We start from the raw sequence: 71,400 nt of genomic DNA, 5'->3' as shown, positions 1-71,400 counted from the left end.
TTTGTATGTCTAAGTGAAACAGTTGAAGATCAACTTACCTTTTAGGACAATCTGGATGCCGACATCTCCACAGCCTGATTTGTAAGAGGTAAACAATCTGTTCCATGCTTAGATGCTGGTTGATGTTTTTCCAAGGAATAATGTCTTTTATAAGCATCTCCTCATTTCTAAACAAGATTGTGTTGTTGCAGAACATCACTATAAGAAACGATCCCACTAAGAGCAGGACTTCAGCCACACACTGAGCACGGTAGCAGCTACTAGCTTCCTGTGATGTATGGTGGCAGGGAAAAAAATCCAGAGTTAATACATGTGTGACTGTGATAAACTGTAAAAACATCCAAACTAATAATATTTTAGACCATAGACTGTACGTAAAAATGGATGGTTGGACAGCTCCCTAAAAGTGGAGCCAAAATATATTGATCGCCCCCTGGTGGCAGGCTACAGTATAGGTCATATTTCCAGGCCCATGTTTGCAGATGGGATATGGGCCAAACAAAAAAAATCCATCCACACTTCATATATATTTTTTAAAGATGGTTTCTGTCATTTTAGATAGTTCTTATCACACAGGTGTATGTGCAAGTGTTTATTTATCTGATAAATGTGGCTTTAATCTGTTATTTGATACTATATCAGAGTCACAATTGGTTGGAAGGGTGTATTTGGGGGACTTTGATACTGCAGCTTCAATCCCCATCACTACTGCGCAGACTCTGGCTCCAAAAGTACAATATGGCAGAGCCAGTATCTGGGGTATTTTGGCTTCACTTTTGTACAGTGAGACAGTTTACTTTGAAGGGCATGGTCCCACATAAATGACTGCAGTGTCAGACCATTGCCTACCAAGGCGATATTTAGCACTGGTCAGAGCTCACCAAAATTGAATGCCACACAAATTTGGCAACCAGAAGCAAATGTTTTATTTGCCCCTTCGCTCATACAGAATGTAAGTGAACACAAGGTGAAGGTTTTATTTTGTGTATTGAGCATTGCCAAACATTTGCACCAATGACATGATTAATGTAAAATTGTATCACTCTTTTATTGGTGTCTTGCACACTTTGACACACACACTGAAGAGCAGGGGATCAAACTGGCAATCTTCCTAATGGAGGACAACCTGCTCTAGCTCAGAGCCACAGCTGCAAGTTTTATTTTGTACTTCAACTATATAGAACTTACAGGTACACTAATAGTTTACTAGATACACTATATGTTTCTCGCCAGCCTTTTAGTTAATGAAAGTACACTATTCTTTATATGTACACGTATTAAACTTTGAGTACACAATAGTTTAAATCAAAAATATTATGTATTTTGTACTGCAATTACACCAACAGAGCCACTATGAGTCCTATGTGGGTATCAATGTCAGTCTGGCAGAACTGGTCCCAAAATAAAGATTAAGTCCAGGTGGAATCACATGTATTGAAAGCAGACCATCAGTCTTGACAACAGTGTTGTTATTCAACTCACGTATGATTCAAAGATCCATGCCCCACGTGAGATTCATGTCCCACAGGCTTTGTGTTGGATACTTTGTGTTTCATTCTGAACATTTATGTAAGTCACACACGCATGCACACTTGGATAAAACAGGGGATTATAGATCTCATGTGCAATCACAAACAACAGTACTAATCCACTGGATTGTTCATTAATAATGCAAATTTGAATGTTCAGCATTGGACCAAATCTTTTGTTGCATATGAAATACTGCATTCATGAATATCAACTAAACTCAGACACGATAAAAGCACTAATTTGTTTATCTCTCAGTGGTGCACTGCAATATCCTGGGCTTTCATAATAATTCATGCGGGGTTCTGTCTAATCCATTTTGAGCAAATAACCATATGCCAATGAGTGCACACATACAGTACGCAGGGCACGGGTGTCTGCAAGTCTACGTCCAGGCTCGGTGGATTTGCGTTGATTTTTTTCTCTGCTCATGGCTCAAGGTCACGGTGCTCTGTGACTCTGCATGGCCTCGCGATTCCTGCTGCACACTGTGTTCTCACTGAAGGCCGTGCTGTCTCAGCTTTCTGTCCCACAATCTGCAAATGCTGCCCTTGCCCCCTCGACCTCCCAGAGCTCAACCTGTCAACCCGAACACCCCCAGAACCCTGCTGCAGCGCAGCGTGGAGGGGGTGGAGGTGGAGAAGATATAAAAATGGAAAGAAAAAAATGGAAAGAAAGATTAAGAAAAAAATGAGGAAGGCAGGCATGGGCTGTGGAGCAAAAGACAGAAAACAATTGAAAGCGGTAAGAACGGGAAAAGCCAAAGCGCTCAAGATTGAAAGGCCTCTTCCTCTAATTTACACCGTATTCATCACCTCAGAGGGCAGACACTCTCATATCGCTTTCCATTCACTTCCTCACCCTTGGCTGCAGGTCAAAGGAAAAGGCAATTTCCCCTCAGCCCATGTTCACGCTGCTCCATTCCTCATGGATAAACTGTACTTTTGAAACGCGTAGAAGTGAGGGCATTCATCACCGACCCAGCCCCCATCACCACCCCCTCCTCCTCCTCGTCTACAGGAAAAGCTGGAAGAAGAAAACACATCTGATTAATAACTTTCTCCTTGTGCAGTTAAAGACTGCTCGGCAGGGCCACTGTCAGTCAGGAGGGGCAGTGTTGGGCATACTGCCCACCTAATTCGCTTACTGAGCACTGGGCATCGTGCCCACCTACAGAAGACGCAGAGCAGACTGTCTCAGGCTGTCAGACTTTCATCTTGGAGATCCACCATGCTGAGCCTGCCAATGAACACTCCAGGATTCTGTTACAAATCCACTCTCAACACTCTCCCACACATCTTAAGCTGGGAAAAGAGAAGAATTTCAAGCAAATGAAGGTGCCTAGGCCTTAAACAGATGTCACTACAGAAAGACATATACATATATGTATATATATATATATATATATATACATATATATATATGAAGGCAAATATGGAGGCTGTAAAAATAACTAAATAACACCCTGAAGGTGTCGGCCTGCAAGCCCCAACAGCAAAAATAAACACACATGCAAGCACGGATAGAGCCATTCCTCTCTTCTATCTCATCAAATTTCCATCTCCCGCTCACACACTGAATCCCTCTTTAAAACATCACTTGTACTTCAGAGAGATGGAGAAAAAGAGAGGGCTGGAAGTAGATGGATGATGATTATTCAGACACACTTTCTTCTCTTTCTCCTCTCTCCATTGATCCCATCCCATCAGAGAGGCTATAAATATTAATAGGAGGGCTTTGTTTTAGCAACCTGTGTGAAGATCAGAGCACAGAACAATAGAAGTATCTGGACATGTATTTTTTTTTTTTTGCAGGCAGACAGGCAGGCAACCTGCAGAGTGTCCTTGGGGGAGGGGAGCCTGGGGGGTGGGGGGGGGGGCAGCGCCTCAGGCTCAGTGCGTTCAAGTCAAGGGCAACTCAAGGGGAACTGCTACTGTGGGAGACCCGTGTCTGGTTCAAAATTAGCCTTTCACAGGCTGACTCTCGGTGCATGAAATTGTAGACAAACAAAAAAAGATATAAAACGTTTTTTTTTTATTTGTGTCTGATATTTAGGTATTTCTACTCAATAATAAAAGTGTTTAAATGTGTTGAATTCTAGTTCTATCTTCTCACATTCTCACTGCTAATGATATTTAGTCATGCAGATAGTTATAGTTATAAAGGAAATTGGAGTTAGATATAGTACAAGGTTATAGTATACGGCTACAGTCAGCAACAAAATGTCATACTATTCCTTTTAGTTTGCTTTGGTGTAATGGCTGCTAGATAGTATTTCGTTTGTTTTTATGCTTTAATCATTCATTAGACACAAAAATACTATTCATAGCCGTGTCACACAACCATTATCTTTTATAATGTTATGTAGCTGATCATTTTCTCTGGTCTGCTTCCTGAAAATAATGTTCTCTAATTTTTCTTGCTTTTTTCACAAAATATTTGTTATTTAAAAAGAACATGCTAGGAAACCAGTGGTATAACCACAGCTGATATTCTATCAAATTATGAATAATAATAAAATACCACTATTTTAGAATAAATCAAGTACTTATATTTTGTATTTTGATCTTCAGTGTATATTTTAATGTCAGGTACTGAATTCTTATTTCTGTCTTGAGAAGGTTGGTGGACTGTGTAAACTCCAGCTTTATATTCTTTAAAAAAGTCTGATAGGTTGTGATTTCTATTTTAATATATTTGAAACCCCAAAACCAAAAAAATCTAAGAGTCAGATATCTCACAACCTGAGCAAATAAAACCAGAACTATCTTCATGGTTAAATACCACTAGGGGATAAAAGAGAAAACAGGTTTCATATTGGTTTGGGTAAACTGACAGTTTAACTCAATTAAAGGAAAACCATACGGCTATGAAATAGGTCAAACATGTATTTGACTTTCTCTCCCTCCCAGGGTCATTTAGTGTCTTAGAATAATATGTGTTTGTATGTTATGTGACCTCTATTTTCTCATCCTGACCTGACTGATTGTGTTTGCGTGTGGGATCACTGCACCTTCACTGCACCTTCACTTGGTTAAACGTTTTAATGTTTTACCCAACATCATTGTGTTCACAAATGATCCTCTGTGTGATGGTGGAGACAGTGATGGAGGGTCCGGCCTTCTAAGGCTGCAAAAATAAAAGCAAGACAATGGTTTGACCCAGGACAAAGGGAGAGAGAGCTGATGTCTGGTGGCAGAATGGATCCCTCTTGTTAATGGGAGTTTATGATTTACAGCAGATGTTGGCCAACTCCTTTTCCATCTAGAAACAATACGTGTGACATGGGGCCCATTTCTAAAAGGGAACGAATCGATGATACAGAATGGTTTGGATTTTATGAGAAGTTGGGCTGGATTGGTTGTGGGGATATGACTGATGCAAGCCATCCAAGCTGATCCACAGAGCACAGGGGAGGCAAAGTGAAGCAGGAGTCTGGGTTAGATGGAGCCACAGTGTGTGCCTTTAATGTATTAGCATTACATCAAGTTACAAAGCTATTGGTACAAAAACAGGAACTATTTATTTGGAACTTTGTCAGTTAAGCCTTGAAATATTGTTTTTCTTTTTGATGGAGACAAAAAAATAAAATTAAAAAATACTTGACAATCTTTGAAAAACCCAGAAGGTTGTTTAATAACACTGCTTTTAAGAAAGTATTTCAAGAATTCTTAAACACTTAAAGATCAAAAACAACAACTGAAATGATTATGGCCTTGTAAAATATTTAATATTGGAAAATAACATCAATACATACCAACATTATTCTCACTTTGGGTGAGACACTAGAACGTGTTTACATTTTTTCTCTATTTTTCTGTCTTTTTATTCCTGTATTCACCCCCTGTCTGAAACTCTGCATTTTAGCACCTGTCTCTTTAAGGCCCTCTCCCAAACAAGCCAGTCTGACCCGATTGGTCAGCGTTTCATTGTCTTCGGCATCTGTTTTCTTGGTGTCTCTCAACCATCATTACAGCCGAAAAAATCATTTAGAATCACTTTTACTATATGGGACCTTTAAAGTTGTGGGAGTTGGTGTGTGGGCACAGAGGGGTATGCAAAGATTATAATCCAGTGGTCACCACTGAGGATTGACTGCATTTAGTGTACTTTTCTTTTGGATTCGACTTCAGTTTGGAGTCGCTCTCTACGAAAAGACAGCTGCAATAACTCTTCCATCACATAGAACACCATTACTTCTTGTTTGTGATGTTTAACTGCAGCTTAAATCCAATAACATGTTGTCTCATCCTCTACTGTTCATCATTTTTCTTTGTCTATTCACAAAGGTTATGGGCAGCCCTTTAACCAACATTAAGTGCAGTGGTTAAAAAAGTAATAAGTTAAATTTGTGATTTGAGACACCAAACTTCTGTAAATGTGCAATCAGAAAGGGGGATGTTGACTTAAAGTTCAGAAGGAAAAAAAGTGAAGCAACAGAAGTGGTGCATTTGATGGATTCTGCGTCTTATATTCTAAATAAAGTTATTTTTTTAGTTAAAAGTAATAAAATTATTTTTTGATGTTGATGAAATGAAATGCACCACCTTGATTTTATACACTTTTAATAAAAAAAAATAAATAAATGTGTATGACAATAGCAGCCTACATGTTACAGTAAGAGAGAGAAGAAACCGAGAATTAAATCAACAGCTAAAATTATAAACAGTGGGGTGTGCTGTTGATCGTAAACCTGTCCAACAGTTTAAGAAATGTTGTGACAGAAGTCCTGTAGGGGCAACGACAAAGGAAATTGCATCTAGGTAGTAAAAAAATTAAATTTTAAGAGGAGGACAGAGGAAGAGGCAGAGGAGTGCAGCTCTTATTCAAAAGGCAAAGGATCACTACAGAGCAGAAGGTAAAGAATAAATCAGGAGCACCATGTCCTCCTCCATTGTTCAGACTGTCGGGTCACAATAGAAGCCACAGCCAACAGGAGAATGACAATGAAGCAATGTATATACACTTGACCGGTTTGCCTATATGAGATTTTTTTTCTCTGCTCCCTCTTAAAGCCCTATTGAGAGAACCAGCCAGGTGTGTGCTTGCATTTCATTTATTGTGAGCCACTTGAGAGTCTCTAGTATGACCTGTAAACAGGTTTCTCTGCATCCTAGTCAGTGGTGCGCCGGTGTCGCCTGTCTGCAACAGTGCCAAGCCAAGCGTCGCCCATGTCGCGCTTCGATAGCTCAATTTAAATGGAAATTGGATGAACTGCTTGGATGTGATCCAGCCATCCAGAACAATTAACCCATATTACTGGCAGGCCTTGAAGGAGTAATTTGACTTTGAATGAGAATGGGGAGGAAAGCCTGTGGTATTTAATACTGCTGGAAATAAAATTGCCTCAAGTTCAGAAAAGAGCTTGTTTGCTGCTATTGGTACCAGAGATTTAATGTCAAACACTGTCACAAAATCCCTTTTATATATTTAATATGAGGTAACAGTAACACAAGTACTTTCCTAAATAGGATTTAAATTAATGATATTTTTTATTTTCACTCCAGTATTTAATTTGAGCGGAAATAAAAATTCAAGTGGTATCTGTTACTGATATGATGGATGGACGGGAGCCAACAGACTACAATAGGTGCTATTAGCCTGTGCCCAAGGGGTAAAGCTAGGGTTACCAAATCTATATGTCTTATTGTCAACAAAGCCCATAACAACGTCCATCTTCTATCCTGTCTGTGGTAAAAACTGGTCACAAATATAAAGTATATACTTATATATACTCTATACTTTCAAGTAATATCTTAAAATAGCTGGACACTGTATTTTTAGCAAAATGATACTCAAACTCAAAGGAGTAAACCGAGCAAACAGGGAACATACTGGAACATTTGGTGCTCTAGTGAATTACAGCAGCAGGAAGGTGTATGTGGGGTTGGAGCCTGGTCTCCTAAAAGTTAGATCTCCATACAAGTGCATTATCAATGTCCGTTTGCAAGATCCACGTTTTCTTTTCTCTCTCCTGGATTACTGTAAGGTTTTCCAATCAAGGTCTATGGAAGTCCACAGAGGGAAGAGATCAGGGTGGATGGATGGGTCACAAACACACAGACCCATATTTATTATATAAAAAATAAAAAACAACTAAAAACTCAGCTTTATTTATATAGCACCTTTAATACATATAAAAATGCAGCCCAAAGTGCTTTACATTAAAATAAAATCAAACAAACCCCCTTGACATCCCCACTCCCTCAGTCCCTTAATTCACACATACATATTGATAAAATGAAGTATGGCTGTATGGCTGAGCACTGATAGACCGAGTGAGGAAACCCCATCCTAAGGGGGTCATCCCCACCGTATCCAAGCCCACGACTACAGGGGACGCCGCCACAGAGACCACCCCGACCCAGACAGATAGGGACCCATACCAAGACCATAAAGCCCTGGGTCAGGACTCCCCAACTATCCATTCCCGGACAACCCCCAGGACGGCACCCCCCGCAGGCAGGCCAGACAGAGCTCTCGGAGTGGAGGGCCCCCATGAGGAGACAATAAATAAATAAAATAGGTACTAAAAGAAAAACCTCCTAAAAAAACATAAATGATTGTTAATATGAATAACTGAGAGCAAAACAAAAATAAAAAGGTAAGTAATAAGTATAAATAAATAAGACAAGGAAAAATGACAGAACAGGATGAATGAGTAACACTAAAAGAGTCAAAGAGGACTCAGTTAAAAGCTAAATTAAAAAGGTGAGTCTTGAGCCTGCGTTTAAAAGCATCAACAGGCTCAGTAGCCCTCCGGCAGGCTGTTCCACAGGCGAGGGCCGTGATGATAAAATGAGGCCTCAGGGTCCGCGAGGGCCGATACAGTAAAAGCAGGTCAGACAGATAAGAAGGCCTAAGGCCGTTAAGACACTTAAAAACTAATAAAAAAGAACCTTAAAATCAATCCTGAAGCACACAGGGAGTCAATGCAGCAATTCTAAAACTGGTGTAATGTGAGTCCGCCTTCTGGTCTTCGTCAGAACACGTGCAGCTGAGTTCTGGAGCAGTTGAGGGTGTGAAATGCTCTTTTTTGGGAGACCAGAGAGCAGGGAATTGCAGTAATCCAACCGGCTGGAGATAAAAGCTGCATTAGCACCTCTGTGCTGGCCAGAGAGAGAAACGGGCGAACTTTGGCTATATTCTTAAGATGGTAGAAACCAATCTTTGTAGTATTTCGGATGTGTGAAATCAAGCTCAGAGTCGATAAGAACACCCAGGTTTTTTACGCATTGTGAATGTTTAAAAGCATTTAGTTTTGGTACAAGTTTCTCTCTTGCCTTCAGGACCAATCATTAAAACCTCTGTTTTGTCCTGGTTGAGCTGTAAGAAGTTCTCTGCCATCCATGACTTTATATATAAAATACAGTTTAAAAGGAAATTAGATCCAAAAAAAGCGCTTAGATCCAGTAGCACCAGGACGGACAGCTTCTGAGAGTCCATGTTACACCTTAACAATCTTCATGAGGGCTGTCTCGGTACTGTGGTTCATCCTAAAACTAGAGTGACATTGTTCTAAAATCGTGTTGCTGTTTAAAAATGATTTAATTGGATAAAAAACAGCTTTTCTAAAACTTTTGTTAAAAAGGGTAAGTTGGATACAGGTCAGTAGTTGGCGAAATTGTCAGGATCCAAATTGCTCTTCTTCAGAAACGGCAGTGGTGAAGACACCTGTCTGGAGAGAGCAATTCACAAGGTTCAAACTCAAAGAATGCATTAAATTGTGTAGCAAAACATAGATTTCATCCAAACCACATTATTTTCCTAAACCTAAGCCTAACCTAGTTTTGTTGCCTAAACCTATAAAAGTAATTCTGTACTTATTCACAAGGTTAACGAGGTGTTTAAAACAGCCACTCTAATCTGGGGGGAAGATGTTTCCCTCCTAAAGTAATTGAGCATGCAGTTTAGATATATGGGAACGTAATTCTGTAGGAGACAGGATTGGGATTGATTCAAGATAAACTACAGTGCCCATGTTCATCGTAGAAAAGAAACATGTCACCCAGTGCAACATTGTGGCTCAGTGATTTGTTTTTAATAGTTTATGGATGATGGCAAAGATAAATGTATCAGACTTTGGCTCCTTTCACAGTCACATTTGTCTTTCTCTTTAGTGATTTTAACAATAAACGCACAAGTATTTGCCTTTAAAGATTCAGTCATTACCCTCCAAGACCAATCTATTCAGAATCAATACACAGTTAAATTGCACATCAGAAGCATTTAGAGAAGGCATGTCATTATGTCCTAATCTTATCAAGTTTATGATGAGATGATTTATAAAAGGCAGAAGTGGATTGTAGCATAATCTATATTAATCTATAATCTATATTAAAGGGCCAGTTCACCCAAAATTATATGAAAAAAATATGAGATATCTCAGAGACAGATATATCCAATCCTGACCAGATTAAAACGAAAGGTGAGTTTTCAGTGGAGATATGAAATTGTACTTTTTGTAAATTGGGTGAACCAACACTTTAACTCGACTCAACTCAGAGGAAATAGGGCTGTTGAAGTCCTGCTTCTTTGGTTAATAAATGTTTTTGTTTTGTTTTTAGATCTGGTTCACTATCTGTCTCTACTTGGAAATCATAAAATTACCTTTTCCTTCTCATTACTATCTCTATATATTGCCTATTTGTAAAAATGTGGTTCAGATTGCTTCCAGCTTACTTATAATTAATTATTAGAATAACTATTTTGCTAATGTTACAGCACATAAAGCCTGTAGGCCAACTTTCAGACCCTTTGGCATTGATTGGATAATCAAAGTCACACAAATAATTACAGTATAGCCTTAAGGTTGAACACACAGGCACAGCTAATAGAAGACTTTGCCAGACTGACCTCAAATGGTAAACATTTTTACACAAAACACATCACTGTTACAGAATAAAATAAAGTATTCAGGGTTTTAGAGTCCCCTTGTACCCGCGTGGTGTTGACAAGATAGTGAGGAAAGGCAAAGGGAGGGCAGAAGAATAGCAAAAGAAGCTGAAATCACAGCACTCTGTATGCAGGGGACTCAATCGTTGTTGGACTTTGCAGTCAGTCAGGTAATGGGTGAAATTGTGTCTGCTGCACAGCTTATAAATCGCAGTGCTGGCAGTATTTATCTATGTCTCAGACAATCCTGCTGGGAGATGGGAATGGTGAAATGAGAATCAACAGCCTGCTTCTCCTCCCCTCAGCGCCCATCAGGTCATTTCACCCCCCACCCAACCCTCCTTTCGAAGGCAACATGAGGAGAAACTGATAAATATAAAGCAATGTGAGAGCCCCGTGCCTCTGCCCTTCGCATTTCGCCACAATTCCTGAGGTCATTTCAATGTATTTTGTCCAAACCTAAAGGGAACTCAACTAAGCCAACTCTCTAGCCAAAATTCCTTGCAAAGATATGCTATGATGAAGTATTCATCCCTCTTTAAAAGCACCTCCTTCGTCTCCAGCACTACTACATTAAAGGCCATAAACTCTAATCCTTCATCAAATTTCCACACAAACATTGCATATTTCATCTTCCAGTGATGGCAGGTCTGCACTGTCATAAAAGATTGGACAGGAGCTATTTCTACTCTCCCATCCTAGACAATTGCCCTTTGGCTTTGTCTCTAACAGTCACACCTTGTTACCACATCTCCGAAGGATAGAATAGAGGAGACAGACGTGGAAAAGGGTGGATGGAGAAAGAGGACAGGAACACAGGGAGGTAACAATAGCACGCAATTTCAGGCTTCATTGTAATTCTGCTCTCACCTCGGTCCCAAGTGACAAGCGGCGAGCCGCCCAGGATTCTAATCATTCCTGTTGTCAGATTGGTACCCCAAGTGAGATTGAGTTGATTGCTTGAACAAATTTGCAAAGTAACGATGCAATTTGCTGCAGTATGCCTTGGGAGGGTTTGGGCCGTCAGATTGGTGTGGTCTGTGGAGAGAAGTTGTTGTCTTGTTAGAGGGACTTGTCTGCAAGTAAATTATTCTCACTGTTAATCTTTACACCTGTAGGAGGAACTGATTTAGATCTGCGTGGGTTTGGTTCGACTGCAGCAACACTGTAGGTACAGAGAGTTCATGGATTTTTTTTCACATTTTGGGAAATACATTGCTTCATTGCCAGGAGTTAGATGAGAAGTAAATAAATAAAATATAAAGCTGCAGCCAGCAGGCGACTAGTTTTTCTTAGCTAAAAACTAGAAAAAGTGGGTAAGTAGTCTACTTATCAAGAGTCAGTGTATTACCTACAGCAGATGACGGTTAGCATACCGCTGGTTTGGAGAAGCAAGCAGGAGTCTCCACAGTGGCGCATAGGAATATGTTGAGAAAATGTAGTGCCAAAAGAAATTATTGTCTGGTGGCAAGGTGAAGCAGTGAAAATATCCTAAACACAGTGTACACTTAAACTGATATATATTTTTTAGGTGGGTCTTTTTGTAACGAGACTAAAGTAAATTTTGCTAAAGCTGCTCCCGTCCACAGCAGCTTCTGTGTCTGTACTCCTGTCTGCTTCTCCAAACTGGTGGCATGCTAATCTTCATCAGTACGGGTCACACTGATCAGCTATATGCGTACGCTGCGCAAAAGTTTAGTGTCAGGTGGTTTATCATTTGACTATCTAGAAATCAAGAAATATTTAAACCTTTGTGTCTGTAACACTGTTGTGTGCTTCATCCTTGATAATGAGACATGTCATTTTCCACTAACTCCAATCATTGAACATTACAGCCCGACAACACCCAGCCATCCCACAGTATGAATATGAATTGGCTGTGTGTCATCAAGCTTAATGATTAAATATTTCAGTGACATGGTAAAGCAACAAATATAAAGACCATTCATTGCCAGCGTGACAGTTGCTATTCTTCATAGCAATTACTACATTATGGAATTTGACAAATTTTATTAGAAATGACTGATTAGAGGAGGGAGATAAGGGGCCAAGGTGTGAGAGAGGAGTGGATTCATCTCCTAAGTCAGTGAGTCATATTGACATCTTGGCGGCAGACTCAGAGGCATTCCCATTCATGCATTTCTTGCAAACAGCTCTAGTGCAAGCTTAGTTCAGTGAGGACAAAGCAGTAATTCAGAGGAATATAACGGTATTTTCTGATTGTTTCACAGTGGTTACGTTCAATGCACAAATAAACACAGACACACCTCCACTGAGCCCTGCTAGAAGGTGCTGCACTGTCATTAAGAGTAAATTCAGAGCTTTATTGTGTCTCTTCTTGTTGGTAAAACAGACACACTGCCCTGTGCCCTGTGTGTCAGGATCTGACGCTGAGGGGGAGGGGCGTGACAAAGTGGCTGGTGGGAATCAGAGAGCTACTCACTCTGCGTGCTGGTAATGGCTAGGGGTTAAACCCCTACACGGGCTGGCTGACTCTTTGCCGACACCCAGAAACATCACAGATCCAAATAATAAGAAACGAGAAAATCCAATCATAGGGCACCCACACACAGACTTCTGTGGGTCATAAGTGAAGATTAAGAGGGATTACTTTTCTGCAATAGCGAGTACTTTTAGTTTTGATCATTTAAAGGGGCTGACTAGAAACACTGATTACTAAGATTAAAATTCATACAGAATGAGAGTGACTTCATTCTTTGCTCAGGACGCTGTTACTACACTATCTTTATATAACGAATAATTTGCTGCTACATAAGTGCTCTGAAAATTGAGTACAGCTCCTTAAGTAGGCCACATGTTGTTGACAACAGCTCTTTACCTTTCAAGAATCATTTTTTAATGACTATCTTTTTCCACCATTTATTTTTTAAGTGTGTATATAATCTGAATGTGGCAACAAAAACAATAAACAAATAACAACAAAAATCTTACCTTCTGTTTCCCTCTTATGACTTTTCTCTCTTTCTCCATGCAACAAAATCCTTGTATTGATATTTCTTAAAAGGGATTGCCAACAACCCAGACATACACAAAATAAAACTAACTTACAAATAACAGTGTCAATTCACCCTGGTATAAACTTATGTTGTATGTTAACATTAAAAGATGACCCACCACTAATAGTTTTCTTTATAAACACGTCCCTATCAAAGCATTTTCTTTCAATTCGATACACTGCCATTTTAACCCACAATGTTTGGCTTATCACATTATCCCCAGAAAGTACCAATATACACATATAGATAAAAGCATTCTCTAGCTCTCACAGTAAGTCTACATGAAAGGCAGAAAAATACCTTAGGTTCTGAAGGAATATTTGCAATTAAGATTGTTGAGATGATTTAATAACCTCCTTCCAGCACATCCCAGTTCTGTACCTTTACCTATGAGTATTTTAACACAGTTGAGTATTTTTACACTCTGGTATTGATACTCTCACTCAAGCAACGGAGCAAAATACTTCTATCTCTTCTGGTAATTCCTAATATAATGTCCTTGCACTGTTTTATATGTGCATTTAAAAGTCTTAAAATACAAGATTATGATGTGTTTTGGGGCGTATGCATGGTTTAGGTCACTGTGTCTTGCATCATCACATGTTGCATGCTACAGGAGAGCAGAGTCAGTAAAGACAGTGCTTCCTCCCAGATTGCTGTGTGCACTGAACTGCTACCTAACTGTCCCTGAGCTGCAGGAATTGCTGTAGGGTCAGTGGAGAAACGATTAGCCAGACACTAGTGGGCTGCTGGTTGCTCCCACTGGCAAAGCAATCACTGTTATTTGGGAGAGAATGAAATTACTGAACATTTTGAGATTAGACTGCTTAATCCCCAAATGAATGGCTCAGGGCGTTAATAGAGATTGCACCAACATTTGTGTCTTGCATCTGTGTTGTGTGTCGTTTATTCTCTATCACCTATCATTCCATGTTTTTAAATGTAACTGGGACTTTATGATTGTGGAAGTAGGAATTGTTTCCTTATAATACTCCCCATGAAAAGCATTATCCTCTTTTGGATTTTCTTTGATCCCACTTTGTGCCTTCACAGGTCATGTGGCTGAGCTTGATTTGCTTTGGTCCTGACCAAAGCTCAAAACTCTGTGGCGTGGTTACCAAGAAGCACAGGATCCCTGCAGAAGTGGGCAAGACGAGAAAAAACAGCAGCAGAAATCGTCACGGGTAAGCAGTGATGAAAAAATAGGCTGCAGAGGATATGAGAATCCTTGTTCAAAAAGGCGTATTCTTGTAGTCTGAATCAGTCGGAAAAGACTGTGCCCTACAGGGATTCCCATCATCTCTCTCAGACCTTGATACCAGGTTGAAGACGGAGCTTGCACCAGCTCTTTTATCTAGCCTGAGATTGGTGATTAGATTGAAGAGCCCGGCAGAGGAGACGCATGTCCTCTCCTCAACACCGAGAGGAAAAGCAATGTTCCACAAGACTACACATTCATTACTCAAAATAAATCTCTATTAAACAAATGCCATATGCATAATTAGCCTATAGGAATAATTATAATTGTGATTAGTTTCTCTATGGGCCGACCTATGTAAATTGTGATTGACACCTGGCAAGGAACGGTGTGCATAAATCTGGCTTCAGAGATACACATGCAGGCACACAATGCAGTACAATAACAAGCATCCAAATACAGAAGAGACAAAGGGATCCGGGGCATGGGTGGCTGTAAACATGCCACCACCTCACATTGATAATCCAAGCTATACAAGGCTGTAAACAACTACTGTTTGTTCCTTTTCTGTAAGGAATAAACAGTCATAGACTGCTTACTCTCAGTTGCAGGTTATTCGGTAAACCTGCTAATACAGTCCAATACAACAGTCGTACAAAAAATCCTACATTCATTAAGACATATATTTGTCCAGTTAATTTATTTTTAGTTTTCTCTGGTGTTCCTGGAACTGTTTTATCACCATCAACAATTAGTTTGAATGTATTACATGAATGTTTAGCTTCTCCTTTTCCTTCTTGCACTGCACTGTGGGATAATGGTGTCCATCAACCGCAGGCTCAAGCATTTTTTAGTATAAATACTCATAGGTGAGTGTACTTTATGTGCAGTTCTCTGGTGTAAATACACTACATACTCAAAACTTGCTTAGATTTAGTGTGTGGATTTGAGACACAGCTTAATGCCACATGCAAACCGGAAGCGATAGATGCGATAGAAGCAGCTTGATTACATAAAAGTCAATCTGCATATGCGATTTGAAGATGAGCAGCGCGTTCCTCACGTTGCTCGCGTTAAGGGGCCTTCAAATAATACGCTTTTTGCACTGGGCTCACTGCGAGGTTAGGCACAGAGTAAAAGTAAACAGCTAAATCAACGTTAGTATTATAACATCACAGTTAGCTCGTGCTAACTGCCTTTTCACAAACCTGGTGTGACTGCTTATGAACCTCCAAGCATTACGTTTTCTTCTGAGATCGTGATACGACTTTAATGTAACGTTAAATAGTTCGAGAAACTCAGACACACAAACAAAACGTCTTTCTAGCCGACTGGTTGCCTTGGAAACGTAAATATCACACTCAGCTTTTATCTAATTTGTTGCGCTTTTGAAAGGTCAGCGGCAACTAGGTCAAAGTTCAACTGATTTGAACTTTGAATACAACAGCGAGAGGCAAATCTGAGCGGTGCGCGCCGCTACCTTGGGCGATGCCACCTCCTCCAAAGGAAATTAATGGAACAGCCTGCGCAAAGCGTTTTTACCGCGTATCATGTGTAGGTGTCTTTACTCACAAAACGATAGACGTGAAAATTGATTGATATTCGTGTCCATCGCGTCCAATGTGTGAGTTAAAAATATAAAAACTTTTCAGCCGAATCATGTGATGCTCTGGCGCGTTAGCCAATCAGAAGGGAGGAGGGGGTGCGAGTGTTGTGAGTCCCCCACTAGCAGAACCACTACTTGTCAACAATGGAGGAGACGTATCTCAGACTTCCACAACAGGTACAATGAAGCAATGGTGGTTATCTCAGCCATGGTTGATGAGAGAAAGGAAACAGAGGGCGGGTTTGCATCATGGTCGCGTGGGTGACCCAATTGGCCCTTTTAGCACATTTGGTGCAATGGTCCAAATATGATCCAAATAGGATCAAGCAGCTCGTTATTCTATTTTCTTGCAATTTCATTGCACATATCGCGCCCGGTCTGAACGTGGCATAAGAGTCTACAGCCACAACAACAGCACTCTCAGGCTGTAGGCTACTTAAACACAGCTGTGGTGAGTGTTAATGTTAACGCTAGCATGCTAACATTCATATAATGACAAACATGCTGTTGTATTGTTACACAGGTAAAATGTGTACCATCTTAGTTTAGGGTGTTAGCATACTAACATCTGTACTGAAGTTATTACAATTTCCTGAGGGGACATGAAAGCCCAGACCAAATGTCATATCAATCCATCCAATAGTTTTTGAAACATTTCCCTAAAAAACACAAATATCAACCTGTGGTTGGCGCTACAGGAAAATTCAGGGGATCCCTTAGCGCAATCTCCGGTGCTGAGAAATGAAGCCAAGGGACAAGTGGCAAAACTGCAGTTCCCCGAATGGCCACTTGAGGCTGGCTCCAAAAGCGAGTCAATCCCTATAGTCATGATAAAATTCTCAACTTCACAGCAGAAATAAACATGTTTACAGTCTGATACAAAAACTGTTTTTGACTATAGCTAATATCCCCATTAATCATGCTGCGTCAATTTTTATATAACTCACCCATTTAAATTATGTTAAGGCTTAAAGTTATTGTAAAGTTATACATACTTAACGCAGTGCTGCTTTGAGTGACAGGTGGGAGTAGTCACAGGTGGTGAACATAAACTTTCTATTATATATTCTTTGGGCCCGCCTCAGCTTCATCCACGCTTGCCTCTTTGCCCATTTTTGGATTAGCTAATTTTGGGATTGTCTTCATTTTGGCTCTTCAGAAACCTATGGGTGACATCACAGAGACTACATCCATATTTTATAGTCTATATGTCTTTACAAAATCTGAGGCCAATCTATTCAGTAAAAGTTTATACTTTACTGAATAGGAGACAGCTTCAACCTGTTTGTGGCACAAGAATAAAATACAGGATAACATGATTCATCCATGAATATCTGTGCCAAATTCCATGACAGTCTGTTAAATAGTTGTCTGAACCAAAATGGTGGAAATAATGGTCTTATTAAAAAAATATAAATTATATATATATATATATAAAAGCATTATGCTTTTTTCAGTCATTACTCTTACTCTGGTTATACTGTCTCTAGACTGGTTTATGTACTAGATGTATTTTTTATATATTTTTTGTACATATTATGTAATATGACTCAATAAAAATACTACTAATTTGCCTGGTGGAAGAAGTGTTGCTCATTGAAATTGACTGCATACATTTAATTAAATGTTAAAAAAAAACAACTCGGCATCAACAAAAATGAAAAAATAACCCATCGGGTTAATAAACGAACAAGTGAGTGTTAATATGAGCTATAATATGCTGAGAGGTAGCACACACATTGCCCCATCCCTGATTTGCAGTGTATTAAAGAAGCAGTCATTTTAGTTTTAAATTCACCATTGTGTGATATGTTAAAAACACATGATACAATAGGAAAGACTTGATATGTTTTATCTATACAAACTGAAGTCAATAAGTCACGAAGCACCTAGGTCCCAGTCTGCCTCTTCAAAAGGAAGCGATTATAGCCAGAGCCTTGATCTGTCCCACTGCTCCAGGATCCTGCTGGCAGGGCAGTCCTGATATTTGTGCGGAGATGGTGGAGCCAATTATTGCCAGTCTGCGGCCGCTGCAGATTCCACTTGATGTGCACCTTTCATCTCCAAAAGCCATCTCTTAGGGAAACAATGACCAGCCCTACCCATCCTTTTGAACTCACCAGGTGGGGGACAGAAGTACTGATTTGGACTGAACAGGTGACGACGGGGGGGTTCGTTTTTTTTCATTTTTCGTTCATGCTCTGTGTAGCTGGTCTGTCAATACATATGGTAAAACCAGTGTCAGCATCTCTAATGCATATGCAAAAGAGCCAGACAGGTTGTGTGTGGCTTCTTTTACATTTTAATGGGAAAAAGCTGAGACTGACAGGTAAAGCCATTAATAGAAAATGAAAAAAATGTGTTTTCACAACCAGAAACCAAAGGAGACATCTTCAGGCTATAGGATCCGAAAGACCATAAAAGACCACAAAATCAAGTTATGATATGTTCACATTTATTGTGCAGTGACTTTTATATACATACATTTTTTACACCTAATTTACATGAACAGAAATAAATTAATCAATCTGCTAATGTTCTTTAATTCATCTGTCTTTAATGTTGCCACTGACTGGACAAATCAAACTTTGAAGAAGCAAAATAATTCTGAGTGACATGGCAGTAATATGAGTCAAAGCAGCCTAATTTTAGTGTTATATCTTACACATATAAAGAAGCAGTTGGTAAGAGTTTTAGTGTTAGTATGTATAACTTCTAAAATGTTAAAAACATCTATAGGAATCTGAATAGAAAGGCCAGTCATCACAGCAGTCAAGCACTGCTTTGCTTTCCAATTTCGGTGACAAGGTTTTACAAAAAGGTCTGACATGGTCGGACCAGGACTCCCGTGACAGCTGGAAATCTGGTTTTCAAACAGTGTCACACTTCTCTATACTTAAATGGGATTTATTTCCAACCCATGTTTCAAACACATATCTTTCCTGGCTATATTGTATTCAAGAACCAAACTTATTTTGGCACTTGTGGACACTTCTGATTTCAGCTTTTTTTTAAATATAAAAATAATATCAAATATGAGTAATTTGAAAAAAAAAAAAAAAACACCTACAAAGTTTAAAAGTTAGTAACAATTCAATGCTGACGGCAGGTAAATGATTAAATCAAAATTATTTAAAAATGGCTTTATTTAAGACCATTATGCACCGGTTAAGACTCAAACATCTTTCTAAAATCAGCATTATACTGTATAGTGGGCACAATGTTATCCATTAAGAATTCACTTTCATAGAGGAATTATTTTTTTCTTTGAAATACAATGTTGTATTAGCTATTCATGTCTATACATTCATTTTCACAACATTTGTTGTTTGTAATGTAACTGAGTGAGGAGGGTTTGTCTTATTTATAGACAATTTTTTTTTTTAAATCGCTATGTCGTGGAGTCAAATGTAGAGGAGGATATCTAGCAAGAAGCTATCAATGTCCAAAAATGGCCAAACCAAAGCCCTGCAGAGGTCAAAATTACCAAAGAATCTTACAAACTGCGTCTTTAACATCTATTACTAATGTGCTACATACAGTATTGATCACTGACACATAAAATACAACTTGCCTAATTAGTGTTTTCTTTACAAAAAAGTAAATCCAACGGACTAATGTGAATATCATCTTAATTGTGTAAATTGCAATGTGTGGAAACAAATACATTAACTGGAGTGGCTGGGGTCCACACATATCAAAATGTGGCCAAGGAAAAATAAAAATGTAATCCACTGGAGAAATCATCTCTTGATTTCCCATATTCACAAACTGTAAATACAAACATTAACCTGCTCTCATCTTTTCAGTCTGAAGGAACTGACAGGAGGTCTAACTTTCTACTGCTAGCTTATGATAAACACTGACACTAACTAGAGTGACATGCCTATGAAACACAAAACAACACATCAACTCCAGTCTCCTCTTACCATACAGAAACACAAAGAATTTACAGGATACATCGATGTGTCTTAAGCACTAAACTGCTGCAAGCAGCAGGAACTCTAAGCTATCAGAACATGCAGCTTGTGGTGAGTTTCTACAGTACCGTTCAGTGATTTTGATGGTAAATGGCTGTGTGAAAACCCAGAGTTTTAATTTTTTATTACTATTATTTCTATTACTAGATAATAATTTTCAACATGGCTCTGTTGTTCCATTAGCCTCACACCCAATCTAGTCAGACTCTCTCATTAAAGTGAACAAATAAATCACAAGCAGCCATCGTATCACCACACCATACAGGAAGATCTGATTATTGCACACTAGCACTGAACTTGCAAATGTCCATGCAGAATGTATGAGAAACACACTACACTCAAATCAGTGGTTGCTCACTATGTGACAGATGACCGTATGGTTCTTTGGAAGACTAAAATGCATTGTTTGGGAGGGTCGTGGATATACACCTACGTGGCACACTACTACGCCTACAGCGCTACTATTACAACCTAAGGTGGAGGAGAGAGAGGTGCGATGACGTTTTAGAAAGACAGTATTAGTATACTTGACACTAACTGATGACTGTGTTACAGTATCTTGGTTAAAAGTACAAAAGGAGGAGAGTTATAGATGACATTGCAACTAGAAGGAAAAGGGAAATAGACCATATCTGTCAGAGAATCTAGCAACCTCTTTTTCAAGCATATTCTAGCATCTGCATGTAAATATATATTACATCCATATCCAACATTCATAGCATTGTTTGTTAAAACACAAAAATAGTTAAAGACACACAGAAAGAATCCCAGCAAAGAAGAAAATAGATGCCAGGGTTTTATCTGTTCATCTGAGATGGGAGTTTGAAATGGTTGTATAAAGTAACAGCCAAAAAATATCAAATAAATGCAATCTTTTTACACACATATTTCCCCCACAAACTACTCCACACACCAGACTAGTGACTAGACAAGTGGAACGTTGTAAGGCGACACTGTGGCAGAAGGTTATGGGAGAGAGAAGTGACATTGAGAAGGAGCTGCGGTGATGGACCTTGTGTTTAATGGACTGTGGATCATCTTCAACTCAAGGGGATTGAGAGCCTGACCTGTAGCTCTTAAAGCTGCCCAGCAGACTCTGCACCCCCTTCTTGACCCGTCGAGCCACAGAGTCAGCAGGAGGAGTGGGCAAGCAGGAGGCAAGGCTGGGTGGACGTGCATCCAAACATTTCTGGTAACGAAGCTATTAAAAAAAAAGAAAGAAAGAAAACAAACATGGCATAAATGGTGAAATACAGACACTAGACTCAACTCAAACACTGGGATGCGCATATACGGTTTTTATCTCATGTATTTGTTTATGACTTACCATGCAGGCAGCCTGTACAGCCTCGCTCAGGCTAGCTGCGTTTGGTTCGCACCAAAACATGTGGCAGGTGTAATCTTGAGGACCCTCCGCCATGATGAAAGCGAAGGCGTGGACATCCTTTCCCACACCCATGAAAGACAGGAAGCGCACCCTGCACTCTGACAGCACCTGCTCACTCTGGGGTTAGAATTATAAATGTTCTTTACATGCTTTATGTGTTATATGTGTTCCGTTTCCAATATTCCATGTTATTCCTCGATAAGGCTTCAACTAACGATTATTTCCATTACCAATTACTCTGCAGGTGAAACATTTGGTCTCTTACCTGTTTTGAAAGTATTGTGAGGGTGGCTGGTGCAATATTCACTGAGACGGGAGTCCAGTCATTTCGATCTTTGCTTTTAACTGCTGCCTCCAGTGTGTCATTGATTATATCCATACCTGAGAAATAGATTAAGCACATTTTACAGTACACTTACCATACCACAATCATAATGGTGATCAGGACACAAAACATATAGTTATGATTTCAAGGCGCCACCAGCTGATGTATTTACATAAACCATAATATATTTAAAAGTGTTCTCTTACCAACTGGCTTAGCCACAGCCTCACAACCAAGATAATAAACATGGAAGCGCTGGAAGAGTTCATTTTTCGGAGCAGGAAACTCTGTAGGGAATAGAGTAAGAATTATGTGATCTGTTTCCACACTTTGAACTGCAAGGGTATTAAAAATGTGAAGGCCCTGAAGGTACTTTGCTTTACCTTCAATAGGGATGACCACAGGGTTGTTTGGGTCAGAGCTGAGCCTGCTCACCCCCGGCTTGGTCGCCTTTCTCTCCATCATTATCTAAAGTCAAATTAAAGGGAGGGAAAATGTGTCAATTCCAATAAGAAAATCATGGTTGATTATGAAGCAAAAACACTGCATTGAATTCATAATGAAACTAAATTAAATCCAATTGTGGCTGACCTTTGAACACATCTCGTGTAGGCTGGTGGCTATGTTCTTTGCAGGCGAGTCACAGCGGAAAACATGACACTTCAGAACTTGAGTCAGGTTGTCTCGAGCCACATAAGCAAAATCCCTGCAGGTGAAATCAAATGGAAAAGGCCACATTTACATATTGAATCATTTATACAGCATATATGTGAGCCACTCTGAACAAATATATGCTTATGAGCACACAAAGCACACACAACAGCACAAAATTATATTTTTATAAAGCTTTAAAAGATAGCAAGCGTCAATGTATACCTTTCCCTATTCGCGGTGGAAAATGCAGCATGAAAGAAAAAAACACCATTGTTAGAACACAATGAGACAGGAAGCAGGCAGAAACAGACATGGTTATCTTTGTGCACAATGCCTTAAATAATCCACCAGAGGGCAGCAGCATACAATAAAAAAATGAACAATTTCTTTAGGAATGCCAAGCCTCTGAGTCATGAATGAGTCATGACTACAGGAGGCACATTATTTTAAACAGGATTCAACCATTAAATGCAACAACAGCATGTCAGAGCATTTAAAAGAGTGACAAAAGCCTGTTGTCCTAACACAAGTCGGGAAAGATATTTGACAAAAATGCTGAACTTTAACTTTACCATAATGCACCTATGAGAAAAATCCTCACAGTTCAGTTAATTACAAACAAAATTAGAGATGTTTTAGCACCTTCATTAAAATTTACATGTGTGAATTAGAATGCAAATACAATGTTGTCTTCCATATTAAATCAAAAAATATAGTTTAGGATCATAGAATATAGATCTTTTAAAAATCTACATAAGCATATATTAGATAGAACTAGCCAATGATCAAACAAAGCCTTTTTGAAGCATGGGTTCTTGCAAATTTGAGAAGTTAGATAAATCATGCGTAGCTCTGCGATTTTCATTTTCATCTTGTACTGTGGATACTGACCTGCCGTTGTCTCTGCCAACACCCCAAACACGGATGCTGCCAATGGGCTGAGCATGAAGCAGAGTCTGACCCAGTGGGTCAATCAAGTTCATAGTGTCATTCTCCAGGATCATCAGCATGTCCTTACCCTGCCATCACACACACACACACACGCACACACAGACACAGCAATCTTAATGTGACCACTCGGGCTTAAAACAGTTCATCTAAGTAATTTGTCGACTACTATACTATTGTCTATTTATGTGTGCATTAGTATACATTTCAACTTTTGCTATTTGAGCTATTCTGCCATGTGAATAATGAAACAAACAAGATCAATCACTTTGGTTAGCAATAACCACCAAATACAACGTCAAAGAGCTTTGCGTGTTGTTTTGTTCTTGTGTAGACAGCGTACAATTCCAAAATTGTATGTGTGAGCTTAAAACGTTTGACAAAAAACAGCATTTTCAAATGTATGTACACAGGAATTGTCATTGTCTGTACGACTCAGTAGAATCCTCTCACCTCCCCCCAGATACCGGCAGTGTCATGAAGGTTGTGTTTGTGATAGGAGAGCTGCCTGATGCAGTTGTTGACAGCAACACTGCTCTTGCCAGGTACCATGTCCTCCTCAGACATCTCGACCCAGCCCAGGGAACGCACTGCGAAACACTAGTAACACAAATATGCAGCACATTAGCACAAAACAGGAGAGCACAGGGAAGATGAAGAACAATTAAGATAGGAAATGGTTGGAAAATGGTGGGGTGTTGGATCCTGTGTGCTGATGCTGCTTATTTACACTATTTGACAACTCATTTAGCTGTGTTGGTTACTCCATAACTGATACAATCTTTGCTTGGCTATAAACAAACAAGAAAAAAAAATTACTATTACCACTCAACCTGCTCAAAGAGCATATATGCTGTTTTGATTTCCTGATTTTAAAGAATTAATAAGTTACACTTAATTCATCCCTGTGGAAAAATGTCACTCTGCTTCTCAGCGATCCTAAATGTCAGTGCAGGGCCCAGTTCTGAGGCCAGACCTTTGTTTCGAGAGCAATGTCAGAATTCTTCTAAAGTATCTGCTTTCGAATTCTTCATACTAAATCTGGTTTCAAGACCCTAATTAACTCTCAACATATCGGAGAGATCAAACACACTCTTTTACCTTAGTTTCTAAATCTGTGCAGAGTGGAGCGAGCTTCTCTTCTTCCTCAGACTGGGAGCAATTGTAACTACAATCAGAGAGAGAATGAAAGGATGATAAGCAACAGGAAAACTAAAACAGGTGGAAAATATTAACTGATCTAAAAGCTTTAACAGCAAATACTTCAGGTTGATGGATGCATAGCGTAGAGTCGCCCCTTCAAACTCCTTCAGACTTTGATCAGATGCAACCTCTCCCTCCTCCTGAAGCAAGAAATGAGAAGAAAAACAGTTAACAAAGGACATTTAAAGTTGACAGATCATCCAAAGCTATTAAATGTTGCCAAAATGTGAAAATATGTACACTAAATTACATTCTTGCCACAACTTACACTCCACAGCTCCCCTTCACCGACTCCTTCATCAGTGCTGGAAAGGTGAGCCCAGGATTCCTGGCAAATGTAACAGAAGATATTAGCATCTACAGATCTACAGACTCACCTGCCATTTTCCTCTAATCCAAGCAAAATGTGTGTTAGACCTCACCTCAGTCTCCTCACAGGGTGTGGTCTCCAGGGACATAGTCGAGGACATCATTGAGTCGCCAACTTTACCCTGGGGTGAAGGAGGCTCCCACTGGGTGGTGCCTGTAGGGATGTGCCAGTAGTATGTCCCTGATGTATCTCGCACCCTCATCCATCCCGAAGGCAGGTCTGTGTCCGTCTCAAAGGCACTGGAATCCCAAAAGGACTCTGAAAGGCAGGGAACGAAGGAGAAAGCACAAGAAAGGGAAACTGTTTAACATCTTGTTGAAAAAACATAAAAAGGATTAAACGAAGAATCTGTAAATAATGTACATAGATGGCACTGGCATACAAATAGTTAACTCTAATGGTGTATGTATCAGTGTTTCCAATACACAGACCAATGTGTGGCACTGCGCCACACAATCAACACTGAGCACCACAAATTGATTCCGTGTTTTTTTTTTTTTTTTTAAACTCACTTTTGAAATATTGTTCCGTTTATTCATCTCCCTGTCATTCTCGTACACACACACACAGAGAGACGCACTACTCACTGCAGCTTGTGTGCTAACGGTCTGCAGTGTGTTCGCACACAGTTTCACTCTAACTTGGTGCTGAAATCTGAGCTAGGGATGTAACGATGCATCTCGGATAGTTAAATCGATTAAATTTGTGACGATTCAAATAGGTTGAGATTAAAAATGATTACCGTAATTTCCGCACTATAAGCCGCTACTTTTTTCCCTCGTTACAACGGTGCGGCTTTTCTACGGCTTACGGTAACCAGGGGCGTGCACTACCGAGGATGCGCGAGACCGAGGCAGACATCTGGCGCCAGGTAACGAGAGCAAAACAAAGAGTAGGAGAGCGTCAGCGACAGTTTGCGCGAAGGAAGTGTTCATGCAAACACCCTCAATATGGAAAACAAACGGAGAAGTGCATATGATGCTGCTTTTAAGTTAAAGGCAATCGATCTGGCTGTCAAAGAAGGAAATAGAGCTGTTGCACGTACCCTTGACATCAATGAATGGCGGTAAACGACCGCGGGAATGCACTTTTACTGCCGTGTTACAGGCGAGCACTTTGTATTACTTTGCACCGTTGTATTATTTGTACTCTGCACGAATGCTGTTCGCCATGTCAAAGATGTGAAAGTTTGATTGAATGATTGAAAGATTTATTGTTAATAAATGGGACGCTTTGCTTTCCCAAACAGTCATCTCTGTCCCGACATCCCCCTCCGTGGTAGCAGGAACCCCTATATACTACGGTAATTACACATCAAAACGCCTGCGGCTTTTAGTCGGGTGCGGCTTATATATGGAGCAATCTGTATTTTACCCTAAATTTAGCTGGTGCGGCTTAAAGTCAGGTGCACCTTATAGTCCGGAAATTACGGTAGCATCGCACTATCTACGTTTGACTTTGTTTGTTGACATCGGTGCAAACATGGCGGCGAGCGCAGCAGGTCATTCCAGCCTGTTTTATCAGAGATTCTAACTCAGTATTGTCTTTTGGAAGTGAAAGAAGTTGTGTATCTTCCTCCACTGATTTCCTGTCCTACGCACTGTTAGTGACACAGGCTGGCAGCGGTGCGGAGCAAGTTATTACGTAAATCATTTCAGGAATAGCTCAGTACGCTATGGAGGCGTATGTACAGTATATGCTGGTGAAGAGAGACGGAGGATGAACTCAGAGCAGACAGCTGTAGCCGGTGATGGTCACAGAATAAATTTGCTGTCAAGTTGTTAAGTTTTAGTAAATGTTTCATATTTCCTAAAAATTAACTTCAAACATTGAAGTTTAAAAAAAAGACATATCTTTGCTATGCCTACAGACATATAGTTATGTGTGTTTGCATATTATGATTCAGAAAAAAGCATCTGTTGTCAGATCCTCTACAGGGGAGAGGTCCAATCCCCTGCCCCTCAAAAGATCTGTTCAACTACTCATTACGATGTATAATATTAGTGAATACTGATACAATGAGAAAGCGCTGACATCGCCAACAAAAATGTTCAACCTGCCTCACCAAAACAACTCTGCACAAAAACAGAGCGTGGGAATGGTTTCCAATGCACATATTTTAGCGTTTAATCCCACTCCAACACACTGACTCATTTAATGATGAAATATAAGTGTTTGTGCTATGTATTCACCTACTGTGAAAGCTAATTTCCTCTTAGAGGACAAATAAACGATTTATATTAGTTGGAAGACATTGTAGATTTAGCTTTGTTTGAAGATTACTGGACTGAAACAGGAGGACCCTGTGTTCTTTCTTTGATCAGTACATGATTAGAAAACAAAAATGGATATTATATACCTTTGCACACAAAACAAATTGAAAATCTTATTATGGAGGAAAAGGGTGCAATTTACGCGCACGACCATTTCACAAGTACAGTAAAACATAAATAGATGAAGATGAGATTTGCAAAGAAAAAAGTGAAACTTACTAAAAAGGGACATATGGTAGGTACGTTTCACTATATTGTCATTCATTACCCGTTAACACCAACCTCCACTTATGCTTCACCACAGGAGGAGCTATAGTTGTTATGTTTATTAATAATAATCACTTATATCTGCTTCCAACTAAATTACAGTGTATTATACACTATTTAAATATTTATTTACTGCTTATAGATGCAGAAATGTTGACTGAAAGTGACGTGTTGCTCTTTTATCCAATCTGCAATTTATCTACTCGATGCTCAGTGTACAATTTTGTATATTTTTTCCACCATCTGTAATGGGATGTTGTGTTCATGCATCTTGTTATATATGCAAGCTGTGACATCCAAACGCTCTTTTAGGCCTGTCATACATTTGTGGCCTAAACATCAAGGCAATATACTTCTATTTACCTCTATTGCCATTTGGAGAGCTGTCTGCTGGGTTGTCCTGAGACAGCGTAGACCAGCTGGACTCTTCATCATTTGGTGTCCCATTCATGTTGGAGAACAGGAGGCGAGCGTTTCTCCCCACAACACCACCATCTTTCTGAGACTCCACATTACTCTGTTCTTCCTTCACAAGCTCTTCTCTGGTATCACCTGATGTCTCTTCCTCTTCCTCTGATGTCTTTTCCTTCTCTGTATCATCTTCTTCCCTCTCTTTATCTTTCTCTTCTGTAGACTCCAGAGTGTCGATGAGTAGCGGTTCATTGAGTATGTTCTTGGACTCCTCCTGACTGAGTCCAGGGGTCATTGCTATTTTGGGAGACTTGATCTGCTCCTCGTTCCCCTGTTGTTCTTCCTGAGTGGTGTTCTGATGAGGGAAGTCATCCTTGTTCCCGTTCTGGCTGATATTGCAGTTGTGGTCCTGGTCCTGGTGGTTCTCAGCTACCTTGCGCAGCTGGTTCTGGCCTTCTTTGAGCCACTTAGCATTGTTGCCGGTGGACTCCTGGTCACACCAGTGGCTGCTGCTGTCATTCAGTTTGTTTTTTAACTCGTCATCTTGTTTTTGTTTGTTAACATATGGCATGTCTTCATCGTCATGGCCACCCATGTTAACTTTCCATGTAACAGCGCTGATGGAGGAAGAGGTTGAGATGGATTAGCATTACCGTGAAAAATGAGATTCACACCGAGTTTCTCACCAGAGTTAGAGGAAATGTAACGTCACTGTGAATGATGGCTACGATGTATATATATATATATATATCTAAATACATACAAATGCGTTAACTATGTCCCTATGGCACAAATATGCTTACGTTTGTAACATGGGCTGTAAAATAACTTGCTAGCAACTGAAGTATGTTCCCTGTTTGTGTATTCCGGGTTGGCCTTACTGCGGTCACTTTCACTGTTGGCTGTTCCCGACGAATATGAAACGTACTTCAGCAGCTTCACCTTTCATTTGCCAACACGACCTTTCCTCTCTTGGTATTGAGCTCAATGTGAGGCCAGTCAGGGGCTCAACACATCACCTTACATGCAGCTAGCTAACTGTGAACTAAAGCTTATAACAAAAGACTAGACCGATATTAGTCGGATGCCATCGCCGCAGCTGGAAATAACGGGATCCAACCGCCATCATCACCGTCGTCATCTTGGCTAGGCTAGCGTTAGCTCATCAGCTAACTAGCTAACGTATCCAAACAGGAGAATCAAAGCGAATCAGAAAACCTTTAAGCGCGGTCACACTGGTTTGCCAAGCGTATGTTAATAATCTCAACTTACCAGCTCCACCAAACCCCCCTGTTGTCGAAATCTGCTCAATTGTGCGGGCTAACTACATGTTTCCATAAATCGTGAGCGCTGGCTTCATTTCTAGGTGGTGTTTTCTGTCAGTGGGGGCGACTAGTGATGGAGGGCGAACCTGCGTCACGGATCAGCGTCACGGCCAGCGCTCACTGCTGCCTTTCAGGCTCAGGATAAAAAAACTAGATGAATTAAACAATACTAGCTACTCGAATTAAAACTACTTCTTCTGACCGTTTTTGGACATAGTGAGCCGACGCCGTATATATAATCATCTATATAGCATAATAGATATTTTCTGTGCAACAGCAATACCTAAAATGTTTACACATGTCCACAAATGCAAGCTGTTTGTAGCCTATGTTTTACTTCACTATTTGGCATTTTAAATTACTCTTACTTAATACTTCACAGATTACTAATACAACATATAAGTCAACTAATATAATATGGTACTATATTTGGTAGGTTAAGCTACCCAGTAGTATATAAAGTAATATAATTAATTTAATTTAATAAAGTAACATTTAACTCTTTACCAGAGCAACATTAAAGTGAATAGGCTATTAATGCATTAATAATAATAATCCAGTAATATGCTAATCTGAATGGGCCTGCATAATGAGTACTTATTTTTGCTACTTTAAGTAAAGTGTACTTTTGTACTTTTAATAAAAGATCTGAGTATGTCTCCCATCACTGCATGAAACTGCACCAAATGACATCTATTTTAGGTAATCAATTTTCACCCTTTATAAAGTGTATACGTAATACAGCTTTAATCATTTTTAAGAATATTACTAATGGTTTACAGATAACTAATATACAACAATAAAAACAACATTTGGGTGGACAGGCTGTGGACAAAACCCTTTAGGTCTTGTTTATTCTTTAACAGCAGGACGCTTGTTTTGCTGTAGCCATGGTGGTCTCAGCTCTCGAAACCATTCAAGAGACAACTTCAATTTGACCTCTGACCTTCTGTAAACAGCAGTATCTGGACGAGAATCCCTTTAACTACTCATTTGCATTGAAAACTGCAGACTTGATGAATTTTCATAAGCACATTTCATCACCACCAGAGTGTGTGTGTGTGTCTGTGTGTGTCTGTGTGTGTTTGTGTGTGTGTGTGTGCGTGCGTGCGTGTCATCATGGCAAAATGTTGACCTGGAGACAACAACTGTAGCTGGAACTAACATCGAGGTGGTTTTGTTTATTTTGCTATGAAACTTTACAGGTGTGTTGTTGAAATGGGTGTGGTCGAAGCAATGTCGGCAGAAGTATGGGGGGGGGGGGTAAGAATTATGGAAGGGGCCCCACCGCTTTACGCCCCTGGACCGTTTTGCTGTCTCCCCTGTTGTGATCCCATCACCAGAAGGTCTCTAGTTAAGGACTCACATTACACTAACTAACTGCGTACTTCAGGTTTATTGTCCTTCATAAAGGACTTACTAAGTTTAGTTTATTAAAAAGTGAGTAATCTCTGATGATTATTTAACAGTATCATCAAAATGTATAAGAATTATATTGAATAACAACTTTTTTGAAAGTAAGAAACTATTTGTGACTCACCAGCTAGATATTTTTCAAAACTTGGCAGCCAAAAAGTTATTAATAATGGTTTATAATTTATCTATAACGCATAATGAAATCAATTACTTTTATATTTTATCATTGTTTTCCATCTAGATACCCTTTATAACAGGTAACTTGTCAGAAAGTGGGACAAATAATCTCTTACAAAAATAACATTTTTAAAGACATTAAGAGAAAATTAAATTAAAAAAATAAAAAATAAAAAGAGGACAAAGGTGTCAGAAGTTTGTCTGCTATTTCTTTTAGATTGATTTAAGTTACATACACTCACAAATAGATAGAAAATAAGAGGTAAAAAACATTTATGTATGAAATATTAAGCCAAGATTGAACTAAAACAACTATGGCTTTAAACAAACATTTTTAACTTTTTAATATACACATAAGCTGCTGGAAATTATTAAATCGTTACCATCAAATTACTGACAAACTTTATCTTTTTTCCAGTTCCGAACATAGAGTAAAGCCACTATTTGCTCAGAGTTCAGCAATCAAATATATATATTAAAATATAAAAAACATGGCTTTTCTGTTGCTTATTAAATATCAGCTGTTCAATAACATTGGCCTGATATTGATGTTGCTTTTTAATGCTGATATTTCACATCTCACAGAATTATTCATTTAGACAGTTTTCCCCTTTCCAAATCATCCAAAAGCATCAAATTCACAGATTCAAGTTGCCCATATTTTTTCTTTTTAATATACTTATATATAAATACATACATTTGTATAAGTCATTCTTGATTTTGGCTTCAACCTGTGATTCAGCACAAACAAGCAAGCTGGTGGAGGCACAGAGACGATGCAGGTAGAGGAAAGAACCCATGAGATTGATATAAAGTCAAATCTAGAAGACCAAACGAATAAAAACAAGGAAGAAAACAATGCAGGTTGTTAACACCACCCCTTAATGTCCCAGTCGCCTTCTATTGGCAGCTGCTTCTGATGTAGCCATAAAATTGGGAGGAAAGGCAGTTCCCATGCTCGATTACAAAAAAACAAATTATCACTGTACCTATGATATCCATGAATAAATTAGTCTGAGTATTTATTCCTGACACTACAGGGGGAACAATTACATGTTGGATGTTAGACTAAAAAAATTGCCAGTAGTCAACATGAAATAACACTTGAGATAAGCAGAAACACTTTCAGACATTTTGAAAATGAGAATACTGTATACTCACTGATCATAATAAAACTGTTATGTTATTAAGATTTAAGGGAGAATAATGAAAATAAACTAGATTACAATCATACATCGCATTACTGCAATTAACACCAGGAAATCAGAAATCTTGAAATGTGTTTTAAAAGTCCAAAATTTGAAGTTATCAACACTGACATGTTTGCTGCACTGAAAATAAAGTTTCTATGGCCAGTTTTACATGACAGGTACAACACTTCTACGTACTCTCACAGGCACCATTCATTCATATACAATTTCTTAATCTAACATATTGTTTAAATGCTTGGTTTCAGACATTTGTCATGCTTGCCAAGTTGCATACAGTTTGTTGCCAACACAACAAACATGAACTTTTTTCCCCGCAAGAAAAGCTTTGAGTTAATATGTTATTTGTTTTATTAATAGTCACCATTATAGAGGAGCAGTCTCCTTACAGGGTGACTTTTTAATAGTGAGCCCACTTCAGATAAGAAAAACAAGGCCTTAAATCCACCGATGGAATGCAGCAGGCTGTCATGCTGACCTCCACAGGTTATTCAGTCAAGAATAGTGAAGATGATTGTACTCAGTCCACACGATAACAGTTTAAAAGCTGAACAGTCAATATTAAGCTCCCGCAAAGACGGTGTCAGCGGGTCAGTGACAAAGATGAAAACACCAATAAAAGAAAAGAATTCATCTCAGAAGCAGAAGCTACAGTGGCGTTGAATGCAGCAGTAGAGTAAGAGTTTAAGGCAATACTGGTAAGCACCACAACACCATATCAGAGTGATATTTGGGGAAAGATATCCCCTAATCAACGATTCAGTACAGGAGAGGAGAGAAGCTTTTTTTTTTTTCACTTGTCCTGCATTTTTTCCAGAATTGGCACAATCATGTCAAATTTAGGCCTCTTTGCTGGGTCTTCATTCATGCATATCTTCATGAGCTTGCAAATGTGGGGCGAAATGCCGGGGGGGATAGTGGGCCTCAAACCCTCCAAGGCAACCTAAAAGCCAAAACAGACAGACGTTGGATACTGTAGAAAAGATATTCTTGAATGCAATAAAGCTATGAGTAATAGTATATTTTGCCTGCAAGCGTTTGCTACTCAGTCGGTAATTTAATAAGCCAAAGATGGCTCTGCTAACCTTCATGCCTATTTCCATGTTGGAGAGGTCAGCATACGGCACTTCTCTAGTGACCAGCTCCCAAAGCAGGATAGCAAAGCTCCACATGTCTGCTGAGCGACGGTTGATATCTTCGGGCTTCTTCTGCAGGGCTGGAAATCCCAAAGAGCAACAAGTGAAGGTTATGCAGAGCAAATACACAACACAATGGGCACAGTTGAGTTCATGTTTGGACATAAGATGTACAAAGATTCAGCGACATTCAGTTGAAATGCAGAATTCTACATTAATGCACTTTACTTGTTAAACATTCATTGCTTTTTGCATTTATTATGTTACAGGGTTTAAATGTTACAAAGATGTCCTTCATCAAGAAGATAAGACATTGTAATTCTTTACCTTACCAAATCTGCACATTTGTTCCTATAGCAATCCTTTCTGTACTCTCAATTTCATGACTCACTACTTGATAGAGTCACCGCCATCATGTTCCAAACCTTTGTTGCTACTCTTTGTGTCACTTCTGCAAATGTTCCCTGGTTACCTTCACATATTGTAATCAGTTTATTTTTAGAACTTGCTTGGATTCAACTGTATCTCAAGGGGAAATCAGCACTAGATTAAATTGAGTTCTGAGACAGTCTAGCATTCCCTGCATCCATCATTCACGCTCGAGCTTCAGCTGTCACTTTGGATCTGTTTTGTTAGAGTGATGCCTACCCTCAGGGGCTACCCAAGCAGGGGAGTACATCCTGCCAGGACACTGGAAGGAGAACTTGACATCTGCCATGCTGATCCTGGCTGTCATGTCTTCATCTATCTGTGGAAACAGGGCGCACTGATGTGAGATGTCACTTAAAAGTGAAACAGACATCACTTCCTTCTTCTGCAGCTTCCTGTTTTTGTTTTTCTTACCATAACACTCTTGCTGTTGAGATAGTGGCGAGGGATCATGGGTTCAAGTGTGTGTAAAAAGGCCATTCCACAAGCAATGTCCAGTGCAAACTTCACCGCCTGTGTCTGGTCCACCACAAAGTCTGACAGATGGATAAGTGACAAATCATAACAGGTTTCAGCCATCCTTACATTAGCAGCATAACAGTGTGACAGTGAAATTGCTACTGTACAAAAAGTGATGTCAAACATAATGGCAAATGCATAAGTGCAATTAATCAGAAATCCTTGCCATTTGTTTTGCAACAAATTTGCAAAACAAATGGTTACAAGTATGGACTTTGTGACCGGAGTAAGAAGTACTCACTGGTGCCTTCATGCAGCACGTTGTAGAGGGAGCCATAAGGCATCCAGTGTGTGATGATGATGGGGTGAGGGGCGGGAGGAGACTGACATGCTCCCAACATGGGTAGGACATTCGGGTGAGAAAATATCCTGGGATGGAGCCCAAGAGGGAGGCACAGGGGAGAGAGACAGACAGACAAAAAGAGGCAAAGCCACAGAGGATTTGACTTAAACAGACAGTGAGATGCAACAACCTCAGAAAGAAATAATATATACAATAAAAGTTTGATTCGACACAATGCAAACAGACAAATGAGTGACCACAACAGCACCGAACATACAGTGGAGAGTACATACATAGAAAGTAAGGATTAAATAATAACCTGAGTTTGGGATATTCCTCATTGAAGTCTCTGCTTTTCCTCGTGGTCCAGTCACGAACTTTTAGCACCTTAACAACAACCTCATTTCCTTGCCAGCGCCCTTGCCACAGCTACAGACAGGAATTAGACATAAAAAACAGACGTGAAAGGCGTGTTCCTTAAACCTGCTCATCAGCAATAATAAATGAATAAAAGAATAAGTACCTCTCCAGACTGGTTCTCATTTATTTTAGCCAGGAGAGAGAGCTGTTTGTAGTCAATGCCTGCATGTTTGTTCAGGGTGCCATTGCCTAAAAACACAACACGAAGTTCAGAAAAAAACCCCACATTATTTCTGTAAAATGTAGCTATAACTAACAATATACAGATGAAAAAGTGGTGGAAATTTCAAACACCATATTTAGACTGGTTAGGAAGAGAAAATTGAAAATTTTTTCCCTTTCTATACAGCACACTGACCAAACTAACTCTAACCATATTAAAGAAGCTGGTCAGCTAATAAACTGGTTTATGTGTGTGAGACTCACGGGGTCGAGTTCTGGTGGTTCCTTTCCAGAATGTGTCTTTGAAGGGAATTTTAGTCAAGTTCTGTCCCATTTTCTCAGCTTTTTCTGGTTGATGAAGGGATAGTGTGCAATAAGAAAGTTGAACAAAAAGAGAATCGCTACAATACAATGCATTTGAACCTGTTGGAATGAGGTAAGTGGTCATGGGGAGTCAGGATATACCTCTGAGGAGTTCACGCAGGTGAGGTTTGGCTTTGTCCAGAGGAGTTTCCCCATATTTGTTACAGATGCTCACCTGAGCCCCATTAGTCACAAGGTCCTGAGTTATGAGACAGATCATTTATCATGATGGGAATGAAACATCAAAACAGACAGGTCACAGCTTTAATACCACAAGGGGGCATACTAACCTCAGCCACTTCATCTTGGCCCCAGAAGCAGGCATAATGCAGTGGTGTGTTCCCGTGTTCATTGGCTGCATTAGTGTCTGCTTTGCACTGGATCAGCTGAAAGAGAAGCAGAAACAAATGATTACATACTAAACAAGGCTGGTTAGATCTTGTTTGGGCTGTATACAGCGATGAAAGTGAATGCTGCCAACAAAAATCATGGAAGTTCATCTTGCCTGTGGACACATACCAGAGTTATTGAGACATGCCTAACATTAAACTCAATAGCTCATAGACACCCTGGAGCAGAGGCCTGACATTATGGCATACGATACACTTAGATACAAGATATCCTCATATTTCTTCTGAGACTAAAGTTAATGACTTTCAACAAATACAATAATCTGACAGGTCACTTTGTATTTTTTTAATTTCACCAACCAATTCTGCTGTTTTACAAAACTATAAACATTTTGTGGCCACATGGAGCTCCACACATCTTCAAAAGCAAACCAGTGGATTACAAAGCCTTTAAACAGGACATGCAGTAGACCCATGTGGTGCATCTTAAAAGGAATCCTGCAAATAATGTTTTATCTGCATCTGGTCAACTGGTCAATCAGCCAATGGCTCCCTGTATTTCTGGCTAAACTGCAGCAACAAGCAAAAATTACGGTCAATTATTTGAACTTTTTTGGCAAAAAAAAAAAAATGGCTACAAAATATCAGTCATAGATTCAGCCTGCAGCTGATGAATTTGTCCTATAGTCTAATCCCTTGCAGATATCTTTGAAAACTGACCTTGAAAAGTTGGCAAACTGGCTGTCCCTGAATAAATTAATGATGAATAAACATATTTTGAAGAAAATAACTACTTATTTCACATTATAAATAGCTTCCATCAACACTGACTGACTGACTGACTGTTGTTTGAAATTGCTTATGGTGGAACTGCAAGAACAGACAAGACCTTTGTATCAAGAATTGCTGTTCGGATGACATAATTTTAGGTTTCATAATATCCTGTGTAAACCTGAAGAGATATATCATCATTGTGGCTTGTGAGATTTTAACATCTGTGTGCAGATTAGTCTCAATTTGACAGCTCTGGCTATATTCTGAGAAATAGACCATAGAGGGAGTCAGACATGTTATAATGACATGTGGGTAGCTCATATTTGAGCATCAGAAAGAGTTTCACAGTGATGTTAAAGGATGGACAAAGGAACCAGGAGTTACTGTGCGCATGTCCCAGTGTTTACATGAGCGCTACCTTTCCCACGATGTCACGATGTCCATGGCTGGAGGCTAGGTGCAGGGGCGTATCGTCCCCACGATTCATGACATTAATACGAGCCCCTCTCATGATGAGCATGTCCACCACGTTGGAGCGGCCCTCCCTGCATGCCCAATGAAGAGGGCTGAAGCCATGGTCATCCCTACAGTGAGAGAGGAGAATCCATATTCAGTACAGGTTTAACAAAAAACAGAGAGAACTTAGAGACTTTTCCAGATTGTCCTGCAGTTATTCTGAGTTTGTCTTGAATGTGAAAACAGTTTACTAGCAAATTTAGCCCCTTGGCAGTCCACATTTAGTTTTCACCTGCAAACCACTGTGGTATAACTGGCACATGGAAAAATATATCAGTTCCATAAGCTGTTTTGTGGCCTAATGCATAGGCTATATACAGAGTGCCCGTAAGAACGGCTCAGTTTACAAAACTAAAAAATATATACCCAGACTGCACTAGTACCTAATAAACTGGCAACTAATAAAACAGTACTGCAATAAATCCTACCTTTACTAGGTTGTAATCCCATTTAACTCAATAAGGGTAGAGTTAAAAATAGAAACCCCTCTAAAACTCTATAATGCAATAAAATTCAACAGTATTACGAATCAAAATTATCATAAAGTTTAATCAACACCTCTCAAAATAAGTTTAAAAACAAACTGAATCTTATAACTTTTATAAAGGTAGATTTACTGCTGGGTTGTTGTATTAGACCTAGGGGTGGAACGGTTTATTAAAAAAATCCGTCCCGTTCGGTACGCTTGTCACGGTTCGGTACACGTGTTTACCGTTCGGTTTATGAGGTGCAACATAGCGTAAGTCTTTATGACTGCTGTCCTCTCTCTATCCGCCTCAGCGCTACGCCTCAGCGCTACGCCTCAGCGCTACGCCTCAGCGCTACGCCTCAGCGCTACGCCTCAGCGCTACGCCTCAGCGCTACGCCTCAGCGCTACGCCTCAGTGCGTCAATTCCAGGGGAGACTTGCTTCATGCGCGCCCTGTAGGCACACAGCCACAACGCTACGCACGCTCTCGCTACGCTATTCTTTGTGGGTTTCTGAATCCTCTTGGAAACAGCTCCCTAAGCTCCACTCTGTTTGTCCGTTTCTGTGGTTAAATCACCACATCAATGTCTCTTTCTACTCTGAAAAAAAGAAAGGTTGACACAGAAAACCGTCTGTTCACCAGAGCCTGTGTTTACTCTGCAGTCATATCTGAGTGGAAAGAGGATAAGTTATTAAGGCATTTTCCGAAAAATCATACTACTCTGCATTTATGTTACGTTCATTTTTGTCAGTCCAGTTTTTGATGAATTAACTAATGTTTCATATGTGCTTGTAAGCCTGGTAAAGTAACTAGTAACTGAAGTAATCAGATAAATGTAGTGGAGTAAAAAGTAGAATATTTCCACTAATTTGTAGTAGAGTAGAAGTATAAAGTAGCATGTAAATAAAATACTCAAGTAAAGGACAAGAGCCTCAAACTTGTACTTTAGTCCAATAATTGAGTGAAAACCTCTGGTTCACAGGTTTGTTCATTTAACAAGGATTGTTTTTGACAAGCTTGTTGTACTTTGAGGCCTATGACTAATATTTATATTGATGAAATAAAGACAATATATGTGCTCCTATGTCGCTGCATTGTTTTACAATATCCATTAATGTGATGCTCATATTTTTCCGGCCCCTCATTCTGGATCATTTTCGTCAACCGGCCCCAATTCCAAATTAATTGAATAACCCTGATTTAGCCTATTTCAGTCAGTTCAGTGATTGCTGTTTGTGCTTATTTTAGTGAAAGAAAACCTATTTTCTTCATTTTTTTTCTGAGATTTGATAATGTAAAAGTGTTTTTTTCTTACCTAGAAGGCAAACAATTGTTTACCTTTTTGCCAAATAAATATATAAACGCGTAAATGCAGCAATGTGTCTCCTACTGTTTCAAAATCTCACTTCACTTTAATTTAAGCCTGTTACAGTAATCCCTAAACAAGCTGCCTCATTATTTCAGTTTTTGCATGATTGCATGATATGTCCTTAAGAATATCTGATTAAAAAATAATCTAATTATTAGGCTATAGATCTGATACATGGTATTTTTAGAATCTAAAAGAAATTTAAAAAAAACAACCGAACCGAAAAACCGTGACCCGAAAACCGTAATATGAACTGAACAGTGGATTTTGTGAACCGTTCCACCCCTAATTAGACCATATTTGCTTTACCTAGTTCTGCCCAATAAACTGAAGCTATTGCATTCATTTGTTTTAGGCAGCTTTTGAGAAAGCTTAATGAGGAAGATGACAGAAGAAGATGTAATTTTCCTCAGAAAAGGAAGTTGATGAAACTCAGACTGAAACAATAGCTAATAGACCTCTGGTGCTCATCATTCCTCTTTTTCTCAGTGACACTGGCAACGACACATGTTGGACAGTGGCCTTGATTACATGGCAGAGTGACTGATGGTGTACCTCCTCAGAGAAAAAAAGGATACAGAGAGATTACGATACAGTTGAAAGATGACTTACAGAGGCAGAATCAGGAAAAGACTGAAAAAAAAACGGTCAAGCATTTGCTGCAGTTCTTACGAAGCCAGTGAGACTTCCTTCATCAATGCTGTAACATGCATCCACTCTAGCTGCTGTGTGTGGTTGTGTCATTCTTCATTTCTCTGCCCTCTCAGCCTGGCTGTGGTTACCTCCTCCTCATCTCTGTCTCACAACTCCCTTGTCCTCTCTCATTCAGATCCATCCTCTCGCTCTCAGTTTCACTAAAACAGCTGGACTGCACTGATGACATATTCCATTTTCCACTTTCCATAGACTTTCCTTTTCCATGTGGGCTTTACTGTTTGTGCCAAGACACCACACAATCCTCCAGATAATAAAGTTATTGCCTTGCTCTGAAATTATGAGTAGCGAGACAGCATAATAATGTGATCTGAGAACTGAGGGGGTATTATAATTCTGCTGGAATCTGAACCCTCTGCCCCCCGCAATCAATTAACTGGCTTGTATTCGCACATCCTGCAGAGCTCTGCTCAAAACAGCTTAAAGAGCCCCACAGAGACCCTCAGTCCCACAACACACATATATCTGTGCATCTGGGTGACCTGCTGCAGTCACACCAGATCTGCTCTGCAAGTAATTTCCTACTCAGACCAAAAAGGCCAACTCCTAAAAACTAATTAGCCTACGTTTATGAGAGAAAACTCCCTACAACAGCACTCCTATGATGTTATTTGTTGTCTGTGTTAATCTTGAGCCTGTTTAGGGAAGATGGTTAAGTTCTTAAGTTAATTGCCACGTTTTTTTAAAAGCAGTGCACACATTAACAAATGCTGCTCATCTGTATGATCTTAGATTCACTATTTGCAAATAACTGGAGCTGAAATGATTAGTTGATCCAACTGCTGAAAATGTACTTCTTACATTAGGCCCAGGCCTCCGGTTCCTGGGTTTCTATTTGGAGGCCCTTTTTATGGGATAGATTTTCCCTTTAAGCTAGCTTCATCCCACAACCCAAAGGCACCCGAGTGCCAGGGTTTTCTCCTGCTCACCCCCTCCACACTGGCTGCGGTAATTTATTTCAGGCACTTCCACCTGCCAATAGTGCTCAGTTTGTCAGACAGAAAAGCCAGTGGAAGAGCCCCTGTCTGCACACTGTATGTCTCTGCCCCGAGATCCCCACCAGGTCATATAACAGGCTCAGAGGGGGGAAAATTAGACTCACAGAAACGTCTAACAAATGAAAAGTTCAACAATGCAACAATGTTTTTATTTTGGAGAAAATTGTTTTTGTTGGACTCTTATTCTCTATTCTCTCACCTATATCTCTGTATCTACTCTTTACAATGTAAGAGACATCTTGAGTCGATGCTAAGCTGATCAAAATCTGATCCTTTCTTAATCATGTTTTGTCCACCTCAGCCTTCTAGTGTTGCATCGCTGCTCTGCTTTACATCAGCCAAAGACCATTTGTGACAGATGAACCTCCACTCTGCAGCATCGCAGTACAATTGCGAGGGGACTGACTGTTTCCATGCAAGAAAGGGCCGCAGGTCGGAGTCAAACCCGCGGCCGCTGCCTCAAGGACTTTCAGGCTCTTTACATGGGGTCACCTGCTCTAACCACAAGCCACTAACTCTAGCCACCAGCCGCCCCACTAATCAGTATTTAATCATTATTTAAGTAAATATAAGTATCAGATCAGACTCTATATTGGCAGATACACAATATGGAAAGGTCAATCTGGGCCAAAAATAGACCAGGACATCCCTACACAATGTATGTGTGGCTGATAAATTATTCTCAGATTACAGTCGTTATGGTTCTGCTCATGTAGCATGTCTTTTTTGTAAAAGGTACAGACTAAGGAGAAGTCATCCAAAACGCGTTTCGAATAGGGACCTATCCTAAATTAATTAAAAGGGTACTGATAAAGTCAATCATTCTATCAGGACTGCAGAAATAAGTGAGTGAGATTAGCAGAGCGGAGAGCATACTTGATAATCTGTGTTGGCTCATTCGCAGAAACGGCTAACAATGATTCTTCTGACACCGTTACTACCTGCTGCAACAAGCCTCTAGACCACTGTCTGCTTGCAGTAGTACACAGGGAGGGAGACAGGCTCATGCTGCTGCTTCCACCAAAGAGGTTATATATAAAATCAGCAATATAGCACCTACCCAAACAAGGAGAGTCAACCTCAACATCATGGTAAACTCCATACAAATAAGTGTGCTGTCCTACTGTCTTTGACAATCATGAGTGGAAAGGAGAGTATTCTGCTTGAACTGTTATTCACACATGTACAGGGTTTATTTTAAGACATTATAAAAGCAATCCTCACAACACATATGGAGGTTGGGCACAGGGCCTTTTAACCCTTACAGCTGTAAGAAACGCTGTTTTCATAAAACTATGTCTGTATTGCACTATTGTCTGGCCAACAGTCCATAACCTAAAGATACTGTATTCAATTTATGATAATGTAAGACAACTTAAAATAGTTGCTGATTCATTTCGAACAAATTGACAAATTTCCGATGAAACGATTAGTCTATTAATTAGTGATAGACCAATAGTTCGGCCGGCCGATATTATTAGCTGATGTTCGCGTTGCTGGAGATGCCTTTTTTGAGTTCCATAAATTCCTTCTTCTTTTTTTTTTAAAATTGAGACATGTAACATTTCTTATCATCATTGTGTTATTTTAATTATGTAAATTGAGGGAGCAAAAGTAGTATCGGCTCCAAATATTGGCTCAAGAAACTTGGAAGTCTGTATCGGCCATCGGCTAAGGCTGATCAAAAATAATCGGTATCGGTCGATCCCTACTATTAATCAATACGTTGATCACCAGAAAATTCACCAGCAACTATTTTGATAATTGTTAAGCATTTTAGTCCTTTTCACAATCAAAAATGACAAACATTATTATTCTCAAAATGCAAGGGTTTGTGATATGTGACAGTAAACGAAATATCTTTGGTTTGATGTTTGGGCAAAACAAGGAATCTGCTTCTTCAACCCTGGTAAAGTATAATGGACAGTTTCCCTATTGTCTGACATTTAAACAAAATTACTATTGATTATTTGGGAAAAAAACAGTCAGTTGAAGCCCTAGACCAATCAATTAACTGGCTCATTGCTCCAGCTCTTCACCTAACTTTAATTAAGAACCCCAGATTACTCTCCAAGCTAATTTTCAACACAAAACTAAAACTGGTACAGACATTATTCCCCAACTAGCACAGAGTCCGTATTAAACACATTCAGAGAAGACCAGAGCAGATGCCTATATCCTAAGTTTTACTCTTGCAAACTTGGAGGAAATGTTGAGGGGAAACGAGTGGTGCTATCTAATACCACTGGGAGACGAATACCGGAAACACATAAGTGGAGGAGGGGGTGATGACGTGCTCGGCTTTGGCTTACTGTGCATTTCTCTTTTGAAAATTCCACTATTTGCCCCCCCCACGCACACACAAAGATCCTCTGTCTCATCGTTATACTCTTCCAGCCCTGCCCCACTACAATAATCTCCTCCCCCTCTCTCTCAGTTTTGGAAGGTGGTAGTCAGTTCCCTCGAGGCCTGTGTGTTATTCCTTGTAAGGAGATTCAGCATCCACTACTACTCTCTGGGAATCACATCAATGTAAACACACTATCATCCAGGGAACAGAGCAAATATACAGTGAGGATCAGATAGGCTGATATATATGGGTTTACTGAAATATAGGAAAGGAAGAATTAGAAGTTCTGTAGGCAAATAAAAAGGAAAGAATAAATATGTTTCACCCACTGGGGAAGATTTGTCATCCAGAAAAGGGAACTTGATACAATCAGCTAATGGACGAGTCACATGCAGGGAATGCATGGATCCACACTGCAGGGCTTGACAGTACCAGTTGCCAGAAACTGGGAAATTGTCAATCAATTCTCCGCACAAAAGACAGAACAGCAAAAAGTCCACCCCAAAATAAATCACTAAATGTGTACTCAACATGCATGTGCGTAACCGGCATTTGTTTTACAGACAATGGCGAAGACAATTAATCTGCACAAAGGTCCAGAAAAACACAAATTTTAAATGGCAGCCAGTGACTAGCTCAATTCAGTTTTCAGGGATCTGTGACATGACAACAGCTGCACTACTGCTATTTTGTATAGCAGTAATTGAGGGTGAATTTGTCAACTGATAACACTAAAGATTTAAATTATGTATCCGTATCAGATAAAAGACTAATTACAAAGAATTTTGTTTCTCTGTAATAAAGCTTTTAATATTATTCATTACTCAAAACTCAAGGCGACTAAAGATGGCGACTATATTTTCAGTTTCAGCAACCAAAAGCTTAAGCCTGCCAACCTCCTTTATAAGGTAATGTTGAGCCCTGCACTAGTTTGATGCAATCATGTTATCTAAACAATAGGACAAGTAAGACGTAACTGTTCTGAGCCCTCCATCTTGTCACATTCAAAGTCACTAGGTGTGTTGACTATATATATTTTGTTTTTTGCTCTTTGGTTAACTTTATTGAAACACAGTCACCTCTCCACTTCCGGTATGTCCTCGATATGGTACACGCACGCACGCACGCACGCACGCACGCACGCAAAAAAAAGAACCAACACAACACTGAGCAAATGAAAACCATTTTCTCCAGCTAAAATATGAATGTACTGAGAGACATTTCAAAAACTCATTATTATTGTCTCATTATTATCACACGATTACCACTAGGTCAAACCAACCAGTTCAATTCTGGATGTTATTATTCATACCTTGATTTAAACCATGAAACATTTCCTCCTCACTGTTACATGTGAAATTAGAGGTCTGAGACTTGAAATAGTCCTTTGCAAACAAACCATTGTTAGTTTAAAAAACAAGCCAACCTGTTGGTAATGTGCTCATTGCTCAATCTTCTTACCTTTAAAGTACTAAAACAGAAAAAAGACAAAAAAAGGACAGCTCCAAAGTACATAGTCATCATAATTTAATGGATTAATAAATTCTCTCTTTGCTTGCTCTGAAAACAAATACCGGTAGTCTAATTGTAGGACAGAAGTCCAAAAGGGAAGCTTCCCGGGTGGCCATCGCTACTTGACTCTGCCAAGTTTTTTCTTTCTAAAGTCAACTAAGGATAAAGAAGCAGCCTAGCACTGACTCATGATCTGTAATAATCAGACACATGTTTGTATAGTATGCCAAATCTTACAGAAACCTGTAGTATTTTATCCAGTGATGTCCACTCTTTTTTTAAAGTTCTTTATGGCCTGAATTCAACTGCAGCAACCGAAAGCACGATTAACTCTCACAGCAGGTTTCCTGTTGAACATCGCGCTTTTGAATTACTCTGCTGGTATTTTGGACATAAACATGTGCCAACAAGGAAATGGGTTCAATCATAGGCCACAATTTCACTGGGGACTGAAAAGGGCTCTAGGCCTGCACCAGAAATTGGTTTTGAGATTGCAACATTTGAAGTAAGCAGTGTAACTGATATTTCATTCAGTTATCTAGTATCACAAATTCAAGTTGTGGCTAGTCTCATGCAAATTAAGTACAACTGTGCAAAAGTAATAATTGGTTGAAATGGAAATACTTAATCTCAAAACATTACATTTTGTAAGACCACGGTTAGTGTGATAGTATATAATCATTGAATAATAGCATCAAGAGTGATTATTTTTTCACTTTTACCCGGGTATGTGAAAACTGATCCTTAATGACTAGGAGATAAAGAGCTACCATTCATGCTTAGGGGCGTATGTTGTTTTGACATTGTGTACAAAAAAACAACATTGATTTTTAATTCCATTCAGCCATAGACAGAGGTGATTTGTGAATTGTGGATACCAATAACATCCTGCTGACAAAATAATACAGAAATACATTAACTCTGGCTCACCCTTGGTTGAGGTCATTCTCTGTATTGTCCAACCATAAGCGAACTGCCACTGCATTGCCTTCCCGGCACTGCGTGAAGATATCGTCCATTTTGGCAGGTGTATTCTCCTTCTCTTAAGGTGCACCAGTGAGAGCAGATGCAGAACTGAAGTGGGACAGATGATAGAGGCGACCCGTGGGTTTCAACAGGGTCCTGGCCAGCATCAGTCCCTCATCTGGGATAATGAGGGACACAATCAGAGAAGTTCGACAGCAGTCCAGCAACCTTGGAAAAAAAAGAGGCAAAAGGAGTTTCAATCAGCTGGATATCTATTTCAGACGATAAACCATCTCCCGTATGATCCTGTTGTACAAAGTAAAAAAGAAAAAAAGAAAGACATGCCTAGTGTTGAGTAATCTTATCCGCCCATAACACTGGGTGGTTACGCAGTTTACGGCATTGTGACTAACAACACTTGGAGGTGACTAGCACCCTGTGCTAAGACATTTATCAAACAAATTGTCAAACGTTCCAGTTTCTCAATTCTGAGGATACTAAACTGAAAATACCAGTGGTCAGACAAAACAAGCACAGGGGTTAAAGCAAGAAACAATGTGTGAGCCTGAAATGTTTTCCAGAAGGAAATGTGTGCAATTTATTAAAGTAAGTATTAAGTGAGTAATTTATAGCTGCCTTACTCTGTTATAGCCATTTTTAATAAACACAATAGATAAAGGGAGAGAATGTACTATGGACGGCATACTTCCTCATATTTCACACAGCTTGAACTATGATTAAATGATTTGTTTAAATAAAAAAACATAACTGAAAGACATCACTGATGGCAACTGTGGAAGGGTTAACAAAGGTGGCATGACAAACGCAAAAAACGGTGATTACAATGTTTTACTTTTATCTACAAGCTTGACTATAGAATACATAAATAATGAACATACATGTTAAACTTAATGTCTGAATAAACCAACCACTCAAACTTTAAGAGGGTTAGATAATAACACATCTATAGTGCAGTGCAGTTCACCATGCCTTTAATCCTTTGAGATTGACTTTGTGATTCAGCGGGATTTGATCATGTAGTGAACATAAACACAGCAGTCTGGTGTCACAGTAATGAGTGTTAACCATCCACTGCCTTTACAGCAGTCTGACTAGCTGCTGCTATGTAGCTAACAGAGAGGGTTAACGTTGGCTCGTTTAGGTTAGGTGGTTATCCCTTCAGCTCCTGTCAGCACCACCGTGTGCTTTCATTACACTCAAGGAAACTAAACGCGACTAGATTAGCACCACACATTAGCCATAGCATCCTCTGGTTGACTAAACGAGACGAGGCTGGCTAACAAGCTAACGTTGACCAACTCCCCTGACGGTCTCTGTTTCTCTCTTTTGACGCTGACTTGACTGAGATGCACACTAAATAATATAAGTTGGTGGTTTAAACAGTCCGAACCGCTGTCAAATTTAAATTAAAGGCAAACAACTTACCGGGCAAAGTCGCCTGTTGCGGCGTACTGCGGTTAGAAGTTATTAGCAGCGTTATGTTGTCTCCAGTAGATTGAATGCTGCGGGACGTCCACACCCTCACCGCCGCCGTACGTACGTGGTAACGTTCAGTGGTGGAAGAGAGAGCCCCGCCCCCTACAGGCGGCAGAGAGAACTGCAGGAAGTCATAAATTCACTGCCTCGGGTCACAGTTTTTTTTAGAGGCATCGACTATCATCTGGACTCATTTTGGTTTTAGCAACACATGTTACACTTAGAGAAACTGATCTGTTGCTATTATTAAAACATCCACATTTATCCAAGAACGAAGAGTCTTGATTTGCTCATATATCTTGGCTAAATTTTATATTCAGAAAATGAAATATCTAAAGAAATTGTGAACATTTTTGTGTGTGTGTGTGTGTGTGTGTGTGTGTGTGTGTGTGTGTGTGTGTGTGTGTGTGTGTGTGTGTGTGTGTGTGTGTGTGTGTGTGTGTGTGTGTGTGTTTGTGTGTGCGTGTGTGTGTGTGTGTCCATGATTGTGTTGTTTTGTATTATTGTACTAATAACCAGTATTCTTTTCGTTTGTGACTCATGTTGTTTCTTGTGCCAACATTTTGACAATTTGAATGTATATATATATCAAATCCAATTTACAGTTATGTGCAGTGGTGGAAGAAGATATTGTACTTATGTAAAAGTAGCAATGCCACAGTGTAGATACTACTGTATACTCTTTTACAAGTAAAAGTTCTGAAAATTTTTTACTTGACCCATTTCAAATAGACTTTTTTACATTATTGATCCATTAATATGTGCATTAGTTTACTGCTGCAGTAATGACGGGGCGTATTTCCTGCCTAGTGCCGAGGAGCTTGTGAATCTCCTCCCAGTGATCAATAAAGTCTTATCTTTATCCATAATAATGCATCATAATGTAAGCTATTTGTTGATCATATTTTGTTTTATTAATCTGAATCTGAAAGTAACTATAAACTAGAGGTAGCCCTGCAAATAAATGTAGTGGAGTAAAAGGCACAATATTCCCTTCTGAATTGTGAAGGAGCAGAGGTATATGTAGCATGAAATGAAAATATTATTTTATTCTACTAATAATTGTATTGTACATGAGAAAAAATCCTCCACCCATTGGTTATGTGCATGTCCTAAAGAGAAAAAAGACAGCAATTTATGTTGTATTATGGTATTACGTCCTTTGATGTGATGCTTTTGGAGTGAATATGTACACACACATAAAACTGTCTCTCTACAGGCTGGGAAACATTATTTTCTCTAAGTTTCTAGTTTGAAGTTTACGTTTATTTATCAGTCCAACAAAAAAAAACTCTTCTGAAATAAATATAATTTCTTAAATACCAAAGTTTTAAAACGGACAAAACGTGAGATCAAATAAAAAAACTATTAACTATAATTGTACCTTCTTCAGTCAGTATTTTGGACATCCAATCCTCACTGTGCAGCTCTTTTCATTTTTAAACAGATTTATTTTTACATAGTTTCAGTTTTATAATTATGTTTCTGATTCTAAAAAAAAACAGAAAAACAAACTAGAAAACAAGTGTTTATCAAAAGAAAGAAGTGTGTTTTTGTAAAGTACATACTAAGACAAGACAAGTATAAAGACTAAACAAGATAAGTACAAAACAGTACAACCTGATGTGGTTATTATCATCATTGATACAAAGTGCAATTGTGTGCTCTACAAATCCTGAATAACAGCAGAACTTCATGTCCCATAAATCTCTGGTGTGCTTACGTCATCCACACGCGCCTGTAGTTCTGTTTTGCTTCCTTTACGCACACGCGACAAACCAACGTGGCTTTTGCTATTGACAAGACATTTCTGAAACTATTAGATATAGTTACATTTCTATTAAAGAAACCCTTTTATATAAAGTTTATGCAAACACCGTCAGCAACAAAACAAGCCGTTTGACAAATTACATAACAGACGAGAGCCTCAAACTGGTGAGTAACTGAATTAGCAGAGTTAGGGCGTTGATAGAGAAGAAATGACAGTGGGAGAATATAGTGTACTCCATAGCAGTCTTTTACATTTGTGTGTTTCTTACAGTTCACCGGGAAAACATGTTTAATGAGGATGAAGACTGGAGTGACGAACAAGACGCTCAAGTCCTGAGCAAAACTGTCTTCAGCAACACCACGAAGGCGAAAAGCAGCCCAAATGTCAAGGTAAATCACAATTCAGCCTACAGTACAGTAGTTACCTGCTGCAAGCAAATTGTATCGGTATCAGGGCTGGCCAGTATTTCCATACAGTCTATAATGATATTGGACAGTGTCTTCCAAGTATCAGTTAAGAGACTAATGATATGATTGGATTGTATCATTCCAAGGTGGTTGGGAAGAAGAGCCTGCTGCGGACCCTGCAGACACTGGGGTCGGTACCAGAGTGGAAGAACGAGGACCATCAGCAGGACAGTGACAGTGAGGCAGAAGTGGTCCCTGCACACAGTAAGAGGAAGAATAAAAGAAGGAAAAAGCGAAAGCAAGCAGAGACAACAGGAGAGCAGCAAGACGATGTTAGTGAGGAGAAAGCTGTGAAAAAAAAGCTCAAGAAAGACGGTAAATTTGGTGAGTAATTAACTAGTTTAAGGTTACATTCCATCATTTTATTTACATTTTAAAGTAGTGACATGTAGTCACTGAGTTCAGCACAATATTGATGTTTACTCAGTTGATGTCACGTGAAAATGTTCTATTTCTTTTTAAGGAGCCCAGAAGGTAACCACACCTGTGCGCGAGACAAAGGATAAGGAAACGACCAAATCCGCAACGGTGAACGTAAACAAAACAGAAAACGAGAACACACTCAGCAGACAACAGTGGAAAAACAAAATGAAGAACAAGAGGAAATGTAAAAATAAATACAGCCAGAAAGAATCTGAGGAGGAAGTCAATAAAGCAGAATCTGCCGAGCAACACAGGCCAAAGCAAGAAGTCAAAACAGATTCAAATAGCAACAACAGCAACAGTCAGACACCAGCCACGAAAAAGGAAAAGCAACGTAAACCACATAACAGGAAAAAGACTGAAGAGGACACTGACATATCGGGTACAACGCTCCGAGAAGAAAAGCAGCAAATTGGTGGCAAAGTTGAAAAAGGTCCAACTGAATCTTCCGCCGATGGATCAAAACAGAAAACAAGTGAACCTGAGATCACAGGTGATCAGCACCAGTCACCCATGAAAAGACTGAAACCTGAGCTTAGCAAAGAGCAGATTCTGAAAAGAGAGATGCTACGGAAAATTCTCAACAGCCAGGCGACGGTCCGACAGGAGAGTCCTGCAGAGAGTCCTGCAGAGACAAAAGACGAGCCGGCGGTACAAGAAACGGAGGTGAAACAGGACCGCTCTGCCTCCCTGAGGTCCCGCATGGAGCAGCGCCTGGAGTCGGCTCGTTTCCGCTACATTAATGAGGTTTTGTACAGCACGTCCAGCAGCGAGGCAAAGCGGATGTTCAAACAGGACCCACAGGCCTTCGGGGTCTACCACAGAGGATACACGGCGCAGGTTCAGAGATGGCCCGTCAATCCAGTGGACGCCATCATCTCATATATTCAACAAAAGTAGGGCATTTTAGCCAATGTTATGTTTTACTTGTAATTCATTTATGATTTATTGTGTTCAAAGGTCCTTTTACCCTTTTTTTTGGAGATTTCAGCTGCATCTCAAGGTCTTCTTCAGCAACTGGAGCTGGCTCAGGTGTCCTCACGTGACTTTAGAGGTAGAACTAGGGTCACATACGACCCAACAAACTGAAATCGGAGTCGCAGACTTCTGTCACGGCAGAGCACTTGAGCCAGCTCCAGACGCTGAAGGAGACCACAGGATGCAGTTTGAAGCTACAAGAAGATAGTAAGTGGACCCATGAGCTTGGATCATTTTGTTACACATCTTGCAAAAGGTCATCCCATATGGTGAATTTACATTATAGTTCAGCTCTTTTTCATATAATCAGTCAGTTTGCTCTCCTCCGTTGAGGACATCGAAGTACAGGTAATATGATAAGTCACCAAATTCCCAGTTATGTTCAATGCGGCCAATACATTGTCATCACAGCATAAATAAATCCTGAGTGGGAATTCATTTTCAATTTTCAATGAATGTCCTGAATTTGAGCCTTATCTGAGCTGCAACTACAGTATTTCAGAAAAAGAGAAGCAGTTCTCTACAAAGACAGGAGATACTGTGGGACTTCAGCTCAACATCTGGACCACTCAGCACACGTTGAACACAAACTCATGATTTATTTGGTTCACCAGGTTAACTGAATTGAGTTTCTTGCATTGATCAATACAGTATCATAAAATGCTTTGTGACAGACACACTTCTTGCGTGTCAGCCTTTTTACTTACGACATTAACGGGACCATCCCTTTACACCTCCAATAGAGTGAAACTAATCATCTATCCTTGACATTTCATCTTGGGGGTCCAGAACTCCCATTATCTACATTATTTATATGCTTTATACATCAAACATCATTGCTCTGTATCATCTTTGGTTGCTGTGAGAAGACGGCCTTGTTAATGTCAGCAGTTGAGGATAAGAGATTAACAGTTTTAGCTGTTTGTGGTCCTAAAAACCTTAAATCCGCATTGGTTCTGTGTTGATTAAAGCTGAGCTGCTCCTTTCTGTTTAATATCCTATAATTGTAAACACATTAATTGTGTCATGTATTTCAGACCTCCCTCTCTGGTGGTTGCAGACTTCGGTTGTGGTGACTGTAAAATCGCACGCAGCGTGAAGAACAAAGTGCACAGCTTTGATTTAGCAGCTACGTGCAAGCTCGTCACAGTCTGCGACATGGCCAACGTGAGTGTCCGTATTCTGCGTCTGAAATCTATTTCAAACGTCTGCGCAGTTATGAAATGAAGCACGTTTATCTGTGTGTGTGCAGGTCCCGCTTCGTGACAGCTCTGTGGACATCGCCGTCTTCTGCCTTTCTCTCATGGGCACCAACCTGGCAGATTTTCTAGCAGAGGCAAATCGTGTCTTAAAGAAGGGGTAAATATGTCATGTTGATTAAGTAGAGGCATGGCAACTTTATAGGTTATATGTCTGTAAAACTTTTTTGCACAACTATTGCAGCGGTGTCCTCAAAATAGCAGAAGTGGCGAGCAGGTTTGAGAACGTGCGGAACTTCGTCACTGCACTGGCAAGTCTGGGATTCAAGATGTCGTCCAAGGTGAGCCAGCAAACATGAGGACATCAGGGACAGAGATACACTACTACTAATTCTGATACACTACCTACTTTGTCAAGTAGTTTCTTTAATATTAACTAAATTAGCTTGTGCATCACCAACAAAATGGTGAGCTCATACTCTAATGAGAACCCTGACAAAGCTTCCGGCTGTACAATCTAAAGTAAATATACAATTAATATGTATTGTCACTACAGGTATTGTAATTTATTTTTCCTTTTTTCAAAAGTCTGAATCTTACATAATTCATAGCGTGAGGCTATACTCGGAGAAGTGGTTTAATGTTGGCAACAGACAGACACAAATGGTTAAATGTATTCAGAGGTAGATTTACATCATTTAACCAGCTCCGTCTGAATAAGAGTTCAGCCACATCCTGTTAGCCTGTGTGCACATCTACCCTGAGACTGACTGTACGTATAGATTAATAGGTGTTTTCTTTTTCTTTAGGACACAGAGAACACACATTTCCACTCCTTTGAATTAATGAAGACGGGAGATGCTCCAGAAAATATAAAGAAATTTGGACTGCAATTGAGGCCCTGTGTCTATAAGAAAAGATGAATTTATGAGAGAGGGCATGATTCAGACAATGTCTGTGTTTACGACATTTTGAAGCAGTATGTTCTCTACTATTAAAGCTTGTACACTTGTATCTAAATGTATTGTTTTTGATTGGTACATTTTGAAGCCTCAGTTTTGAACAGAGCTGAGTTAACTGCATAATTGGTATGAGTTTTCATGAAGTCCAGGGCTCTGTGATCATATGATTGAATGGCACGTTATATACAGGTCAGGAAAACAAGTTGTTTAAATGTTACTTACGTTTCTGGAACAAGTGAACGGTAAAATATAACTAATGTTAAATGAATCTGTCTCTGACTGTGTGATATATAGGGTCCCTGATTGTAATTTTTTTTTAATTATGTGGAACCTTCTTTACAGTGAAAGTTAATGTTATATGATGTTATATATTTAATTACTTAAAGAAACTGAGTGAAAACTTTAAAGGAAACTTATTTTTGTTTTCATAGTGACCATACAGGGCATCCGGAAAGTATTCACAGCGTTTCGCTTTTTCCACATTTTATTACGTTACAGCCTTATTCCAAATTGTATTAAATTAATCTCTGTCCTCAAAATTCTACACATAATGCCCCATTATGACCACGTGAAAGAAGTTGAGTTTTGAAAATTTGTTAAAATTAAAAAATAAAGAAATCATATTTACATAAGTATTCACAGCCTTTGCTTAATACTTTGTAGAATCACCTTTGGCAGCCTCTAAAGCCTCAAGTCTTTTTGAATATGATGCCACAAGCTTGGCACACCTCTCTTTAGGCAGTTTTGCCCATTCTTCTTTGCAGTACAGCTCAAGCTCTATCAGGTTGGATGGGAGACGTCTGTGCACAGCCATTTTCAGATCTCTCCAGAGATGCTCCATCGGATTCAAGTCTGGGCTGTGGCTGGGCCACTCCAGGACATTCACAGAGTGGTCCTGAAGCCAATCCTTTGAGATCTTGGCTGTGTGCTTGGGGTCGTTGTCCTGCTGAAAAAGGAACCGTCGCCCTAGTCTGAGGTCAAGAGCACTCCGGAGCAGGTTTTCATCCAGGATGTCTCTGTACATTGCTGCATTCAACTTTCCCTCTATCCTTACTAGTCTGCCAGTTCCTGCTGCTGAAAAACATCCCCATAGCATGATGCTGCCACCGACATGCTTGACTGTAGGGAGGGTATTGGCCTCATGCTGAGCAGTGCCTGGTTTCCTCCAAACATGACGCCTGGCATTCACACCAAAGAGTTCAATCTTTGTCTCATCAGACCAGATAATTTTGTTTCTCATGGTCTGAGAGTCCTTCAGGTGCCTTTTGGCAAATTCCAGACGGGCGGCCTTGTGCCTTTTTACTAAGGAGTGGCTTTCGCCTGGCCACTCTGCCATACAGGCCTGATTGGTGGATTGCTGCAGAGATGGTTGTACTGCAAGGTTCTCCTCTCCACGGAGGAACGCTGGAGCTCTGACAGAGTGACCATCGGGTTCTTGGTCACTTCCCTGACCAACGCCCTTCTCCCCCGATTGCTCAATTTAGACGGCCGGCCAGCTCTAGGAAGAGTCCTGGTGGTTCGAAACTTCTTCCATTTACGAATGATGGAGACCACTGTGCTTATTGGGACATTCAAAGCAACAGATATTTTTCTGTATCCTTCCCCAGATTTGTACCTCGAGACAATTTTGTCTCTGAGGTCTACAGACAATTCTTTGACTTCATGCTCGGTGTTTGCGCTCTGACATGCAGTCAACTGTGGGACCTTATATAGACAGATGTGTGCCTTTCCAAATCATGTCCAATCAACTGGATTTACCACAGGTGGAATCCATTTAAGTTCTAGAAACATCTCAAGGATGATCAGTGGAAACAGGATGCCCCTGAGCTCAATTTTGAGCTTCATGGTAAAGGCTGTGAATACTTATGTAAATATGATTTCTTTGTTTTTTAATTTTAATACATTTTCAAAACTCTCAAGAAAACTTTTTTCACGTGGTCATAATGGGGCATTATGTGTAGAATTTTGAGGACAGAGATTAATTTAATACAATTTGGAATAAGGCTGTAATGTAATAAAATGTGGAAAAAGTGAAACGCTGTGAATACTTTCCGGATGCACTGTACACTGGTGTGTTGAGTGGTTGTGGCTGAAACCTGATTCACTTGGTTGTGTGTGTCATTTGCCACAAGAGGGTGTGACAACACTGTAATCTGAAGTGGGTTGAAGATGACTGTGTCTGCATCTGGATCATGTACCATATGGGAATGTATTTATAGAGTGACGTTGGATCTCACAGCAGATGGTCCTCACTGATTCAGTCGACCAAAGATACCACAAGGGCAGATGGCATGAACATAAAGCCACAGTCATCTTTATTACATTATACCTGGAGATGTGTTTGTTGCAGTTCAATAACAAATTCAACAAACATAGGTTGTATTTGGATGATTTTTATTGACAAATACTGGATAATACAATGTAGAAAACATCAAATTCAAGTAAGATGAAAAAGTGCAGTAATGCTAACAGCCAATAATGCCAATCAAAAACCTTAAAAATCGTTCACATTTCAGTACGTCAACAGGATCATTTCACTTCTAATGCTGAATTTATATCAAAGTACAGTGAGATTCATAAGCTGCAGTTCCAGTAAGCCTTCATATCTTGTTTGTGCACATTGCAAAGCAGAATGTGTAATCCAAATGTCTTCTTCACACGGTACTCTTGACATCAATGACTATGGAATAACTGATCAGCTGAGCATATTGCTTACTGTCACTTTCTGTCACTGCTGGCTTCTTCACCTCAGGAGAGCCGGGCTCCTGCATCAGAGACGTCAAGGCCGAGAGAGACTCCTTCTGAATTAGAGAGAGAAAAAGGAAGATTACAGGTTGAGAGTAAATTATGTTAATTATGATTTCAGATTTGCATAATAACTGAGCAAAAACAAAAAAAGATGCATTTAAAATTAAAACAGGATTTAGGAACATATTTCTACAGGAAAACAAACATACATCCATGTTAACTGAATGTAACCATACCTTATATTGTGTCCTGCTATTTCCTTTGCTGTAAAAAAAAAAAAAGAGATTGCGTGAACTGAATAATTCTGTTTCGAATTTCTGTATTGGTTTTTTATAGGAACTTGTAGGACTGAACCACTAGATGGCACTGCGGATTAATCTGACACTGAGTTCAAATGGGCAAGGACTATAACGGGAGACAATGAGCGGTGATTTGAGTCCTCGTCGTTGATCTTTGATGTCAGAAGCAGCAGCTCACTTTTACATTATGACCTCAGTAACATCAACCCAATGAAGACCTGCTGGAGTCAAAAAGTGTCCCCTGTGTTCGTAGGGGGGGGTGAGAGGTGTTGATGTTGCTCCCAAAATAGCTTGTCTCCTGGGGAGTCGTGTTTTCTTAGGGACGCTTGTATGTTGTGTGACTGACCTTCCCAAATTAGCCCAACAGGACCCTCCCACTGGAGCCCAGGATAATGGGTCTGAGGCTCTGTTAAGCAATGGCACCTTGACCAAATGTTCTGACCAGAGGGCCAGGCCTATTGAAATAGCTTCTGGGCCACTGTTGTACTGCACAGTGCAGCTTGATTCACTGCCAGACGGTACCTGACCTGATCCTGACTAACATTCTTGAGAGGAGTTAGATTTGTGAGTCTGTGAATGTGAATGTGAAAATGTGGAAACTTCTGCAGGCAGAAACCATAAACAGTCCTAGGATGGTGACAGATATCTTGACAGAGTTGTAAAAGACGAGTGACTCACTGATTTTTCTTTTCCCAACAGCAATAAGATTAAGAGATGGATTTGTTTTGTTTTTTTCTCACTGATGAATGGCAGCCAGAATCTATTATACTAATAACTTCCGAAGATGTGGACCTTTGCTTTTGCAGTGGGGTATTGATGATAATGGGCCAACAAACAGCAGTCTACTGCAGTAAGTGCCAGAAGTATCACTGCTAAAAGCCAGAGCTGGAAACTGGAATCTGTTTATCTCACAGACGGCAAACATTTTCTACCTGTCTTGCAGGTCTGCGGTGGCAGAGGCACCTGTCTGCTTCAGCCACATTGCTTCCTGTTTGTGAATAACAGCACTGGGGTTTTGGTTAAGTTGGGTTAACGATCCGTGCATCCTGTTTGTCTGGTATTGTATGCCACCAGCAGTGTTGCCCTCATTTGCTCATCAACACATCACCTGCCGAGCTGCAACCTGTCACCTGTGGAGGCACTTAACTCACCAGCACAGCCAGAGGGTGACGACGAGGATGAGGGCGATGGCGCAGGCTGAAGACATGCAGATTATGGCCGCCAATGCTGAAAAACAGCCATAGACAAACTTGTCAAAGCAACAAATATTAAATGAAAGTATCAGCAAAACAAATCATATTGGAACTGAAAAACATTTTGATATGTTCAGAATGTCTTGAGTGACAATGTCAGTGTGATTGTAGGTGGAAACTACAACATGGTGAGGACTCACCAAGCTGCTTGTCCTCGCTTGTGACCTCCACTCGAATGTTGACTGTGGCTGTGTGGTGATAGAAGGATGCCCGACATCTGTACAGGCCTTCATCATGCTCTGTGAGCTCTGACTGGAAGATCATTGCAACCCCGTCCATTTGAACAAATGAGCCCTCACTCCTGAAACACAGGTGACTTTTAAGTGAATGACAGGATTTAAAGGATTATTTTATTATGTTTCTTATTGTTAACGAATAACTTGAAAAGACAAAAAAACAACGCTGCCTTTGTCAATCTCTCAGTAGTTTATGAATTTCCTATTCTGTCTGCCACACATCTGTTCTTACTTACAGTTGGGCACGTAGTTTTTCATAAATGGTACTCAAGTACTTAAAGGAGTAGCTAAATGTGCATTTATTGGGGACTATTTAAAGCTTGGAATAATACACATTTGATGTTCTTGTGTAGCCTGATATCCTCTGTTTATTTTCCGATTTCCAAGGGGCGTTCTCAGTGGTGCACACCAAAATTACTTATATGTAGTTACACAGTACACTAAAAACTGTTTCTAACAACATTTTAGGCGTGAAAAAGGCAATACGGTAAAGTCTGGAATCAGTGGCCACGTTTTTCCTTGTTGGCTTTGGTCTTTTCATGAGATTTATTGACAATATGAAAAATTGAGAATATCGTCAAACTCATACTTTACTTTCAAATTGCTGCTGTGGAGGATGGTAGTTCTTAAGACGCTGAGTGTTTTCGAGAAACATTGCATTTTGTGCAGCATACTGTGCATACAGGTGCTTCCTTTTGATAATTAGGGGGTAGATAATATAGGATACACCACCTTACACAGCTGAGGTTGTAGTCTGGCACGTTGCCTACGACTTGGAACAGTACTTTCTGGTTGAGATGATTTTCCTGGAGAGCCAGTCTGTGTGTGATGGGTTCACCCCCGTAGCGGCTTTGCAGGGGTGTCGTATGGTTTAAGACTTTCAAAGAGGAGATATCTGCAGAAAAGTCAGCTGAAGATTAACCTTGTATCTTTGGACCTCGGATGCATTAATGTGAATTACTACATTTAAAATCACTGAAGTTTGTATTGTTTCTGTTAAACTCACAATATCTAGGGATGTGAATGGTCTTTTTCTCTGTGGCTCCATGTTCAAAATGATACACACAAGTCAGGTCCTGCCCCTCATGAAGGGCCAGAGGAAACTGATACGTCAGCCTGGCTTTAATGATGCGCCCTTCATACTCTGAGTGCAGGAATGTTTGGCCTTTGGCATTTTCGGGAAGGATCCAGGCGAGGTTTGTCCCGACACCCTCCACTCTGCAGTCACATACTGCCAGCCAGAAGGGAGAGGCCTGCTGTCTCACCACTGACACACTCAGCAGAGCGGCTTCTGAAAAATAAAACAGGGGGTTACAGTAAGGGAGTGAGCAGCTGTGTGAGTTTGTGTGAGTCACAGAGAGAAATATCTCAAAGAAAGAAATAACGTACTCTGCACAACGATGTGTATTGTTCTTTTTTCTGGTGCCTCCAGGCTCGGATGGTCCACCGTGCAGGTCAAATTCTGACCAGAATACAAAGAAGACAATAAGTGTGCAGAGCTCCGAGCTGATACCAAACCGTCAGCCTGGACCTCAGTCTCAGACAGATAACTGATGCTGTTGTCACTGTTTCCAACACTCCAGGTTATGGTTGCTGCAGTTGCAACGCTAACCACAGAGCAGTCCACTTTTGTGTACTTGTCACCGTCTTTCCACTCGGTGCTGGAGTTGATGGTGATGTTTGGGCGAGCTGTGTGTGAAAGAGAAGTTAGACTTAAGGAAGTGAGGTGTTTCTTTAGTGAAAAACATAAAAATCTATGGCGCTTATAACACCAAATATGTCCGCTACTCAGACAAAATTATCCCTTGCTTGATTTGTTGAACATACCACAAAGAGGGAGGGTTATGCTTCTGTTCTCTGTCTCCTCAAATGCAGGGTGATTTATCACACACTCTGCAGTGAGCTCCCAAGGCGAGCAGGCAGGGAGGAGTAAAACTCCCCTGACAGAGTGGCTTCCATTATGAGAAGTGAAATTGAACCAAGAGACTCCAGACACACCCTCTGGTAGAAGCCAGGACATGTTGGCTGCAGGAACAGCATCAGCTGCTGAGCACTCAATCACCCTGTGTCCATCTTCAGTCTGCAAATCAACTCGTACTGTGGGAGGCACTGAGGGGAGAGAAGGTTCCACATCAATATTACAGTCAGACAACGCAGGGAATTCAAAATTGCATTCATGAAAGTCTTAAGAAAATATGTTTTCACCTACCAGGCTGTATAACTTGAGCTTTAACTGTGACATTAAACTTTAGCATTGCTTTAAGATGGCGATAGGAGAAGAAACATTCATACACTCCGGCAAGCTGATGCTTCACAGGACCTTGAACTGTGAGGCTGCTGCTGCCAACAAGCTCCACACCCTCAGGCAAGGGCCCATCATCTCTAGAGGGAAACATAAGCAAGAATACAAAGGTAGATTCATGCTTGCATGCAGGTCTAATGTTTTTTTCCAATATTAAAATATGACTCTTATTTCGATCAGGAAACATGTAAAAATCTGGTTCCTGCTGTATATGACTTGTGGTCTGGTGCCACCAAACGTGTTACCACATCCTTCACAGGGTACATAGGTTGTTTCAGTCTACATGCACACGAGGAAAAAAGTAGTGCTGATGTTGCCTGTTTCTCTCAATATGTTTCCCCTTATTCTTTATTTTTCCCCAAGACAAAATGAAAACAAGACGCGTGTAACAAAACCAAGAGAAGAAAAAGAAGAAACTATTACAATTAGAAGACAGAAGTTGCAAGATTGGACATTACCAAATACTTCTTACTTTTTGCAGGTAACGTTGTAATGTGGCACATTCCCTGTGACGGTCAGGCCGATGACTGTGTCGCTCTGTCCTTCTTGCAGCTCTAAAGACTCAGTGCCTTGGAGGTCATCACTGCTGCTTCCCATCTCTGAGTGCGACAACTGAACTCCAGACAAATCTGCAGAATAGAGAGCACATCACATTTTTCTGTAACTTCGAGCATGAGGATTAGCAGACTTTTTTAAAGGTGAAACACTGATAATACTCACAAAAAGGCTGCAGTGTTATGACTCGTGACACTTTGTGTGTAAATTTAGGGTGGTCAAAAACACAGGTGACATTGCGCCCATCATACACTGTTGCAGGGAGAAAGACAGAGCTTATTTGCACGTCTGAGTCTCTGTTGTCTTCTTTCCGCAGCCCTTCGTCGGTGTTCAAAGCCAAGGAGATGTCAGTGTCAGGACTCCCTCCAGATGAAATGCACGAGACCACCCAGAACTCACTTCCTTCTCGTTGTTCCATCTCTGCTTTAATGGTTACATTTGGCCTTGCTAAAGAAGGAAAGAAGGGTTATTCTTTCACAAGGTCTAATGTTTTATTCCAGCAAATTAAAAAGTCAGATATCAAGTTGAGGCTCAGGGTGTTTTTGTTGAATCGGAAGCCGGGCCGGATGAGCTGAATGTTAGCTTAACACAAGCCGTAAGGGGCTTCTGCTTGGGTTTTGGAGAGTGCTGACTTAGGCTTATCACCTGTCCCATCTGTTGGCCAGGCTGCAGCTGAGAGCAGATGTCTGGCCCAGCTGCTGTCCAACCAAAGCTTAGAGAACTGCAGGCTTTAATGCAGGGAATCAGCAGATCAGAGTCTATTATCAAATACATAAAAGTCGTGGTGTCGTACAATAACCAACAATCCTGATGACTAAGAGAACTGAGCTTCGGTGTTGAGAAAGGGAAAAAAAAAACATTGTATCCCTTAACACCCACAGTTCTGTGTGGATTTAAAGTCACTGCAGTTAGAAAATGACCTAAGCTGCAGTACTTCAGTGGAGTGTGAATGTATCACAGAGAAATTAGCTGGCTGGCCTGCCTCGTGCTAATGGGATGATTATTGCACGTTCACTGTATCCATGCAGGCATCTGGATGCTCTGCACTGCCTAAGTGCCTAAAAAACAGAACAACTTAACTCGTATAAACTGCTTCAGACGAAAGGCAGCCAATATGCAGCCTGTGACCACTGCAGGGCATTTTAATTCAAAACTGACAGTAAGAGAGGAAGAGCATTGATGAGAGCATTTAAAGGTTGATGACAGAACTTTAATGGTCCTAATGAGCAGCATTATGCTGCACCACACAGGAGCATTTACTTGATTTGCGCAAGTATTTTGTCTAATGTGTGCTAGAGGCAGTGCATGCAACATGGGAACCAGAACCCTGTTACATGTGGGGTGTAACTGAAAATTGCTGGGTCAGTTGAGGTGACAACAAAACCAAACTTGTGAGGGATTTTGTTTTATTTGCATTGAATTAGATGTGCATTAGTCGTGTTTGTGTGCAATATGTTAAATAGGAATTATGCTACTTTAAAAAATTGAATTTATGTAAATAGTTGCACATCTTGAACCCATCCATCCATCATCTTCAACCGCTTGTCCCTAACAGGGTCGTGGGGGGCTGGAGCGGATCCCGACTGCCAAGGGAGTGAGACGGGGTACACCCTGGACAGGACGCCAGTCTATCGCAAGGCACATAGAGACAAACAAAAACAGACAACCATTCACACTTACATTAAAATCAATTAACCTAACACATGCATGTCTTTGGACTTGGGGGAGGAAGCCGGAGAACCCGGAGAGAACTCAAGCAGACTAGGGGGAACAGGTAAACTCCACACAGAAGGGCCCCAGCCCAGATTCGAACCAGCAACCCTGTTGCTGTGAGGCAACATTGCTAACCAACACACAACCGTATACAATTGAGATACTGTATCACCTTTTAATTTCACTCATTTTCATTCATCTTCAACCGCTTATCTGGGGGTGCGTCGGGGGTCAGCAGCTCTCGTCAGGGGACCCCAACGTCCCCTTCCCAGGCCACATTAATCAGCTCTAACTGGGGGCGTTCCGAGGCAACTGTGGAGATAAGATCTCCCACCTAGTCCTGGGTCTTCCCCGAGGCCTCCTCTCAGCTGCATCAAGCCCACCTTTTAAGCATTCAGCTCATAGATTCAGCTATACGGAGCAACATTTATTTGCAATTTTGTTTCCACCTCCATTGTAAGTTCAACATTAATTCACTTTTAGCTCCATTTTTGATCTCCACCAATCTCTGAGGGAAATATTTGACTCTTCCTCTGTGTTCAACAGTTAGTTGCTAACTGTGTCTGTCTGCTGTTTTGTGAGCAAGTAGTGAACTGTGAGTTAATCAGAACTTCTTTGCTGACAACAGCCACCTGCTGTGGCTGAAAACAATGATGGTTAGAGCGAAACTAAAACAGAAAGGTGCATACCAAAAAAGCAACACAATCAGCTGAAAAGATGCTCTGTAGAGCTGAGAAATACTGCAGAGTCAGGTCATAATTCTCTGTGGACTCATTACTACAACTGGCCATTTTTTCATTTCATCCATGGTTAATATAAAAATATGGATTTTAGTAACTGTAATGTTGTAAATGCACCACATTAAAGTCTATTGAGCAACAAGTAAGTGTGCTGGATTTGGAGTTCCTTCTCACTCAAGATTCTTTGATCCTATGCATCTATCATTTATACTTTATGGTATGAAGTTGAAAGTCATAAAATTGGAGAATAGTATTTCACCACTCGGCTTATGAGTCTTTATGAGTGGATGTTTTTGGTAAGAAAGAAAAAAATGATCTGAAGAAATGCAGCCACCAAATTGCACATTATTAAGTGTTGCTGCATTATGTTGTTCCATATGCTCAGTGAAAAGAGTGTGTTCCCACATGAATGAATGTGCAATGTGATGTATGGTCTGTCACTGTGTATCTGGAGCAGAGTGTGAGGAACAGCTAGCAGCTAACTAGTGATGCAACACAGATGGACAAACACGACAACACTGACACACGTTTAGCTGTGAGTGTGAGCTTACTGTAGGTTTCCACCCTGACTGTGGTGAGTTTGGGGTTTGGGAGGGTTGGATGTTGGACCACGCAGGTCACGCTCTCCTCGTCCTGCAGGTGGGTGGGGAAGCGGAGGATGCTGCTCAGTGTGCAGCTGCCGTTTGAGTGAACAGTTTCAGTCAAGTTCACAGTAAAAGGGTAATCTGAGGGAGGACGGCCGCTGACAAACCAGCTTATCTGAGGCACAGGCCGGCCGCCGACAGCAGAGCAGGACACCGACTGGTAGTGAGAGCCATTTATGGTCTCTGCATTCACCAGGATCTGTATATTAGGTCGGGCTGTGAAGGAATGAGGTAAACAAGTCATCTTAAATTATGGCAGCCTCATCAGGCTATTTTCTTCTCATAGTGAATGAGTAAAATAATAACACACATAATTGGCTTGGCTTACCTAAAACAGTGAGGAATACTTTGCCAGAAAAAATATCATCCTCTGATTCAAACTCACAGATGTATTCTCCCTCTAAATCCACACTTGATACCCTCTTCTTAACCGTGAGGTTGGTGAGGGAGCCTGGATTTAAGAAGTCATCACGGCGAAACGGTTTGCCAAAAAAAGATCCCGACAGTTGCTTCGATTCAACCCTGGAGTTAATCTGGCGTTTCCACCTGGCACTTACGATCTCACTCTTGCCCAGGTATATACAGCTCAGGTAGGCATCCTCTCCCAGGACTGCTGTGATGTCTTGTGTGACCTCAATGATTGGCTCTCCACCCGGACCTGAGACACAATGTTCAATAACAATGAGAGGTCATAAGTTCAACTGAACAACATGTGTGAATCAATGCAGAGGCTGACCTAGTGGCCCCACATAAACCACAGCCAAAAATTGGCCAGACTTTATTAAATTACCTTCTGATGAAAACAAAAAAATTGGGACCCCTGTTGGCCCAAAAGAAATATCAAAAGAATACTAATAATTAAGCAGCTCATTGGATAGATGGAGACCACATCTAGCCAATCAGCTGTCCCAATGGCCAGGCTCACAAGGTCAATTTGGTTTTCAAACAATACTCTATGTCACTGCTACGGGAGAGCATAGTGGCAAATATGAAATATGATAGCTTAACCAAAAGCACAACGGCTGAAAACAGCCTACATCAAGATCTCTACTAAAGAAAATCTCTAAATTGACAACAGAACATGGTGTTCTGTGCAGCTGCACATGTTCTACCTGTTGGTTTAGAAAACTAAACGTTACCAGCTGTTTACAGAAAAGGCTATCTTAGTGTGTGTGTATGCCACTGCATCCCAAGTGCGCGTGTGTAACATTCCTAATGCACAAGCATGTCAATAAACTTTTTTTTCTGGCAAAACATGATGAATAACGGGCCCCCACTCGAAGAGTAGCCTAGGGGCCCATGACCACCTTAATCCGCCTCTGCTGAACAGCTCTAAAATTGCAAACACAAAGCAGAAACGTCTTGAGTGGGGAAATGTGATTGTTCATGACAGACAGCAGGTTGTTAGATGTCCTTTGTTGTGCCTATGAAAGGGTTTTCTGCACATCCTATTGTCTCTCACTGGTTAAGTGAAACTGTGATGGATGAGGCGGACTGAACGGGTCAGTGGTTGGGAGGTTCTCAGTCATTTTGTCATAATTAGAATGTGCCAATAGCTCATCAATACAAACAAGAGACTACAGTCATGCTTACACACTCACAATGATAATGCCAACATGTCAATATGATAATTTGCCATGTTCACTACTTTAGTTGTGCCTACCAACATAACTAGCAGTCAACACAGAGTACAGCTGAGAAGCATGACCTTATTTACATCTGGTCATAAAGCTACAGGTCGGGCTGGAGGTGCTTTCAGCTGACATTAGATGAGAGTTAGTGAAAAAAAAAGAAATGGAAAACAAAATACAATAATCAAAAAATAATAACGAGTAATCAGGCCATATTAAAAAGGAAAAGGAAACTAAAAAACTAAATTTGATGTTGAAATCACAAACTGATGAAAAGGAAAAAACCTGAAAACAAAAATAGAAAAACTTAAATGTAAATAAATGAAAATACAACGTTATCCTCCATTATTTAAATGTATTTTTCTCTCTACTGTGTACATTTACCAGTTGCCATTTGACCTGATGGTGGCGCTAAAATCAGGGGATCACCAAAGTCTACAGGATACATGTTCTAAGGACCCTGAATATCTGCATAAAATGTCACGCAGTCCATCCAATAGTTGTTGAGATATATAAAAATGGTGGACTGACCCAACAACAAAATAATGTCACCATCTGTGCTGCTAGCATGTCTAACAAACACAGAGCAGCCTGCATCCCCAAAACTGACATGAAAGTTTAAGTTAAAGCTGGAGCCCTCTAATAATCAGGAATTGGACTTTGTGTGCTCAAAAGGACTTGAAAATGCAAAGTTGTCCCTTCATTGTATATTTATTAGAGGACTCCATTATGTTAATGAAATGAAAATAGTCCAAAAGCTACGCCCTGATCCATGAGACCCATGACCGCTTCCCTCCGCACGGCTGAGAAATCAACCATGATTAGAGGAGGCTTTTAGAAGAAAGGACAGCTGGCAGGTTTTAACACTTTCAGAAAGAACAGACTGCAGACTCCAACGCATACAAAGTCCATTTCATCGTGCTTCCTCTGCTGACTTTATCAAAGTGCACTAGAGAGTACAGTTTGCCCAATCAACCAGCTGAAGCCAAGAATCTCTATTCAGCTTTAGGGTTATGATACATGATGAGTCAAATGATGCTGCTGCACTGCTTCATGGAAAACCGCAGAACATACAGCCAGCTGCTGCAGTTAAGGCTAAACTGTTTGCATTAAAAACGGTAAAAGCTGAGACGCTGTTGGTCCTGCTATACATCACGACGAATGGAAACAATGTGGAGAGCCTCCTATGCCTTTTAAGAGTAAAGGACACAGAGGGAGAGAAATAAATATGCTGTATCAGTTCAATTATGCCTTGTGGGTTTATAATTCATTTGTCCTTGCAGGTTATTGCCAAAAAAAATGTCAGCCAAGCAATGACGAGGCACACCTTAAGGATACAAACTAAGTAATAACTGAGAGGGGAAAAAATCAGTTATTTATGCACTTCATCACATTTCCTGAGCCCCAGGGGCTTCTTCTCACCAAACAGCAACCATTCACCAGTGGCTCACAATAACTCTTGCTTCACAGACTGGGGATGTGGTAAACAAAAAGGACTTTCCACTTTAAAAAAAAACCCAGAGCTTTCTCATGTGTTTAAATTTTCATTTGCAGATGGAAGTCCCAGTGACTCTGCAGAAACAAAGACTTGATACTGAATCTAAAACCATGTAGAGTAGAAACTCTTAATAACTGTAGGCTGCAGAGGGTTTTCCCCTTACACAAAGAAAAACCTTAACAACCCTCATATATTAACTTTAAAAGGCTATAAGGGAACTAATGTGGTTTTAGGTGACACCACTGGTCAATAATAATGAACTGCCTGCTGGATGGACAATACCAACATGCCATCAGCAATATATTGCAGAAATAATTATTATTTAGTGTCCATCCAGCATGTGGCTTTATTGCCCGTGAGTATTTATAATTGGACCAATGAGTTAGAAAATCCATAGCAGCACTGTTTAGTGCAAATGCCACAGGTTAAACAAGACCTTAAGGGGCAGTAAAATAAACCCATAAACAGCTGACAGTCACAGACGGATTGTAACCCTGCAGACTTACCCAGAATTTCCAAGCAGTGAGCAACATTTAGGACATAACCCAAAACCAACAGCCCTGAGCATCCCATGATGGTGTCATTGAGTGAAATAGAAGTGGACCCACTGACTCTATGTAAGGCATATGGGTATTTAAAGTGTGTGTGTTCTGTGGCTTATGGTTAGAGGTACACACCCTCTCCAGCTGACACTGACGTTTGTGCCTTTGTGTGTTCAAGTTTGCTGCCACTCATACACCCAGATGCGAACACGCCATAGACTGTAGGTGTACACACACACACACACACACGCACCCACGCACACAAACTAGGCTTCTGTGTATCAGAGACGCATGCTTCTCGTTTTTTTCCCCAACTTCCAGGTCTGTTTTCTTCAAGTTACTATCCATGCACTATGTGTCTGTTCAGTTACTCAGCCACCTCATATAGCAGGGCGCCTTGAGAAGTAGTAAAGCCATGCATCATTCATACCATCCCGTCCCTGCTGGGGCGCTCAGAGACTGCCTGTCTGCGAGACGAGACAGCTCGCTGCTGCAGCTCATGCCCTGCAGTTTGGGAAATCACTCACTTCTGGGTATTGTTTTATGGCATAATGCACCTCTAAATCACTTTGTGTTTTTTTCCTCACTCAGTCAGTGGTATTTGCTGAGTACAGTGTGTCAACCTGCAAGGAAAAACTGCAAAAACAAACAAATGTGGGTGAGAAAGATGTTTTGCATGGGACTCAGCCTCGCACAGCATTTCAGGCAGCTCTATGCGGCGTGGAAGTTTTTTTATTTCCTGTGAAAATTGATCAACTTTAGTGTTGAGTCATCGAGACCACAGGAGGATGGCTGTGAATGAACTGACCTGACAAAAAAAAGAAGAAGATATTGCTGCCTACACGATTGATTGTCTGTGGTTTGTAACGGCTTTTTGAATCGTCGGGTATGAAACTGGCATCCGTAGTGAGACATTTTGTAGCATGTGAAAGTCGGTTTTACAATAGAGAAAATAGTTTTCTCATCCTCTTTTTCACACTCACAAACACTTCTCTTAAAATGATGCATTTCAAAGCCTGAGTCATATCTTTCTTTGCAGTATCAGAGGCTGAGGCCCTTAAATATACTGTCGACACAGCTGAATCATGCAAGAGCAGAGGAAGTAGCATGCCTATCTTTTGTCTGTTCAGGATCAAATATATTTAAAGTTACTTATTTCATCCTAACCTTCTAATCATATATTGCTTTCTGATTAAATTTTTCTTTAGTTATTTTGTTTTATGAAACCAGATTAAAACGAGACGAAGAGAAGCTAATTTCTTTTAATTTACATTTACAAATCTTCTAAACTGCACAGATAGATGAGAGGTTTTGTCGGCATGATAGCCAGATTAAAGCTTTTATTAGTCCCAGTCTTGCTCATTGACTTTGGATGATTGTATCTCCAGAAGGTAAAACACAGTTCAGTCAGTTACTGAGGTTACATGCAACATTTAATTTTCGGGGGCAAACACGGGACACGGATTTGAGTCTGTCTCTTACAACCTGGTGTAATCACATGAACATGGAGCTGGTGGCTATTTTTTCCAGCTAATTCAATTACCTGAAATGGTTATTCCCTGAACGTGTAGGTGGAGGAGTTTGGAGAAGCAGTCTGGAAACCTTCAGTCTTTTCCGGGTGTGCCCTACTGTCTGTGTGTTAATGCATTTTACTGACAATGAATTGTTAACATTTCACAGACAAGGTAGTTATACATTTCACAGATGTACAACTAGCATCCTTGCTGGCTTTCTCTTTATCGCTTTCTCTTTGGACACACATGCGGAAATTCAGCTGGAAAAAGGTAGTTGGTGATCAGCCAGTAAAAACGTGGTTGCAGGAAAGCACCGGTAAGCCTGCCTGGGAAGGCTTGTGTATGTGCTAACCTACTTAACTCTGTGGAACCTTATCACCACTTTCTTCAGAGGAGGAAAATCACTAATCATCCGCACCATCTCTTCCTGCTGTTATTCATTTACAACGGAATTATCACCAAACCCTTCAGCCCACACACACACGCAAAACTTGATTGATTTGCCGTTAACAATCTGAGTTACGTAACAGTTCTGGCATGTGACACTGCTGGCATTCATCTACAAAGGGAAATAAATAGATAGATAAATAGATATAATGGTACCATCAGTGTGCAACTCTCTCTGGGCTTTATATCTGGAAGTACAACTTAATACCACTCATGTTTTAAAGAGACGTGTGATCTGCCGCCCAGAAGAAGGACAAACAGTCTGGGTGGAAAGGTTTCTTATTTCAAAGCACATGTTGACTCCTTTGGTTTGGAAAACCAGTAGGAATTAAGTAAAAAGAGAGGCTTTAATTTGAAATAAAGTCAGCTTTTACTGTATGTTTCAAGGTGTTGGATTTTCATGCAGTAGCAGAAAGAGAACTGAGATATTGTCAGCCAAATGTAGGCCTACTTAAAAATGACTATTCTGCAGCCATGCCCTTAATTATGCATAACTTTAAGCCACTAATACAATTTTAAAAGTTGATATAAAACTTCTCTCCCTGTACAGTTGTCATGAACGGATAAATTAGAGACCAAAACTTTTTATTGTACCAGGCTTATTTCTGCTGTAGAGTTGGATATTTTAACACGGGGCTTGATGGGGATTGACTCACTTTTGGAGCCAGCCTCAAGCGGCTATTTGAGGAACTGCAGTTTTTGGCACTTCCGCATTGGCTTAATTTTTCAGCACTGAAGGATTCCGCTTTATTACAACTCATATTTATATTTATATTGGCGGCAAACTAGTAATGGATATAGTAATTATGACGGGAGAAAAGGAGATGTAGTTCAAAGAGAGACAGAGAGTAAATACGTTATAAGCAAGTAAACGTATAAACAAAGTAGTTTTGGCACCTAAACTTAACCAAACCGCTGCCTTAACACATGTTAACCACAGGTTTTAAATTGCACCCTTATGTTTAGGTATGACGTGTTGATCTGCTGTCACTGGCAAGGGGTGATAACAGAAAATGCTCCTGTGGGTCAAATTAGAGGATCGGAAAAAACAACAAGAGTGGTCATATGGGTTGGAGGACTTGTTGTTTCATGGCAATTGTTTGGCTGTCATTGTTGGTTCCTTTTTTATTTCACTTTTAATCATCTTTTACCTTAGTTAAATTTGTATATCAACCAGTCATCATATATGAAAGGTGGTTGTCTTGGGCTTGATCGATTGATAATGTTTACAAGGGCACTCACAACTTAAATCCATTCACAAAACATCCTGACCTTGTTTTTAAGAGCACATAATGGTCACTGATGCATTTTATAAGCTCCTATAAAACATTATACATCCATAATGAATCATAATCACTGTGAATGTTTATGTCTTGTTGTCTGACAACCTTCTGAAGACGAGTACCCAAAGAGAAAAACTTCACTGCTATTAGTGATTCTTGATGAAACAGATTTTTCTGTAAGCACTCACTCTTGAGCTTTTGTAGCATAAGGTGACTCAGTGAAATACTGAATAGAATTTCTTATAACTGGCAGGAAACGTCTGAAAATCATCTCTTGTGATACAGCGCAAAATAGAAAAATGTATGCAACTGCAAGCATATTAAGTGTCTCAGGTTTTTTTTTAAGATAGAAGGCTTTTAAATTACAGAAAAAAATGTCCTTTGTTCTTTTGTCTCTATGAGCCATTACTTCTCTGATCAAAATGATGCTCCAGTGTGTGTTAATAGTTGAGGAGGCTGGGGCACTGAGTGCTTAATGGTTATTTAGTTCATGGAAATCATTCAAACAGTGATGCGGCAGTCTTGAAGATGATACATCTGATGTTCAGGTCATGAGCCATTTATGTACTTTATGTCGGCCTGCTGAGTGCTTAATGGTTATTTAGTTGATGGAAATTACTGAAACACACTCATGAAGAGTGGAGAGGCAAATTACAGTAAGTAGAGGATGGAGCTTGGAAGAGGGTTTGTGATAAATGATACTGCTTTGAAATAGGTTTCAGGGAAGTGTTAGCTCTTTGTTTTCTCAGTCAAGAATCAGAAGAGTGTCCTGCCAGCTGAACCCCACGCTTTGGTGGCTCGTGTGAGGACGGGAGAATTAGTCTCGTTCCAGGGGTGAAAAAGCAATCTGCTGGCAGAGCATCAAGTGACAATGTAAGTGAAATGGACAGCAGATGGCTGTTTCGTGCACCGATTGTTCGGGACGTGCTGAGCATGGCTGGGCCTGTGCACCCCTCCAGACCTGGCACCAGTCCTGGCTTCCCCCACCGCAGGACTCTCCAACCATCAGGCTGTGAGTCTGTGCTAATGCAACCTGTACAAGTCCCATCAGGGGAGGAGGTGAATTACTGAAGTCCATCCAAGGAAATGTAAGGAAGTCTTCATATATATAGGGACCCAAATCAAGACATCTTACCCTAAGATCATGGCCATTTTTCTGTCACAATACACAACCCATTAAG

The 71,400-nt window shown here is 40.2% G+C and overlaps 4 protein-coding genes and 1 long non-coding RNA gene across 8 annotated transcripts; 2 read left to right on the top strand and 3 right to left on the bottom strand.

The window, feature by feature from the left end:
• Positions 1-18,681: 18,681 nt before the first annotated feature.
• Positions 18,682-29,464, bottom strand: apbb1 (amyloid beta (A4) precursor protein-binding, family B, member 1 (Fe65)). The gene is made up of 14 exons (XM_083914548.1): positions 29,334-29,464; positions 28,014-28,678; positions 25,163-25,368; positions 25,009-25,068; positions 24,801-24,880; positions 24,639-24,705; positions 23,991-24,137; positions 23,481-23,608; positions 22,527-22,641; positions 22,319-22,403; positions 22,142-22,222; positions 21,876-21,991; positions 21,551-21,727; positions 18,682-21,424 (listed from the first exon to the last, which is right to left on the bottom strand). Exons 2-14 carry the CDS (start codon positions 28,654-28,656, stop codon positions 21,269-21,271), a joined length of 2,061 nt encoding a protein of 686 aa, XP_083770674.1. The 5' UTR covers positions 28,657-28,678; positions 29,334-29,464; the 3' UTR covers positions 18,682-21,268.
• Positions 29,465-31,624: 2,160 nt separating this feature from the next.
• Positions 31,625-47,071, bottom strand: LOC310947479 (scaffold protein ILK). Its single transcript, XM_083914283.1, has 13 exons — positions 46,964-47,071; positions 45,482-45,745; positions 37,042-37,207; positions 35,790-35,885; positions 35,602-35,698; positions 35,401-35,484; positions 35,078-35,163; positions 34,874-34,983; positions 34,513-34,640; positions 34,167-34,288; positions 33,972-34,071; positions 33,273-33,403; positions 31,625-33,130 (listed from the first exon to the last, which is right to left on the bottom strand). The coding sequence occupies exons 2-13, from the start codon at positions 45,568-45,570 to the stop codon at positions 32,981-32,983; spliced, it is 1,359 nt and encodes a 452-aa protein (XP_083770409.1). The 5' UTR covers positions 45,571-45,745; positions 46,964-47,071; the 3' UTR covers positions 31,625-32,980.
• Positions 47,072-48,811: 1,740 nt separating this feature from the next.
• rrp8 (ribosomal RNA processing 8) lies at positions 48,812-52,986 on the top strand. Its single transcript, XM_083914517.1, has 8 exons — positions 48,812-48,949; positions 49,056-49,174; positions 49,339-49,576; positions 49,716-50,571; positions 51,691-51,820; positions 51,906-52,012; positions 52,097-52,193; positions 52,662-52,986. Exons 2-8 carry the CDS (start codon positions 49,070-49,072, stop codon positions 52,773-52,775), a joined length of 1,647 nt encoding a protein of 548 aa, XP_083770643.1. The 5' UTR covers positions 48,812-48,949; positions 49,056-49,069; the 3' UTR covers positions 52,776-52,986.
• Positions 52,987-55,260: 2,274 nt separating this feature from the next.
• On the bottom strand, positions 55,261-67,026 carry LOC310947455 (uncharacterized protein). 4 transcript variants are annotated; one of them, XM_083914241.1, is made up of 14 exons: positions 66,940-67,026; positions 63,633-63,962; positions 63,212-63,520; positions 60,373-60,654; positions 60,125-60,281; positions 59,560-59,732; positions 59,178-59,459; positions 58,740-59,039; positions 58,357-58,641; positions 58,083-58,245; positions 57,255-57,415; positions 57,013-57,088; positions 55,799-55,826; positions 55,261-55,615 (listed from the first exon to the last, which is right to left on the bottom strand). In XM_083914241.1, exons 1-14 carry the CDS (start codon positions 67,004-67,006, stop codon positions 55,469-55,471), a joined length of 2,760 nt encoding a protein of 919 aa, XP_083770367.1. In that variant the 5' UTR covers positions 67,007-67,026; the 3' UTR covers positions 55,261-55,468. The 4 variants fall into 4 exon arrangements, with proteins under 4 accessions (XP_083770367.1, XP_083770368.1, XP_083770369.1 ...); XM_083914242.1 differs by having other exon boundaries at positions 55,261-55,612; XM_083914243.1 differs by having other exon boundaries at positions 55,527-55,615; positions 57,013-57,110.
• LOC310947457 lies at positions 59,644-60,597 on the top strand. Its single transcript, XR_014593212.1, has 4 exons — positions 59,644-59,762; positions 60,016-60,133; positions 60,205-60,350; positions 60,524-60,597. It is a non-coding gene; the product is annotated as an uncharacterized lncRNA (long non-coding RNA).
• Positions 67,027-71,400: the final 4,374 nt, after the last annotated feature.

The sequence above is a fragment of the Echiichthys vipera genome, assembly GCF_963691815.1.
Source record: "Echiichthys vipera genome assembly, chromosome: 5".
Taxonomy (NCBI): Eukaryota; Metazoa; Chordata; class Actinopteri; order Perciformes; family Trachinidae; genus Echiichthys; species Echiichthys vipera.
The sequence above is the reverse complement of the archived record's forward strand: the minus strand, read 5'-3'. Positions and strand labels throughout refer to the sequence as shown.

Bases quoted from the DNA above. Each gene is read 5' to 3' on its own strand.
- apbb1 (XM_083914548.1), bottom strand. From the start codon at position 28,656: ATGGGTGGCCATGACGATGAAGACATGCCATATGTTAACAAACAAAAA. The intron at 24,881-25,008 runs GTAAGTTGTGGC...TTCTTGCTTCAG, and splicing joins GTGAAGGGGAGCTGTGGAGT to GAGGAGGGAGAGGTTGCATC. The intron at 21,728-21,875 runs GTAAGAGACCAA...TTCTAACCCCAG, and splicing joins TCACAATACTTTCAAAACAG to AGTGAGCAGGTGCTGTCAGA.
- LOC310947479 (XM_083914283.1), bottom strand. From the start codon at position 45,570: ATGGACGATATCTTCACGCAGTGCCGGGAAGGCAATGCAGTGGCAGTT. The intron at 35,485-35,601 runs GTATATCCTGAC...TTCATCAACCAG, and splicing joins CCTGCGTGAACTCCTCAGAG to AAAAAGCTGAGAAAATGGGA. The intron at 33,131-33,272 runs GTTAGCAGAGCC...TTTGGCTTTTAG, and splicing joins ACATGGAAATAGGCATGAAG to GTTGCCTTGGAGGGTTTGAG.
- rrp8 (XM_083914517.1), top strand. From the start codon at position 49,070: ATGTTTAATGAGGATGAAGACTGGAGTGACGAACAAGACGCTCAAGTC. The intron at 50,572-51,690 runs GTAGGGCATTTT...CATGTATTTCAG, and splicing joins ATCTCATATATTCAACAAAA to ACCTCCCTCTCTGGTGGTTG. The intron at 52,194-52,661 runs GTGAGCCAGCAA...CTTTTTCTTTAG, and splicing joins GATTCAAGATGTCGTCCAAG to GACACAGAGAACACACATTT.
- LOC310947455 (XM_083914241.1), bottom strand. From the start codon at position 67,006: ATGGGATGCTCAGGGCTGTTGGTTTTGGGTTATGTCCTAAATGTTGCT. The intron at 60,655-63,211 runs GTAAGCTCACAC...TTCCTTCTTTAG, and splicing joins AGTCAGGGTGGAAACCTACA to CAAGGCCAAATGTAACCATT. The intron at 58,246-58,356 runs GTGAGTTTAACA...ACTTTTCTGCAG, and splicing joins CATTCACATCCCTAGATATT to ATATCTCCTCTTTGAAAGTC.